The following is a 62,539-nucleotide window of genomic DNA, read 5'->3' as shown; positions in this document are numbered from 1 at the left end:
AGATCGTATGTTACTTGTGCCCAGATCTGCAACAATGATTGTACCACAGAAACGCCAAGTACAGCGCAACGGGGTGCCTCCGTTGTGCCAAAAAGCTGCGATGGCTCTCGGCCCGCAAATTTTGTGACTTAGACTCGAAGTAAAACTGCCCGTAGTCCGTGTAAAACTCAAGCAACTACTGCTTACCACGTTCGATTGAAGCCGCCAACGATGCAACCAATAAGTACTTCAATTCCAAAGCCAGGACATAATTGCGCCAGATAGTTTCGGTGGACCCGTTTCTTTCGAGGCGTATTTTGCGTTGGGCTGCATAGTTATTATTATAGACATTTCATTGTATTATTAAAATAATTAAAATTAAAATAATAAAAACAAACTATTAATTCAAAAGACAGAAAAAAATAAAGAAAATTTCTCAAAACAACAAGTGCAAAAGCAAAAAACTTAATACCAAAAGGTATAAGGAATAAAATTACATTGCAGCAAAAAAAAAAAACAGTTAATCAGATCGCCTAGGGTATTGATGCTGATTAAGAATATATTTAGTTTATGGGGTCGGAGATGCTTCCTTCTGCCTGTAACATACGTTTTCACAAATACATTATACCTTTTTAGACATTTTTATTGGGTTCAGGGTATAAAAACGAGGGACTACACAATAAATGTTAATATAAGCAAGCATATAAAATCAGCAAGCTAGAAATCAAAACTCCAATAGTTATCAAAAGAACTGTGCAAAATGAATATACCAAGTTAAAAGCCAGACTGAAATTTTATTCATTAACGCTCCAAAAAAACAAAGAAAATGCACCTTAAAGCAAACTTTTAATGAATATACCGACAATAAGTACTTTATCCCATTCATGGATGAAATTCTAGACAAATCAGAAAGTTATCAATGTTTAAAACTAATGATCTTGTTAAAGACTTTCGCCGAAGCCATAAGGGCTTAAAAATCCAAAAACAACCTTTTAACGGTTTATGAACATTTTTTTGAATGATTTGATCTAAAAATATCGTTTGTTTTAGCCAGATGAAATAATTATTTATTACACTTCATTGAAAAAACACAGCTAACCTTAAGCTACATTTGGACTAATAGTCTCTGTCCACTGGTTTAAGAAATGTCACATTTTCAAATTTCACATATTGGTGTTCCACCGGCTGTCGGTACCATGTGAGTGGCAAAAATACCGTTTCTTTAAAAAACAGCTGATCGAGTTTCTTTAATTTACATAGGCGTCGTGAAGTTCTTCCTTTAAAACTCAACAATTGCGATCTCGAAGTGAGGGCTTCATTTTAGGTCCTCTTCGAGATTTCGCCATGTTTAAATTCTAAAATCTGTGGGACTATTCTAATTCTAAATTTCTTATTTAATGTTGATATATCAGCTGTTTATGATTACGATACTTTACCATTTTTCACAACATCGATAGAAATCTTGAGTAATCATCGCAAAAAACTCTAAATGTTCGGGGCGAATTTACACATTTCTGAAAAATGTGCCTCTTTGAAAAAGGGGTGAGAAATGTGTTTTCTTATGGGAAAACGCACAGGGCGCATTGCACACATTTGTCCAAAAAGTCACATTCATGAAATGTGTTCAATGGTCAGAGGGAAATAAAAGAATTGAGAAATGAAACCGAATTTATCGGTCAAATAGCAACAACTATTAAAAATAAAATAAATACCCTATCAAATTTCCCATCCCGAAAATACTAAAGCGAAAAAAATCACTTCTAATATTGTGTTTAGATCCTATCATATTGGAATAATATATCAGATCCTTAGCCATCCACAAGCCATTGGTCCGATTAAACAATACCGAAAATTTTTAATATGACAATACAAATCTGATAAATCAAGCTAAATAAGGAAAGAACATGGCATATGCTATTATTGTACTTATTAGGACCCACAAATATCAAAAAAGCTTGCGCTTCTATATTTTCCGAAATCTAATGCGTATCTTAGTCCATTGCAGGAATACCGCTTTTATCTGTGACAATCTGAAACAAATCGTTCTTTATATCGATGAATCGAATTTGCCTTCGTGTTTACGTATCGTATAATTCTCCTTATGCCCTAGCTAAAAGAGCTGCTCACCATCAACAAAATATGCAATTTTGCAAATGTGTTGATGGGTTAATGTAATAATATATCGGGACTGCCTGCTAAATAGGAATACCATTCAATTTTCAGTTGTGTAATAAATATACAAAAAAGGTAAAGGAAGTATGTATTTTTAACAATAATATTTTTCTGAATATGTTAAGAGAAGTGAGTTGAACACCATGCCGGGAATCGGATGGCTACGACAAACTCATGAGTACCACTGCCATTTAAATCGTAATTGTTTCTTTGATTATAGTCCAGATAAAACTATGTTTGTATACAGTGGCTCACAGTTTGTTTTAAGCAGTGCATATTGTATGTAGGCAGTTGTTATTTGGATAAATATACATGTAATGGTTGTATTAAACTATTTAATATTATGTTCAATGAAAGAGTCTGCATTGATGCCACCAACTTTTCCATACATTTTCTATTACAATAAGTTCTGGACATTGATGACTCCAAGTCCAAGCAGTTATGAATCAACCAGGTCTGCACAATGTGATTGTTGTCCATGACAATTTTTGCAATTTGTATTTTTTTACCTGTACATCATTTCTGAAATAAACAAATGGAACTGACCGCTTTTAAAATGGCTTTTTTCACATTGCTCCACATCCGGACACTCACAGTAATAAAACAGCACAAGACGTCTAAAAACCCCCATTTTTGAAGCGTGGTAAAGTCATAAACTAATAAAGTATTTTACAACATAGAAGTATTTGCATGAAAAAAGCTGTGAATTACAGTTTTTTTGAACATATTGTTTTTAACGGGCAGGGCTTTGACTATTGGCGCTTTGAGCTTTGACTAGTTTTTTATGTTTGTTGAAGATGCCAATATAAAACAACATTTCAGTTTCGCATGCTACCTATTAAAGAAGGAGTATGCACTGCATAAAATAATCTGTGAGTCACTACATATTCAATAAGAGTGCTTTAGAAGTGCCCAAATAGGCCATATCTTAAACCTTCTAAAAATGTTACGTGCTTCTAAAAAAAAAAATACTTGAAAATAACAAAAAGAAAAGCAAGAAAGAGGTTTTTGTCGGGAGTTCGCGAATAGGCGATACCCTGAACCCTATTCTACTACCACCAAATGTAGCTCGCGTAACGAGCTTGTTTGTTTTAGAAGTAATAAAAACGGCACGCTTTTTAATAATGCTTTGCCCATATCTTTTCATACAACAAGTTAATTTTTGACCGATCGTTCCTATGGCAGCTATATGATATAGTGGTCCGATCTTAATAGGATTTTGCATATATATGAGGAGCTTAGTAAAACTAACAAATGCCGAGTTTGGTCAAGATATCTTGATAAACAAAATGTTTTTTCATATTCATATTTTCGACCGATTGTTCCTATGGCAGCTCTATGATACAGTGGTCCGGTGTTGATAGGATTTTGCATATATATTAGGAGCATAGTAAAACTAATAAATCCCGAATTTGGTCAAGATATCCTGATAAAAAACATTTTTTTTTAATCAACTTAATTTTCGACCGATTCTTTCTATGGCAGCTAAATGATATAGTGGTCCGATCCAGCTGGTTTTGACATATGTGCTGCGTGCAGCAGAAAGAGGGAATTCTGCAATGTTTCATAAAGATAGCTTTAAAAGTGAGGGACTAGTTCGCATAGAAACAGACAGACGGACAGATGGAGGAGGACGGACGAACAGAAAGACAGACCTGGCTGGATCGCCTTGGCTATTGATGCTGATCAAGAATATATGTACATACTTAATCAATATTGAAATCACTTTTGTATTTGCAATAACAGTATTAGCAAAATCGTTCCCTCAATTGTTAATTATTTATTTATGGCAGGCAGAAGCCTGTTACATACATTTTCACATATACATTAGACCCTTTTACTCACTTTTAATGGTTTCTTCGAAAGAAATCGAACTCGTAACAGACCACACTACCTGCCGTCACCTCTACTCAAAAGCCACACCAATTTCGATATCGATTTTTATTGCTTCATTGGAAAGGGGGGAGTTATCGATTATCGAAAACAAACTCGTTCTGCGCGGCACTAGGATAACCTACAGTGAAAATTTCAGTCTCAGCCCTTAAGTTTCTGAGATCTTTGCGTTCATGCATACGGATAGACGGGCGGACCGACATAGCTAGATCGACTCGGCTTATGATCAAGAATATATATACTTTATGGGGTCGACTCGGCTGTTGAAACTTTATGAGACCGGAGATGACTCTATATATGCATTAGACAGTTCAAAATGAATACATCCTCTACAACAGTATAAGCAAATTACCAAACTAAATAACAGACAAAATTCCAATAAAAAATGGCGGTAATAAATATGACATTGATTTTGTATTTGCAAAACCAGTATTAGCAAAACCGTTCCCTTAATTATATATATATTTTTTTATTTATTTATTGTTGACAAAAACGAGTGTCGTCCTAAATATTTATCACATCAAATTATGCAAATTAAATGCTAAAAGCCTAATTAGAATACACAATTTTCTAATAGCATCACCAACAGGATGGACGTGTTTTATTTGCCTGTCCGGTCAGCTATGCCGCTTTTCACAGCTAATTTTGTCAGTGACGTTATTAAAGCCAACAGCTTAGAATGAAGGTGATAGTAGATAAAATAGTATTCTTTAGTAAAAATTAAAAATAATTTTAATTTACTATATTATTTAAGAAAATGCAATAAATATAAAAATAGAAATAAACAAGTTTTTAATATAGTAAGGAAACGAAAACGAGATATATAGAGTGTTAAGTAGATAAGATAAAGAGATGGTGATAGGAAATTTATAGCCTGCCCGGCAAGATATTCCTCTATTCATAGCTGGGAAGGGTTAGTGAGTTCCTGAAAGTATCCTGAAAACAACGATTTTATTGGGGGAAAAGAAAGTTCCACGGAGAAAAGTAATGCAAACTGTTGTATTTTATCATAGCAGGTAGGTTACGTAGGTAGGCAAGACTGAGGATGTCGTACGGTTGATTAACAACGGAAGATTAAGAAGAAGAAGCCTGCTGGAGTAGGGTGGATCCAAAGAGATGGATAGATTCAAAGGATTTATTAAAAAGCTTTAGCAATGGACGAAGAAGGGAATAACTACTCTCCTTGAGAATAAAATTAGGAATATTGTCAGGGCCTGGAGAGTAAGAAGATTTTAAGGAATTTATGGCAAAGGAGGGGGAAAATGAAACAATAGGAGTAAGTATAGAACTAGAAGAAGCAATATTAAAAGGGTACAAATTATTATTTGGACAGACAGAAGAATAAGTAGAGTGGAAGAATTTAGAAAAGAGGTAAGCAGCATCAGAATATTTACGTTTCAAATTTACAAAACTATAGAATTGTCTCGGACTTTCGGCAAATTGCCTTTTCAACGAGTAATATACTTCTTATAGCATTGAGAATTCACAAAAAATAAGTTTTACTTGGCTAAAGAGTATTTAGCCAACTCAATTCTCAAAGTTGACTTATTAAACTTTTTAATATATTAAAACTTAATATTTTTTAAGTATGATAATCTGGGGAGTATACCAGGGTGGCTTAAAAGAATCATTCAAAGGGATTGAGAATATATTTCTCTAAGGGGAATTCAAGGTGTTGTAAAAAATGTAAGAGTAAAATTCATGTAAACTGAGTCTTATAAAAAAGACCAGTCGGTTGCATTAATACGTTGATTAAGCAAGGAATAGTCTGCTTTGCGAAAGTAACGGCAGGAGTTAGTGGTAGATGATGAATGGCAATAAGAGGATTCCAATTGAACATTGAAACCTCTAAAGTAGAATGATATACATCCTCAGGAATCTATTCAAATGAATAGAAATTAAATTGATTTGAAACAACGAAAGGTCTAGCATACAATCAATAAAGTCATGCTGTGCTGAGGGTACTAGATAATTTGCGTCAGTAAATAATGACCATGAAATGTTCGGTTACTTAAAATCACCCAACACTATAAATAGGTGTGAGTGTGAAGAAACTTTTTAATATATTTAATATAAACTTGAATATCAGAAGGAGGAACACAGGAGCATGTGATATAAATATCGCATGATGGAATAGTCACCTTAATTAAGACAATCTCAGCGTTAGAAGGCGTACTAAAACAGAAAGGTTTGACTGGAGAGTGGTCGTTAACGGTAATTCATACCCCACCACTCGAGTCGGCCGTTCATTTCTATGCACAATGAAATCGTTAGAAAAAACTTCAAAATCAGATATGACTAAATTTAACCATGTTTCAAAAAATGGGATTGTATCCGAATCGAAGGAAGTAAAAAGATTGTGAAGATTAGAAATCACATCTGTGACATTTTAATAAAGAATAGAAACTAACTCGGAAGACGGAGTTAGTTTTTTGTAGCAGTAACACTAGGCTCTTATACCAAAGGGATGGGAAGGATAACAGGGAGACGCTGGTTTCGCTTTTTTGCCCAAACTCCTGAATGATCACAAATGATTGGGATCGCATCATGTGAAACATTATTATTAAATGATGATATTTCACGTGGCGTGGAGAAATTAAATTTAGTAATTGACACGCTAGCAGAAGATTTGCTATAAATATAGGCAGTAAATGAATCACAAGTGGTGACGAAACACAAGGTCAGGCGAAAGCTGCGACACAAAAATTTGCTTTCGAAGGCAAACAACAGTTAAAATAGGAGCTAATGGGGTAGTAGGTAATACAGGAGTTGGGCCAAAGGGGCACCGTGATTGCTATTAACAATTTGGGCTAGATTGCGCGTAGGTCTACTTTTGCGGCCACAGGCCGACCGTGCTGAAGCATTTACGTTGTCTGGGACAGGTTCAAATACAGGGTCTACTGTAACTACTCCAGGGGATACCACAGGGGTAATATTCAGACAACCCCTTGGAAAAGGTGATAATGACAGCATTAGGGATATACCCAAGATGCTATGCACGGACAAAAGAGGCGTACGTGATTATACAGATGTAGAGCGCAAATTCAAAAACTGAGACTAACCGGCGGTAGTAATCACAGAATTATGCATCCTGGAAATCAAATTGCTTGTCTATGCATACTGGGCACAATCAACGCCGCCGCAGCCCTTGGCAATGCAGATATCTTGTCGCAATCATGCCCAGTGAGACCTGCACATTTAGCATGCTTCATATTTTCACACAGCCAGCCATTAACATATTGTGGCTGTGCGGAATTTTCAGCCTGCATAGACGTGCAAGGTATCTTACAGCATGACATTTTTCCTACCGGGCCTTAACTTAAGCAGAAGTTGCGAGAGCGTAGGCGAAACGAAAAATAGAGCAAGCAAACGGCCAAAATATATTCGAATACAAACAAATCATTGTTTGGAGCGAAAGACAGCAAAAATTTGTAAGAGAGCGATGTACAAAAAGAAATATGCACCGGCGAGCACACACACAAACAAGTGTATGTCCAGAGAAGCGCCAAAACAAAATAGTTACACCAGACAATAAATGCAATAATTAATTTCCCTGCAACCAAAAATCTCAAATTAAAAATGATTGAATTTATATTAAAAACGAGAAAAAAAGGCTATCTTCGGCACGCCGAAGATCTAATACCCTTGCAGACCCAACCTTTTCATGATGCTTATAGTGCTTTGCCCGTATCTAAGAAGCACAGGGAAAAGAGTTAATGCCGAGTTTGGTCAAGATATCTTGAAAAACAAAAAAGGTTTTTAATCAAAAACCTAGTTTTCGACTAATCGTTCCTATGGCAGCTATATGATATAGCGGTCCGATCTTAATAGGATTTTGCATATATATGAGGAGTAGAGTAAAAGTAATAAATGCCGAGTTTGGTCAAGATATCTTGAAAAACAATATGTTTTTTCATACAACAACTTAATTTTGGACCGATCGTTCTTATTGCAGCTATATGATATAGTGGTTCGATCCTTATAGGACTTTCCCTATATATGAGGAGTATAGTAAAAGTAATATATGCCGAGTTTGGTCAAGATATCTTGAAAAACAAAATGTTTTTTCATACAACAACTTAATTTTGGACCGATCGTTCCTACGTCAGTTATATGATATAGTGGTGCGATCTTAATAGGATTTTGCATATATATGGGGAGCTTAGTAAAACTAATAAATACCGAGTTTGGTCAAGATATCTTGATAAACAAAATGTTTTTTCATATAAAAACTTAATTTTCGATCGATCGTTCCTATGGCTATATGATATAGTGGTCCGATCTTAATAGGATTTTGCATATATAAGAGGAGTATAGTAAAAGTAATAAATGGCGAGTTTGGTCAAGATATCTTGATTAACAAAGTGTTTTTTCATACAAAAACTTAATTTTCTACAGATCGTTCCTATGTCAGCTAGATGACAGCTATCCGATCTTAATAGGATTTTGCATATATATGAGGAGCTTAGTAAAACTAATAAATACCGAGTTTGGTCAAGATATCTTGATAAACAAAATGTTTTTTTCATATAAAAACTTAATTTTCGACCGATCGTTCCTATGGCAGCTATATGATATAGTGCTCCGATCCAACTGGTTTTGACATATGTGCTGCGTGCAACAGAAAGCATAGTTTCATTAAGATAGCTTTAAAGCTGAGGGACTACTTCGCATAGAAACAGACAGGCGGACATGGCTATATCGAATCGGCTGTTGATGCTGATCAAGAATATAAATACCTTATGGGGTCGCAGATGTCTCCTTCTATGAGTTACACATTTCACGACAAAATTATAATTCCCTCTGCAAGGGTATTATATTTTGCGGTCTTTGCGTACATCTTCATTACATAAGTTAACTTCATATCATTATATTATATTATTTTTACCCATTTTTAATGGGGTCAGGGCATTAAAATTCGAATTACCGCTACAGTCATAAACTTAGAGCACAATTTCATTTGTGATTATACGCGTATTATATAAACCAAAAAGATCTACTGCCAGTAATTACATCATTATCTATTAAGAACTTATGTTATTAAAGAAACGTATGATCAAATTGGGTAAACAAGTCAATCTTTTGAACTGGATCTCAGAGTATTTGCGTTACAAAACCTAAAAGGTTATTTTCAGAAATTTGTTTTCCAAACCTATTCTGGTGACTACCGATGTTTCATCAATGACCTCACTCGATAATGTCCGAGTATTAATGTATGCTGATAATGTGAAATTATGCCTTGGCATAATGCAATTTTTTACAAACTGACTTCTGTCTTGGTTTCAAGCGAACTTGTTTAATTTAAACTGTTGTAATATACTTTCTATAGAAGTCATCTTCATTTAGTTTCCTATATCCTTTACAGCCGAGCGTGTCAGCAGTACTTGTAATGAAGTTAATGATCTAGGTGTCATTCTTGATCTTAGTCTTAAATTCGACCCTCATGTTACGACCGTGGTCAATAAGGCCAGAATTGTTTTGTTTTTCATCAAGCGTTTAATGGAGTTTATTTTCCGTACACTACAAATACCCTTCATTTATCTTTGGTACGATATAAGATAATTACGGGCATAAACAACTTTTCTGGGTTGACTAGCAAATTTAACTTATCTATCCCTACTAGACTAACACGTAATTACAGACCTTTATGTTGCTGAACTAACTATGCCTTGCCGTTTAGGGTTCTCTGTCATGATTATAACATGCATTACAGAGTAATTAGCTCGTAGTCTTCTCTTCCTTTAATAAAGTCATCTATTCTAAACTATTTAGCAAGTAGTAGTAGTCTTTGTATATATTCGTGGTTTGTTTTCGTTTCTTACTTAGCGACTCGTAGTTCTCGTGGCCCCGAGGTCGGTTGGGCGGGAGGTGTTATGCATGCATCGGGACTCGCGCGAAAAGAAAAAAATCTAAGACAGCGTTTTTTTGCCAGCATGCACACCTAAAAATATATCGATACTTATGGGGCTTGGGTAGAAGGCGATGGCAATAGATAGGTAAAAATTTCAAAAAGTGTGTTTTATTTGCTGTTTCTTTTTAAGGATTATGTGTATGTATATATGCACACATGTGACGAAACATTGTTCAAAATAATCGTTGCTCATTTCTTAATTAAATCCTGATCCTATTGAAAATGAGTAAAATTGTATGTAAAATTGTAGCACAACTACTTGCTAGTGGTACGTTAAAATAAATGTTCACAAAAAGCTTTGAAAATGATTTTGAAACTGATCGGACGGTAAACAAACAACTTTCATACAAACGTTTTCCGCCAACTTACCACTGTTACGGTCGGAATTTACAAATTCAATAACAGTGGGATTTAGTAGTCAATAATTCTTCCCTTTTACCCCGACGCCTTTAAGATGGGCTGTTTTGTGGGGACCGTATTGCAAACAGAAAGATTAAAGATGAAAATCAAATCTCTACATAAGAATTTAATGAATACGTGTTTCAGCAATTTGTAAATTCCGACCGTAACAGTGGTAAGTTGGCGGAAAACGTTTGTATGAAAGTTGTTTGTTTACCGTCCGATCAGTTTCAAAATCATTTTCAAAGCTTTTTGTGAACATTTATTTTAACGTACCACTAGCAAGTAGTTGTGCTACAATTTTACATACAATTTTACTCATTTTCAATAGGATCAGGATTTAATTAAGAAATGAGCAACGATTATTTTGAACAATGTTTCGTCACATGTGTGCATATATACATACACATAATCCTTAAAAAGAAACAGCAAATAAAACACACTTTTTGAAATTTTTACCTATCTATTGCCATCGCCTTCTACCCAAGCCCCATAAGTATCGATATATTTTTAGGTGTGCATGCTGGCAAAAAAACGCTGTCTTAGATTTTTTTCTTTTCGCGCGAGTCCCGATGCATGCATAACACCTCCCGCCCAACCGACCTCGGGGCCACGAGAACTACGAGTCGCTAAGTAAGAAACGAAAACAAACCACGAATATATACAAAGACTACTACTACTTGCTAAATAGTTTAGAATAGATGACTTTATTAAAGGAAGAGAAGACTACGAGCTAATTACTCTGTAATGCATGTTATAATCATCACAGAGAACCCTGAACGGCAAGGCATAGTTAGTTCAGCAACATAAAGGTCTGTAATTACGTGTTAGTCTAGTATGGATGGATAAGTTAAATTTGCTAGTCAACCCAGAAAAGTTGTTTATGCCCGTAATTATCTTATATCGTACCAAAGATAAATGAAGGGTATTTGTAGTGTACGGAAAATAAACTCCATTAAACGCTTGATGAAAAACAAAACAATTCTGGCCTTATTGACCACGGTCGTAACATGAGGGTCGAATTTAAGACTAAGATCAAGAATGACACCTAGATCATTAACTTCATTACAAGTACTGCTGACACGCTCGGCTGTAAAGGATATAGGAAACTAAATGAAGATGACTTCTATAGAAAGTATATTACAACAGTTTAAATTAAACAAGTTCGCTTGAAACCAAGACAGAAGTCAGTTTGTAAAAAATTGCATTATGCCAAGGCATAATTTCACATTATCAGCATATCCGTTGTGTGCAGCCAGGTCAGCTTTTTCTGCCTGCGCCACACTTTTGGAAATGTAATGTTAAATAACTTTTATGTTTTTTATCCCATCTTCATGAATGATGAATATGTAGGCCATCTTAGTTCTCCCGCGACGGCTTCGACTTAACTCGGCTAAGCGGCTGGCCTTGTAGCTCAGCAATGAAAGTGTCGACTTAAGTTGAAACTGAAGCTTATCAATTACTATATTATCTCATGTGAGGATTTCTTGATAACTTAATGAAAATGTTGTATGTTTTAGTTTTTCAATTACGATGGGAACTGGCGAGGTATCCAAAAAGAAAAATATCTGTTACATGTGTGTAGTAAATGAAAGCTTAATACCAAATTTGGTGTATGTAGCTCATATAGTTTTTGATTTATAATGAAAACACCAAGTCTCAAAATAGACTTTTAACGATATTTTTGGAAATGGGTCGACATATGGACAAAAAATTATAAGCTCGATTGTTTATGGCATGGGAGAACATATATTTGAAATTTATTGTGCATATTTTTTGTAACGACCTCACAGAATATATATATATATATATATAATTTTTTTAACAAGTGAGTGTAATATATACTTAAAATATTATTTGGATCAGTTAGGAAACACATATGAGTTATTAAAGAAAGCGTAGCTATATATCTTGTTCTTCCCCTATTATGGAATAAGAACTTAATATCTGTTTGTTTATAAAAATACATTTTAATGATTTTTTCCTTAAATTTACTTTATTTCGAAATATGAATACACACTTGCTTCTTGAATTAATTGGGGGTCGTAACTCTTCGAGTCGACTTGAAATGGTTCAATATGGTTTCGATACAAGCTAGTACGATATATTTTTTTTATATTTTTTTTTGTAATAATGATAATTATATCTGCATACTAAAAGCTGTTTTATGATTTTTGCTTAAGATGTTTAAAAACTCGAAAACTTTTATGGGGTTAAGAAAAATTTGGCAAAAGTGAGAGATCGCTCCCGCCGCTCCAATATTTGATAACACTATACAAGCTTTAATTTCTTTATGACAAAAAACTTTCGATATTTGTTACACAACTGTATGTAAATTTTAAGCTTAATATTTAACTATTTTCTCCCAATTTATATTTTCAGTTGTTTTCTTATTGACGCGGAGACTCACGAACGTCATTAATCTTAACACAGCGAGTCGAGCTTTTCCGCCAAGAGCGTTTTCTCTTCACTTGTTTTCACTAAGTCCATTAGGTAACAAAGGTAACAGACCAAGTAAACGTTAGTCTTATAAAAAAATATGTAATTTAAACTGCGACATTTTTAAATAACAGACTATTATTTTACAATTTTTTTTACCCTGAATCCATTAAAAATGGGTAAAAAGGATTTAATGTTTTTGTGCAAATGTGGCAGAAGGTTGCATCTCTGACCCCATAAAGTATATATATTCTTGATCAGCATTAAAAGCCGAGTCGATCTAGCCATGTCCGCATGTCTGGCCTTCCCTCCGTGCGTCTGTCCGTCTATGCGTATGTATGAACGCATGCGTATCAGAACCTATAAGAGCAAGATACTTGAAAGTTTAACTGTAAGTTATCCTAGTGCCTGCGCAGATCAGGTTTGTTTCCGATATTGGATAACTTACTCCGTTTCCAAACAATTGTTAAATATCGATATCGACATTCGGTTTTTGAGAAAATTGGTTAAATATTAAGAGCTTGAGTCACCAAACATGATATGTTGCTTCTAGAATATTAAATCTATATAAAATTAAATATAAACCTCCGCGCTACCACCGCAGAGCTATAAATCAAGTTAATAACCCAACTTATATTGCCCACCAATTTAAGTCACAATTTTAATGCAATTGACTTTTTGAGAATACACAAATATTCTTTGGTACAAATATATATACTGAAAAAATTTCATTAAGATCGGTCAAGAAAAACACAAACGCTATGTGTAGTGATTAAAAGAATTTCTGTATACATGTACACACACACATTCATGCGCATCTGCTTCGAATTCGATCAAGAGCATTACATTGTTTTCTGTGCTGCTATTTTAATTCTTTTTTTATACCCTGAACCCATTAAAAATGTGTATAAGGGTATATTGTATTTGTGCGAAAGCCAAATGTATGTAACAGGCAGAAGGAAGCATCTCCGACCCCATAAAGTATATATATTCTTGATCAGCACCAATAGCCGAGTCATCTAGCCATGTCCGTCTGTCTATCTGTCTGTCCGTCCCTCCGTATGTATGAACGCAAGGATCTCAGAACCTTTAAGAGCTAGAGACTTGAAATTTTAAATGTAGGTGCTTCTAGCTCCCGCGCAGATCGAGTTTGTTTCCGATAATCGATAACGTATTCCGTTTTAAAGCAATCGATAAAAATCGATATCGATATCCTGTTTTTTGGGCAATTTTGGTAAATAAGAGCTAGAGTCACCAAATTTGACATATAACTTCTAAAATAGAATATATATATGCAGTTGATGTTGGAAAAAGGGTTCAGGGTATTCCCTAATCGGGAGCTCCCGACTAGAACCTCTTACTTGTTTTTTTCAATAATAATTCAATTATTGGTGTGGTTGTTGAGTAGAAGCATTGGCAAGTGGTGCGGTCTGTCTCGAGTTCGAGCCCTACCGGAGTTGCGAGTTCGAACCCTGCCAAGGGAACTTTTTTTTTTAATTTATATTTATTATTTCAAGCGAGCGCATTGCGCGAACTGCATTTGGTGTTGGAATAAGAGGGTTCAGGGTATTCCCTAGTCGGGAGCTCCCGACTAGAACTATTACTTGTTTTATATATTTAATGTGCGGTTTTAAAATAGAATTTCCCCAATTAACAAATGTTATAAATTTTTTTAAGGCAAAAATGTCAGCTGAATATTTTGACCGTTTGAGCGATATTGAGATACAAAGAATATTAATGCAAATGGGACTTCCAAATACTCCAGTAACTGAAACGACAAGGCCTATACTAATCAAAAAAATATTAAAAAATATAAAAAAAGAAAAACTAAAAAGTGGAAAAATCACAAATTATGTACTTTACTGTAATGAAAAGCATCCGCGTCCTACAATTCCTATACAAGAAAGCTTAAATATCTTAGAAAATGATCTTGAAAACAAGGTTAATGTTCGTCGTAATCTTTCATCATACCATAAATGCCATGCAGATAAAAATACCGTAAAAAATGTTGGATTAACGGTTTATGCGCCACGACTCCTTTTAGAATCTGATTATGAAAATGAAAATGAACTGCATTCCTTAAACGTTCCTAGTAAATATCGTAAGCCGCTTGTATACTCGACAGATAAATCGGCCGGATACCTTAAGGTATATGGAAAATCTAATAATTGTGATGGAGGTGTTGTTAACAGACTACTAAGTTTTCGCGATGCTTCAATTAAAAAAAAAATATCGTTCAAAGATGGATACCCTGTACATGCTTCAAAATCACTGATGAGAAATAGTTTTATACAAAAATTGTTTGCTTTTAACGCAAAATCGTTTCTAAAAACACCTGATGTTAGCCAAAATATAATACCACCAGTTCTTATTGCTTCATTATTACTTTTCTTAATAATGATTTCAATTTTATACACCGCAAGAAAATTTGACTCTAGTCCTATTTCCCAAAAAGACATAAAATATACCATGTGTAATGAAAATGACAACAATCCACAAGCTTCTTCTCAACAAATTAAGTGTATCAACGAAGATTTGTTAAATAAGGCGATGTACATAAGTAATGAGCTTTTTAAGTGTTTAAATGAAAGAGCAAGACTACACCATTGTATAAGCGAAGATCATTCTGCAATGCTAGACATGCGTGAGTTTAGAAAAGCTTTAAGCAGGAACAGTGAAATGCATAACCTGCAAAATAAACTATTGGCTATGGAGTACCTTATCGCTCAAAATCCACAGTGGATGATAAATACAATTGTTTCAACTTATAACTCTTCAGAGAAAACTGTCTCATTCGAGCTTCTTGAACCAAATTTACCATTCAAGTGTCTTATTTTCAAAAAAATTACACGATTCTTTACAGTTCTTGGGTTACTTATTGTTGTTATATCAGGATGTTTAATAGTTTATTTCTTATCTGTTGTGTATCGTATGAAACAGAAAGAAAGTCTATTAATAACTGAACAGTTTATTAAAGATATAATCAACGAATTAATGTATCGATGTTCCCATGCAGAAAATTCGGAGATATTAATCAATCAATTACAAGATAAATTTGTACCAGTTCAGAACCGCCATAAACTGTTATATTCTTGGAACAAGGCTCTACAGATCTTAGAGGGAAATGATAACCGTGTGATATTTGGTATGATTATACGAAATGGAGAACAACTACGTACTATTACATTGAATAAAAACATTGCCATAAGGGACTTTGGCACATCAAAAAAATGGCAAAGCTCTGCGTTTGATAACTCGAATAAAATACTTAATCCGCCTACATCTTGCTTAAAAATAAGACACATGTTTGATGCCACTGAAATAAAAGAACATAATTTAAGGCAATCGATCATAGAATCCATATTTGAAAAAGTAGGTCCAAGTTGCAACATTTGTGATATCCAACTAGATACCCAGTCTTGCTGTGTGTATATACGATGTGCCAGTGAAGCAGACGCTGGAATAGTTCACAACGAAATAAATGGGTGGTGGTTTGATAAGCGGCTGATATCAATTAAGTTTCTTCGACTTGAACGCTATTTAAATCGTTTTCCTAAATCCCTGTCGAATTCATCATATTTAAAATCTTCAAATGTTAACTAAATCCTACGTTGTAAAAGTTCATTAGAAACTAAGGGAAATAAATAATTATTCTTAAATTGATTATAAAAAGTGGTCTTTTTTATTATGTTCACCCGGATTACGGATGGACTATTGAAGTGAACTATTGTTAAGGTCTTCACATATCACTTTTCGCAAGGGTCGATGGTACTACCATGTTCCAGTATTCGATCACTATGATAGGAGGCTGATCAGTTTAGCCGCTTGCCAGACGGGATAGATTTCCGCTTGAGAAATGCGTCATCCGTCTGGTAGACTGTGTTGCCAGCCCCACTTCCTCCGCCTTGTGCTTCCACTCTTCCACAGATGGAAAGTTAATGTAGTTACTGTAATAAATATTCGAGGACTGTACTGTCAAAGAACTTCCATGGATTATGGCTGCGTATTGTATTCGCTAACTATTTATCTCGTGATTTACACATATTGTTGTAAGCTAAACGTACCGAAGTCCGTGAATTCTGGCTGCATTGCTAGCTGAACCGCATTCACTATTGTTTCGTTACTTAGCTATACTTTTGTAAACTAAATCTATGTAACCTAATCACTAAACATAAATTGTATATAAACATATAACCGGTGGATAATATCGGTTACGATCGGCTAGCAGACAAAAGTTATTCAAACAAAGCTAACCCAAAACGCAAAAATTTATTTAATCATGTATTCACATTTGCATATGTCATATGCGTGTCTTTGAATGAGAATTGCGATTGTATTGTATGCTGTGCTGTGTGTTTATGCTGCTATTTCGGTTCACTTTTTCTTTCTAAAAAATCCAATTTTTGATACGGCTGTCTGGCATGATGCGACGGCAGGTATCTTGGTCGCCTTAAGATAGATGCGGGCTTCACACCGCAGGGGAAACATTTTTTTAAATGTATTAAAAAACCTAGGAAGTAAATATTCGGACCCTTGTCGGGCACTCACTGTCTGTAGAAATTGGACCAATTATAATTGCTCTTTTAAAGTATCAAGAAAGAATTAGTATATATTTTTGTACAAGGCCGAAACAATAGAAACTAAGAAGTCGGTTAATTTGCAAAAGAATGTATGTGTTATCGTCAGTGTAAACTGCTAAAATATACATGTTAATTAATTTACATATTAACATGCGTATTGTTTTGGCAAGCATGGAAAATTACGCACAAATGCGAGTCATTTTTCCGATTGCCCTAAAATCCAACAACTGTACATGAAAAAACAGGCATCATCAATAAGTATGGACTAAACAAAGCAATTTCCACAGCACCTAAGGCTCGATTGCGCAGCAAAATATTCTTTAATTGAATAATGAATGAGCATTAAGAGTAAGCAAAAGCAGTTTCCCGTAGTGGGACCGAGATAAAAAACATCGATTCCGTTCTATCGCACAAACTGTATTTCCATATGTATTTCTTACTATCTTGCTGTCTGGGCATGCAGGCGTGACTCGAACCCGATCAAAAACGAAGGCGACTTTGGACCAGCCGCATATGAAATTTTACACTGCATGTCCAGTCTATATGTTGTTTGGTTAGTGAGAATACACAAGCCTGGCAACCAGGGGTGACCATGTGCCATACCGTCAAACTAGCCTTCTCCCTTCGATATCAAAGATTTGGAAAAGATGGCAACGACACGGCGTGTAGAGCTTGCGCATTTTCTGGACAGTAAATTTTAAAACTTTAGGAAACATGGACATGGTGCCATTGAACAGACTGGCAGAATGATGAACTATATCGTATACATAATTATATGTATATAATTTGGAAGGGTGACAATTCAAATTCTAGAAGGTAAGGGTCATGATAGATTGTTGCCAAAACCCCATACGGAAGCGTACTTTATCCGCTTTTGAGCGAATCCAAATGCAATGCAAAAAAATATTTTGAGAAAGTTCCAAGCAACATACTATCCAGTGTCACTCTTTTCTCGTAGAAGTAATGGTATCTACTTGACTTTCAAGGCAGAGTGGCTATTTCCAGCATTTAGAGAGCAATAGATCAATCTGATAAGTTAATCCATTTGTATTACATGTTATGTGAGATATTATTTACTCCTAACTATTTTGTCACTTTTATACCCTGAACCCATTAAAAATGCGTATAAAGGTATATTGTATTTGTGCAAAATCCAAATGTATGTAACAGGCAGAAGGAAGCATCTCCGACCCCATAAAGTATTTATATTTTTGATCAGCACCGAATCGATCTAGCCATGTCCGCCTGTCCGTCTTCTGTCTGTCCGTCTGTCCGTCTGTCCGAATGTATGAACGCAAGGATCTCAGAACCTATAGGAGCTAGAGACTTGAAATTTTAGATGTAGGTGCTCCTAGTGCCTGCTCAGATCGAGTTTGTTTCCGATAATCGATAACTTACTCCGTTTCCAAGCAATCGATTAAAATCGATATCGATATCCTGTTTTTTGGGCAATTTTGGTAAATAATAAGAGCTAGAGTCACCAAACTTGACATATAGCTTCTATAATAGAATATATATATGCATTTGATGTTGGAAGAAGAGGGTCAGGGTATCCCCTAGTCGTGAGCTCCCAACTAGAACCTCTTACTTGTTTTTTTCGATTTCTTTAATTTGTTACCGTTTTTATACCCTTGCAGAGGGTATAAAATGTGTAACGCATAGAAAGAGACATATCCGACCCCATAAAGTATATACATATATTGACATATTCACAACAACAGAATTTTGAACCACTGTTATTCATAAGCTGCATTGCATGGTATAATCCACTGTATGTTTACAAATTGAATAATCATAACAACAGCATCCCTTCTGCAGCCGAATTCAAATAATGCTAACATCAGCGAAAATCATAAGAGTAGAATGCCTTCTGCAGCCAAGCTTAAATAATGTCCTCAATAATTTATAAACCAAAACTGACCAACAGAAAGCCGCTAGCATAAACAAGCTGCAGCTGCGGTCCCTTTTCAAAAAGTCACGTACTCCAATTATTATTTAGCCTTAAATATAGCGTAAGCCAATTATTGTTTTTCAGTCGTAATCCCGATATTCAACATAATAAACAGATAAAAATGCACTCTCATGAAATAAATTCTTTTTATTTTTCCAAAACTTATAACTACGTTATTGGCGCAACCGGTAGGATAGCGTAACATTTTATGAAACGAAATAATTAAAAGTTCGTGAGTTATACGATCAATTAAAGAGAGGCTTATCCATACAACTGGTGTCTTCTGTGATCAACAAGTGTAATTGTGCACAGTATTACAATTAAATCGAACATATTTCGATTCTGAAATTCGCTATCCGCAAAAGAACTTAACGTGTCTAAACAATTCTAGTAACGAATAAATCCAATTCGGTCGTTGCAACACAGTGCATTTTGTGATACATAAACTAAAAACCCAAAATTATTAAAAAATGGAGCAACCAGAAGGTTCTCATTCTGCTGCACTGCCAGCAATGAATAAATTAAACGAACAGAATTTAAACCAATTGCTTCAACAAATACGGAACGTGCCAGCCTTTGAGGGAGATCCCATAACCCTGGGTCCATTCATCAGAAGGATGGATTACCTGCTTCAACTGTAATATACTCACAATGCACGACAACAATGCATCATATTCGGGGCGATCGAGCTCCAGATATCCGGAGATGTCCAGAAGGTAATCAGAATACCCAGTATCAACAACTGGCAACAACTCAGGGAGGTTTTAATCTCCGAATACACGACGCAAACACCCGTGGAAGAACTACTGTAAAGGTTATATAATACCAATTATCAAGGTAATTTACACGAGTTTTGTAGTGAGGTAGGTGCTAAGATAATAATCATAACGGACAAATGAGAATGAGAAGGGAATTTAGATAATTCTAGATTGTATACCAACGCTAAGAATAATAGTGTTAATAACTTAATACATAAGAAACTACCAGATAGACTCTTTATGTCACTCGCAAGATACGACATACTCACTGTCTCGAAATTAAAACAAGTAGCACAAATGGAGGGCTACTACGCAGAAAATTATTATAATAAGAAAAATCAAAATACTAACAATGTTATAAATATTACAAGAAATAATAAACCTCAATTAACCCTAAAATACATGACTAACAATAATCAAAGTCTCAATTTTTCACAACACCCTCCGAACAACCAAGCCAATTTTAACCAAAATAAGCAACTAGTTCAAGATTTCAAACAGAACAACGGGACAACGAGCGCAACAAATAACCCCATAAATCAAAATATTTATCCAGGTATATCTTTATACCAAATCAATCGTTCAAGCGAATACGAGAAAAAACTAGTGGTTCCCAAAAAATGCAAGTTGATGAAAATGATCAACAATCCGACAACTATCAGGGTAATTACGTACAAGAAGAATATGGTTGTCAGAACAACCAATACGAGGAGATTCAAAATAACGAAATAAAATGTGAAAAATTTTCCAATTGGAGCCTTGGGACAAGCGAGTACATAGAAATCTCATTTAATAACAGACGCTATAGACACTGGGTCGTCAATAAATATGATGAGGGAAATTTTTTTAATATACCAGTATATTCAAGACCTACTTGGATGAGAACTATGACAGGGGTATCAAAACTAAATCATTATGTATCCACTGCACCCAATAAACTCTTTATGCAGGACCTGATATTTTACATACACGATTTTTCACCTCATTATGACATGCTTTTAGGCAGAAATTTATTAAAGGCAAATAACGCCATTATTGACTAGAGTCATGACAGTATTATAATTAGCAAGAGATCGTTCAAGCATAAGAAATTAGTTCAGGCTCCAAATGCAGAAAAAGCTGAAGCATATTTAAAGCCAGAAAGTTATACACAAGAAGTTAATTACGCAATAGGTAATGAAATAACATCGGGACACGATTACCGAGTTGAATATCTAAATGATGAAGAAAAAAACAAAACTATTAGAATTTTTAAAAAATTTCAGTGATATTCAACATCGAGAAGGTGACAATTTGATCTTCACGAAATAATACACACCATGAAAATCCAATTTACAGGAAATCATACGGTTACCCTTTCGCTTTTAAACAAGAAGTCGAAAAGCAAATTAAAGATATGCTAACCCAAGGTATTATTCGGCATAACCAGTCGCTTTATTGTAGTCTCTTATGAATAGAACCAAAAAAGGCAGACGCCTCAGGAAAAGCAAAATTTTGATTATTTGTCGATTACAGAGGATTGAACGACATAACATCTAATGATAAATTTCCCATTCCAAACATGGACGAGATTTTGGGAAAATTAGGAAGATTCTCATATTTGACAGCAATAGATTTAGCAAAAGGTTTCCATTAGATTGAAATAGATCAGAAATCACCAATTTTCTACCAAATATGGACATTATGAGTATACTCGAATGCCAATTGGACTTAGAAATGCACCAGCAACATTTCAAAGATGCATGAATCATGTTCTTCGTTATTTAATTAACAAGCATTGTCTTGCATATTTGGACGATATTATTGTCTTCTCCACATCACTTGATGAACATTTAAATTCAATAAATAAAGTTTTAGAAAAATGAAGACAGGCAAATTTGAAACTTCAATTAGATAAGTGTGAATTTAAAAAAAAAAGAAACAGAATTTTAAGCCGCATTATAAAACCAGACCAAGTTAACATAAGTAAAGGCAATACAAGAATATCCTTCGCCGAAAACATCAAAGGAAATTAAATCATTTCTAGGCTTATGTGTTTATTATCGAAAGTTCATCCCATATTTTGCAAAAATTGCAAACCCCATGACTCTTTACTTAAAGAAAGCAGCAAAAATTGATATTAAAAATGATGAATATAATAAAGCATTTGAAAAATTAAAATTATTAATTATGAACAACCCAATATTAACATGTCCAGATTATAATAAGAAGTTTCAGGTAACAACCGACGCAAGTAATTTTGCAATAGGAGCTGTGTTGTCACACGATAACAAGCCAATTAGTTTCTCAAGTGGAATGTTAAACGACCACGAACAAAATTACAGTACAATTGAAAACGAGCTTTTAGCAATATTTATATGGTAGACCATTTGACATTTTAAGCGATCACAAGCCACTGGTTTAACTAAATAACATTAAAGAACCCATCATGAAATTACAACGTTGGCGTATCAAACTTAGTGAATATAATTTCTCAATCAATTATTTTAGAAGACAAATAGAAATGGTTAGAAGTGATGCCGAAAAGGTAGAAGTTGAAGTTAAACCTAAACATTGAAAAAGCTAAACAGATATTGATAAAACATTTTTTCAACAATTCAAGCGTTTAATCCACTGAATACTACTCAGATTTGTAATAATGCAGCATGGCATTTAAAGAAATTAGGAACCCAAAATAACTCGAATATTACAAACAAACATTAAACTGAATATTAGGAGCTATGCAGAATTTAAAGAAACCACAAAAAATTTTTACATCCAGGTATCGAAAAGATGGTCAGACTTTTTAAGAAATATATTATTACCACTAACCATACAATGTATAGACGTACCAAATGACCCTTTTTATCGACACAAAAAAATCGAAACGAGGCGACCCCAAGGGTACCTGCGACCATTTTGTGTGCCCAGACAGAGTAAGACTGCTGAGAGTGGCAGCCGAACGCCGGCCTCAAAAGCCGAACTCATTGCTTCGCGCTCTTGCATCCATCTCTTTCTCTCTGCATTCATACGTTTGTGTTGTGTGGATGTGCGCACAAGTAGATCGCGGCGTTTGTCGCGAGCCAGAGGTTATTTCTTCAATGTGTTTCTTTTGTGCCTGTGTAGCAATAGGCACACACATTTAAATGTTCTATCATTTATTTCTTCGTCCAGTCAGGCATGATGAAAAGAATTTGATTAAATTTTATTTAACACACAATTAATTGACCTAAATGAAATATTTATATTTATTTTCTGTTTACTGTAGGGACTTATTTTGCTTAAAATACAAAAATATCTAAGTCGTATTTCTGTAATGGTAATTCATCGTCGGCATGTAAGAATTTTCAGAAAAGACCAAAACTTGACAATGTTCAATGTTTGCGACTTGATGCTTGTGCACACGCACACTCTTTCGAGTAAGCAGTTGTGTTTAATAATAATAAAAACCGAAAGGATTTCGAAATTAATACTAAGTTTAGAAAAGCACCCATAATTCACGGTAAGTTACAAAACCCTTACAAACCCATTTGAAGAGACTAACAGAGGTCGAAAAATTAAACATTACAAAACAAATTATCAAAAACAAATGAAATTAAATAAGAGGAAATATTTACAGGAGGACGAAATACCAAAGCAAATAACTTTAATTTTTCTGCCAGTTTATAGATATTAACCCTATTAAATCAAATAATGGATACTTACTCTTTAAAATAGGCATGATAGACTCTCACAATAAATTTTACAAAGACAGAAGACACATGACAAACTTATGTTACAGACAAACAAATATAAAGACAGAATACAAATTCAATATTTAGCAGAAAAGTTGCAAAGAAAAATAAACGGTATCCGAATAGCAAAAAGAAGTAAAAAACGGACTACTTGATTTTGTAGGTACAACTTACAAATACTTATTTGGAACTCTAGATAAAATAATAAGGAAGAACTTGAAGAAAAAATGAATTCAATATCTCATAATAGTATTAAAATAAACGAACTCAACCTTTTAATTGAAACAGTCAACCAAGGAATAGAAATAGTAAACAAAGAAAGAGAAAGAAGAGAAGAATCTAAGCTACTAAAACTACTAGCATTCAACTTACAACAATTTACAGAATATATTGAAGATTTAGAAATGGGAATGAAACTAGATTAGTAATTTTTAATCCAAAATTACTAAAACACGATTATCTCACACACGTTAATTCCGAAAAGCTACTCAATATAAAAACATCTACTTGGCGTAGTTCCGAAACGAATAATATTTTAATTATTTCACACATTCCTAGAGAAATAAAACAAACCTCAAAATATTTTACAAGCCGAAACACAATACAAATATTACTCACATCATAATTATCTATACAACAAGGACAAGATAAAATTGACTATAAACACATGCATATTAGGCATAATAAAACTAACTAACACTAGTTGCAGATTTTCAAAAACACATCTAATAACACAAACTAACTATTGTGAGGCGGCTACTAGGATTAGCTTCCCCACAGTTTTGAACTCACGGCAAGGAGCCGTCGTTTGGATCGCCAAGGTCGTGGCAAGACTATTGGCAGTATTATTTGATCGTTTTCTTAGTTCATAAGCATCAATTGTAGTAGTATAAGGTAATAGATTGGTAAGAGGCAAGAAGCCGCCGAGATTGTAATTATGTTAAAGTGACATTAAAAGGCAAGGAGCCGTTAACCGCATAGTCTGTAGCCCTTCATAGTTTGAATTTAACCGCCGGCCACCGCAGCAACCGTGCGTTGCTGATCAGTTGCTCAACACCGGCTTCGAGAGCGCAACTTCAATTCGGTGGCGAAGAGGGAAAGCTCCGAGGCGCAGTTGCGAAAGCTCGCGGCGAGGTTAAGCCTCCGAGGAACGACTATCAGGGTGAGTAGATGTGAAGTGAAAAGAACGAAACGCAAAAATGTGCAGCGGAGCGCTAGGGTCCCAAGACAGTGCGGCAGATTTTTAGTTTAGGAAACATAGTAGGATAGTGATTAATAAACCGGTAAATAAAGTGAAAATAATGAGATAAACGAAAGAAATCGCGACTTCTTGTATTCTCGGGCAGTCTTATAACATCGCAGATAGCCGGTAAATAACAAGATGTAAGACAAGTTAAAGGAACGAGAGGTTAAAGTTAAGGGAACATAAAGTGACTTATTTGGTTGTATTTTTTTGGTGGAAAAAAAAAATAATAAAAATAAAATAAAATAAAACCATATTGAAACAAAATTTGTATAATAATAACAATTGTCAATAACTGGTGGAGTTTTTGTTCCTTAAACAATTATAACTGAAAGGAATAAGAATAATAATTATTGATAATAATCAGATAATTATTTTGTTTTATTTTTTGGTGAGGTGACCGACAAGAACGAAAAAAAAAAATTAATAATAACCATAAATAACAACAATAATAATAACAAAGGAAGCCAACGACCAAAGTGAAGGATGGTCAAAGATTGACAATATTAAGTGCTTTTCTTGGTTGTTAACTTTGTGAAATCGACGAGAAACAATAGGGACAATTTAACCCACAGAACAGGAATTGTGTCCACCTATCCCAAGTTACGGTCGGTCAAAGAAGGAAGTCGTAACAAGTACCCACAGTGAGGGTGGAAAGAAAGCTGAAAATGGAATCAAGTAAGTGCCAAAACCCGGGAGTAGGCGTGCGTTGGATCCACCAACGGCGCAAGGAGGAGCTGGTGGCCATTGCCCAGGATTTCGGCCTAAATAAGGAAGGGCGCGTGGAGGAACTGCGTAGGCGGCTATCCACCTACGTGCAGGATGGCGGCCATTCGTCTGAGTTCTGGGCTTGGCTTGCCGAGCTGGAGTCTCAATCCGCAAAAACGTCAGAACCGCTATCCTGGGGCTTCCCATCTGATTTGGGTGGACGACCGCGCCAAAAGTCAGAACCTGATCTTACGTGCTCACAATTATACGGGCGTCCGCAGCCGCCTATCCCTAGCTGGGCCGTAACGGGGGTGGAAGAGGCTCACGATTCCGGGGAAAATAGAGATCGCTGAGCAACCATGACCAACGTAGGTGTGGCGGAACCCAATCGAGCCTGTTAACGTCCCCTACGCTCCCCAACCATATTTTCAGTCGGAGGTTAGGCCTTTCACAAACGTTCGGGAACAAGTGCGGAAGTGGGGCATGAGATACGATGGCCGCTCCGACCCCCTCGCCATCACTTAAGGTATCGCCCTCGATAGAACTCCCCGGGCAATGAGTGAGGTGTTCTGCGACAGGGCCGCTCGGTGGTTCTTGAGTAGTGGGCTTGGAGATGTGCCATGGTCGGTGTTCAGAAGGGGTTTCTTGGAGTTCTTCCTGCTCCCACGCTACTTCGAAAGGCTTAAGGACGAAATCCGGACCCGCAGGCAACGCGTGGGGGAGGAATTCAAGGAGTACCTGATAGAGCTGAGAGCTCTTATGCATCACGCCAGATACGAACCGGCACAGAGGTTGCACCAGATCTACGAAAACGCCGCTCCTGAATGCAAACTCTACGTGCGTCGGCAAGATTTCTTCCCGCTGTCACAGCTGTCCCAGCTGACGGTGGAGTACGAGACGGTGATGAGACAGAGAGCAGAATATTCGGAAAGCAGGTCGGGGAGTCGCGTGGTCACGAGCGCGGGTAGTGCGGAGTAATCTAGGACGGTACAGCCCTCCGCGACGAGCGTGCCGAGGACGACGAGCGAGGACGTACAGGAGCGCTTTAGGCTGGCAGATGGGTCTACCCTCAAAGTAGGGAAAGCCTTAAGGTTAAACGTTGTCCTAGCGGGGAAAACGATCAGCATGCTGATGCTTATCACGCCCTCGATGCTAGACCACGTTATCCTGGGGATGGATTTCTTGGATGCGATGGGCACTACAATCCGCTGTGGCAATGCTAAGTTGGACCTAGAGACGGTGACGGCATCGGTCGCGGGGCACGGAATGAGAGAAGAGCCAAAAGAAGGACTCACGCGTCGAGAAGTGGGAGCGCCTGCTCGGTAACAGAGTGAGGATACCAAGAAGGAACCGAAGGAAGGCCTCCCAGGTCATGAAAGGGGAGCACCTGCTCGGCAACAGAGAGGATACCAAGAGGGAACCGGAGGAAGGCCTCCCAGTCAGGAAGAGGGAGCACCTGCCCGGCAACCAATGGAAAGAGGAACGAGGAAGGGAGCGTCGAGGGGTCTCACGCAGGATTGGACCAAGCGCTTAAAGAGTCCAAAAGGCGACGCGTTGCAGCGACATGTCTACGCTGGTCATAGAGGCGACACGGCGGGAACGTGCCATAGAATAGAAGAATCAGAAGTAATGGTCAGGATCCACACGGACACAGGGGGCTAGGAGCGACTGCCAAATTGGTGCAAACATAGAGCTCTATCTGGAGTCGGAGTATCGCCCGGAGGAGGCGAAACGCAGAGCGAGCCTAGCATCGAAGAGGCAGAGTGGCCAGCGGATCTGGATCCGGAACTTAGTTCCTGGAGTCGGAACTGGCACTCTTCGAGGGGCCGCAGGGAGTCTCGCACATCGCGGACCACCGGATCCGGTTGAAAGATGACAAGCCGTTGAAGCAGAGATACTACCTGAAGAATGCGGCCATACAGGGGGTGAAGGACGAACAGGTAGATGAGCTGATCCAGGCAGGTGCCATGGAGCCGTCGCGTAGTCCGCACAGTGCCCCAATCGTCCTAGTAAAAAAGAAGGGCGAGTGGCCCATGTGCATCGACTACCGGCAGCTTAATTCGCATTCCGTTCCGGATGCTTATCCCGTCCCCCGGATCAACCACATCCTTGGGCGGTTGCGTCACGCCCGGTTTATCTCCACTCTGGATTTGAAGCACGGGTGCTGGAAGATACCAATGCCAGCCGATAGTCGGGAATTAACGGCATTCACAGTCCCTGGAAGAGGTCTGTTCCAATGGCGGGTGATGCCATTTGGGTTGCATTCGGCATGTGCAACTTTTAAACGAGCCTTAGACACAGTAATAGGACCAGAACTTTTCTGGAGTCAATGGGTGTAGAGGTCCAGGACACCACCCCGTACTGTCCGCAAGAAAATCCTACCGAGAGGACCAACAGGAGGGCCACCAAATTTCATGGGACGAGCTCTATCCCGAGATTTCGCTGGCGGTCAATAAAAGTGTGGCGGTCTCGACCGGATTCAGTCCCGATTTCCTTATGCTGGGTTGGGAGCTGCGGTTGGGAGTTGCGGTTGAGGCGGCTACTAGGTTTGGCCTCCCACAGTTTTGAACTCATGGCAAGGAGCCGTCGTTTGCATCGCTAAGGTCATGGCAAGGAGCTTTTGGCACTATTATTTGTTCATTTTCTTAGTTCATAAACATCAATTTTAGTAGTATAAGGTAATAGATTGGTAAGAGGCAAGAAGCTGCCGATATTATAATTAAGTTAAAGTGACATTAAAAGGCAAGGAGCCGTTAACCGCATAGTCTGTGTATTATTAGAATAAGTCCGTAGTTCTGGGCAAGTAGCCCTTCATAGTTTGAATTCAACCGCCGGCCGTCGCAGCAACCGTGCGTTGCTGATCAGTTGCTCAACACCGGCATCGAGAGCGCAACTTCAATTCGGCGGCGAAGAGGGAAAGCTCCGAGGCGAAGTTGCGAAAGCTCGCGGCGAGGTTGAGCAGCCGAGGAACGACTATCAGGGTGAGTAGATGTGAAGTGAAAAGAACGAAACGCAAAAATGTGCAGCGGAGCGCTAGGGTTCCAAGACAGTGCGGCAGAGTTTTAGTTTAGGAAACATAGTAGGATAGTGATTAATAAACCGGTAAATAAAGTGAAAATAATGAGATAAACGAAAGAAATCGCGACTTCTTGTATTCTCGGGCAGTCTTATAACATCGGGGATAGCCGGTAAATAACGAGGTATAAGACAAGTTAAAGGAACTAGAAGTTAAAGTTGAGGGAACATAAAGTGACTTATTTGGTTGTATTTTTTTGGTGGAAAAAAAAAATAATAAAAATAAAATAAAATAAAACCATAATGAAACAAAATTTGTATAATAATAACAATTGTCAATAACTGGTGGAGTTTTTTTTCCTTAAACAATTATAACTGAAAGGAATAAGAATAATAATTATTGATAATAATCAGATAATTATTTTGTTTTATTTTTTGGTGTGGTGACCGACAAGAACGAAAAAAGAAAAATTAATAATAACGATAAATAACAACAATAATAATAACAAAGGAAGAAAACGACCAAAGTGAAGGATGGTCAAAGATTGACAATATTAAGTGCTTTTCTTGGTTGTTAACTTTGTGAAATCGACGAGAAACAATAGGGACCATTAAACCCACGGAACGGGAATTGTGTCCACCTATAATAAGTCGTAACAAGTACTCAGAGTGAGGGTGGAAAGAATGCTCAAAATGGAATCAGGTGAGTGCCAAAACGCGGGAGTAGGCGTGCGTTGGATCCACTAGCGGCGCAAGGAGCAGCTGATGGCCATTGCCCAGGATTTTGGCCTAAATAAGGAAGGACGCGTGGAGGAACTGCCTAGGCGGCTATCCACCTACTTGCAGGATGGCGGCCATTCGTCTGAGTTCTGGGCTTGGCTTGCCGAGCTGGAGTCTCAATCCGCATAAACGTCAGAACAGCTATCCTGGGGCTTCCCAGCTGATGTGGGTGACGACCGCGCGAAAAGTCAGAACCTGATCTTACGTGACCCCCTCGCCATCACTTAAGGTATCGCCCTCGATAGAACTCCCCGGGCAATGAGTGAGGTGTTCTGCGACAGGGCCGCTCGGTGGTTCTTGAGTAGTGGGCTTGGAGATGTGCCATGGTCGGTGTTCAGAAGGGGTTTCTTGGAGTTCTTCCTGCTCCCACGCTACTTCGAAAGGCTTAAGGACGAAATCCGGACCCGCAGGCAACGCGTGGGGGAGGAATTCAAGGAGTACCTGATAGAGCTGAGAGCTCTTATGCATCACGCCAGATACGAGCCGGCACAGGAGTTGCACCGGATCTACGAAAACGCCGCTCCTGAATGCAAACTCTACGTGCGTCGCCAAGATTTCTTTACGCTGTCACAGCTGACCCAGCTGAAGGTGGAGTACAAGACGGTGATGAGACAGAGAGCAGAATATTCGGAAAGCAGGTCGGGGAGTCATACCTATGTCGTATTTCTGCCAGGGTAATTCATCGTCGGCTTGTCGAAGAAATTTAAGAAAAAAACAAAAATTGACAATGTTCAATTTTTGCGACTTGCTGCTTGTGCACACGCACCTTTCGAGCAAGCAGTTGTGTGATATTATTAAAGGGTTTGGCCTGTTCATGTGAAAAATTGATATTTTCCATGCTTGTTGTAAGGGTAAGGGTACCTGAACATTGGCATGTGCGCATGATAACTTTTTGGGTCGGCTAATCACGCACACTTACACACTTTTTTATATGGATGGAAGCATTTATGCGACTGCCTGCCTGCCCGATGCAAATTTGACAAAATTTGAAGTTTTTGGCATATTTGAATTTTGAGCTCATGACATATTCATTTATGCAGGAACACCTAATAAGCAATCGTAATAAAAACCGAAATGATTTCGAAATAAATACTAAGTTTAGGAAAGCACCCATAATTCACGGTAAGTTACAAAACCCTTACAAACCCATTTGAAGAGACTAACAGAGGTCGAAAAATTAAACATTACAAAACAAATTATCAAAAACAAATGAAATTAAATAAGAGAAAATATTTACAGGAGGACGAAATACCAAAGCAAATAACTTTAAATTTTCTGCCAGTTTATAGATATTAACCCTATTAAATCAAATAATGGATACTTACTCTTTAAAATAGGCATGATAGACTTTCACAATAAATTTTACAAAGACAGGAGACACATATGACAAACTAATGTTACAGACAAACAAATATAAAGACAGAATACAAATTCAATATTTAGCAGAAAAGTTGCAAAGAAAAATAAACGGTATCCGAATAGCAAAAAGAAGTAAAAAACGGACTACTTGATTTTGTAGGTACAACTTACAAATACTTATTTGGAACTCTAGATAACAATAATAAAGAAGAACTTGAAGAAAAAATGAATTCAATATCTCAAAATAGTATTCAAATAAACGAACTCAACCTTGTAATTGAAACAGTCAACCAAGGAATAGAAATAGTAAACAAAGAAAGAGAAAAAAGAGAAGAATCTAAGCTACTAAAACTACTAGCATTCAACTTACAACAATTTACAGAATATATTGAAGATTTAGAAATGGGAATGAAACTAGATTAGTAATTTTTAATCCAAAATTACTAAAACACGATTATCTCACACACGTTAATTCCGAAAAGCTACTCAATATAAAAACATCTACTTGGCGTAGATCCGAAACGAATGATATTTTAATTATTTCACACATTCCTAGAGAAATAAAACAAACCCCATTTTACGAAATTATACATTACCCAGACTATGATCAAAATATTTTACAAGCCGAAACACAATACAAATATTACTCACATCATAATTATCTATACAACAAGGACAAGATAAAATTGACTATAAACACATGCATATTAGGCATACTAAAACTAACTAACACTAGTTGCAGATTTTCAAAAACACATCTAATAACACAAACTAACTATTGTGAGGCGGCTACTAGGATTAGCTTCCCCACAGTTTTGAACTCACGGCAAGGAGCCGTCGTTTGCATCGCCAAGGTCGTGGCAAGACTATTGGCAGTATTATTTGATCGTTTTCTTAGTTCATAAGCATCAATTGTAGTAGTATAAGGTAATAGATTGGTAAGAGGAAAGAAGCCGCCGAGATTGTAATTATGTTAAAGTGACATTAAAAGGCAAGGAGCCGTTAACCGCATAGTCTGTGTATTATTAGAATAAGTCCGTAGTTCTGGGCATGAAGGCTATGAAGGGCTACTTCATAGTTTGAATTCAACCGCCGGCCGTCGCAGCAACCGTGCGTTGCTGATCAGTTGCTCAACACCGGCATCGAGAGCGCAACTTCAATTCGGCGGCGAAGAGGGAAAGCTCCGAGGCGAAGTTGCGAAAGCTCGCGGCGAGGTTGAGCAGCCGAGGAACGACTATCAGGGTGAGTAGATGTGAAGTGAAAAGAACGAAACGCAAAAATGTGCAGCGGAGCGCTAGGGTCCCAAGACAGTGCGGAAGAGTTTTAGTTTAGGAAACATAGTAGGATAGTGATTAATAAACCGGTAAATAAAGTGAAAATAATGAGATAAACGAAAGAAATCGCGACTTCTTGTATTCTCGGGCAGTCTTATAACATCGGGGATAGCCGGTAAATAACGAGGTGTAAGACAAGTTAAAGGAACTAGAAGTCAAAGTTGAGGGAACATAAAGTGACTTATTTGGTTGTATTTTTTTGGTGGAAAAAAAATAATAAAAATAAAATAAAATAAAACCATAATGAAACAAAATTTGTATAATAATAACAATTGTCAATAACTGGTGGAGTTTTTTTTCCTTAAACAATTATAACTGAAAGGAATAAGAATAATAATTATTGATAATAATCAGATAATTATTTTGTTTTATTTTTTGGTGAGGTGACCGACAAGAACGAAAAAAAAAAATTAATAATAACGATAAATAACAACAATAATAATAACAAAGGAAGCCAACGACCAAAGTGAAGGATGGTCAAAGATTGACAATATTAAGTGCTTTTCTTGGTTGTTAACTTTGTGAAATCGACGAGAAACAATAGGGACCATTAAACCCACGGAACGGGAATTGTGTCCACCTATAATAAGTCGTAACAAGTACTCAGACTGAGGGTGGAAAGAATGCTCAAAATGGAATCAGGTGAGTGCCAAAACGCGGGAGTAGGCGTGCGTTGGATCCACTAGCGGCGCAAGGAGCAGCTGATGGCCATTGCCCAGGATTTTGGCCTAAATAAGGAAGGACGCGTGGAGGAACTGCCTAGGCGGCTATCCACCTACGTGCAGGATGGCGGCCATTCGTCTGAGTTCTGGGCTTGGCTTGCCGAGCTGGAGTCTCAATCCGCATAAACGTCAGAACAGCTATCCTGGGGCTTCCCAGCTGATGTGGGTGGACGACCGCGCGAAAAGTCAGAACCTGATCTTACGTGCTCAAAATTATACAGCCGCCTATCCCTAGCGGGGCCGTCACGGGGGTGGAAGAGGCTCACGATTCCGGGGAAAATAGAGATCGCTGAGCAACCATGACCAACGTAGGTGTGGCGAAACCCGATCGAGCCTGTTAACGTCCCCTACGCTCCCCAACCATATTTTCAGTCGGAGGTTAGGCCTTTCACAAACGTTCGGAAACAATTGCGGAAGTGGGGCATGAGATACGATGGCCGCTCTGACCCCCTCGCCATCACTTAAGGTATCGCCCTCGATAGAACTCCCCGGGCAATGAGTGAGGTGTTCTGCGACAGGGCCGCTCGGTGGTTCTTGAGTAGTGGGCTTGGAGATGTGCCATGGTCGGTGTTCAGAAGGGGTTTCTTGGAGTTCTTCCTGCTCCCACGCTATTTCGAAAGGCTTAAGGACGAAATCCGGACCCGCAGGCAACGCGTGGGGGAGGAATTCAAGGAGTACCTGATAGAGCTGAGAGCTCTTATGCATCACGCCAGATACGAACCGGCACAGAGGTTGCACCGGATCTACGAAAACGCCGCTCCTGAATGCAAACTCTACGTGCGTCGGTAAGATTTCTTCCCGCTGTCGCAGCTGTCCCAGCTGACGGTGGAGTACGAGACGGTGATCAGACAGAGAGCAGAATATTCGGAAAGCAGGTCGGGGAGTCGCGTGGTCACGAGCGCGGGTAGTGCGGAGTAATCTAGGACGGTACAGCCCTCCGCGACGAGCGTGCCGAGGACGACGAGCGAGGACGTACAGGAGCGCTTTAGGCTGGCAGATGGGTCTACCCTCAAAGTAGGGAAAGCCTTAAGGTTAAACGTTGTCTTAGCGGGGAAAACGATCAGCATGCTGATGCTTATCATGCCCTCGATGCTAGACCACGTTATCCTGGGGATGGATTTCTTGGGTGCGATGGGCACTACAATCCGCTGTGGCAATGCTAAGTTGGACCTAGAGACGGTGACGGCATCGGTCGCGGGGCACGGAATGAGAGAAGAGCCAAAAAAAGGACTCACGCGTCGAGAAGTGGGAGCGCCTGCTCGGTAACAGAGTGAGGATACCAAGAAGGAACCGAAGGAAGGCCTCCCAGGTCATGAAAGGGGAGCACCTGCTCGGCAACAGAGAGGATACCAAGAGGGAACCGGAGGAAGGCCTCCCAGTCAGGAAGAGGGAGCACCTGCCCGGCAACCAATGGAAAGAGGAACGAGGAAGGGAGCGTCGAAGGGGTCTCACGCAGGATTGGACCAAGCGCTTAAAGAGTCCAAAAGGCGACGCGTTGCAGCGACATGTCTACGCTGGTCATAGAGGCGACACGGCGGGAACGTGCCATAGAATAGAAGAATCAGAAGTAATGGTCAGGATCCACACGGACACAGGGGGTCAGGAGCGACTGCCAAATTGGTGCAAACATAGAGCTCTATCTGGAGTCGGAGTATCGCCCGGAGGAGGCGAAACGCAGAGCGAGCCTAGCATCGAAGAGGCAGAGTGGCCAGCGGATCTGGATCCGGAACTTAGTTCCTGGAGTCGGAACTGGCACTCTTCGAGGGGCCGCAGGGAGTCTCGCACATCGCGGACCACCGGATCCGGTTGAAAGATGACAAGCCGTTGAAGCAGAGATACTACCTGAAGAATGCGGCCATACAGGGGGTGAAGGACGAACAGGTAGATGAGCTGATCCAGGCAGGTGCCATCGAGCCGTCGCGTAGTCCGCACAGTGCCCCAATCGTCCTAGTAAAGAAGAAGACTGGCGAGTGGCCCATGTGCATCGACTACCGGCAGCTTAATGCGCATTCCATTCACGCCCGGTTCATCTCCACTCTGGATTTGAAGCACGGGTACTGGAAGATACCAATGGCAGCCGATAGTCGCGAATGCACAGCATTCACAGTCCCTGGAAGAGGTCTGTTCCAATGGCGGGTGATGCCATTTGGGTTGCATTCGGCATGTGCAACTTTTAAACGAGCCTTAGACACAATAATAGGACCAGAACTTTTCTGGAGTCCATGGGTGTAGAGGTCTAGGACACCGCCCCGTACTGTCCGAAAGAAAATCCTACCGAGAGGACCAACAGGACCGTGAAAACCATGATAGCGCAATTTATCGAGGGCCACCAAAGTTCGTGGGACGAGTTCTTGTCCAAGATTTCGCGGGCGGTCAATAAAAGTATGGCGGACTCGACCGGATTCAGTCCCGATTTCCTGAAGCTGGGTTGGGAGCTGCGGTTGCCCGCCGCTCTGTTCGATCAGAAGACCTCGGGATTTGACCCTAGGACAAAGTCGGATAGGTTAAAATAAATCTTTTATATCGTCCACAGCAATCTCCAGTGCGTATCAAAGGACCAGGGCAGACACTACAACCTGCGGAGACGAGAGTGGCGGCCTTCGTTGGACTCAATGTCTGGTTTCGCTGCGAAGTTGGCACCCAAGTTTGACGGCCCCTATAGGGTCGTTAAATTCATATCCCCCAATATTGTGCGCCTGGTGAAACCGGGCACCATAAGAAGAGGGTGGCCAACATCTCGCAGCTGAAACTATTCTACCGAGAGATGACTGATAACGGAGGGGAAGACCCAGGGCACAGGAATGCCCACGAGTAGGCGCAGGGTGAGAGCGACACCCGTCGCCAACGTAACTAACGTACTAACGTAGATTAGACTAACACTAGTAGCGTAACCAGAATAGACATAGTAAAATGTAAGCCGCGCTGTGAGGATAGGGCATTAATAAATAAGTAACGAATAAGTTAACAAATAAGTAGAATTTACAGATGGAACCCGAAATCATAACGATCTCGTCGGACGAGGAAGCCAGGAGCGGAGACACTGAGCTCGGCCCCACCACTCGAAAAGAATTGGAGGAGGCGTGGTTCGGCCACGAGGACGCGATGCCCCCACTCGTACCCATAACACGCGCCGAGACGCCCGGCACTAGCTCTCGAAGAAAGGATATATATGAAGTATGCGAGAACGAGAACACAACGGCAACGCCCCCGTCCCCCGAGTCGAGTAGTGCGACTGAGGGTCCTTTCCCAAGTGTCCCGAAGACCCCCACCGAGAGCGAGTTGTGGGAGGACATTGCGGACCTCTTTGATGGGATCGACGGGTGGGATACCAGCTTATTGTCGGTACTCGATGAGGAGCCTGACCTCGATGCAGAGACGGACGCGCGCAATGTCGACCCTGAGGTCGCACCGAGGAGCCCCAAGCCGAGGGCCCCGCCAGGAAACCAATGCCAGATTCCACCCCTTTGGACTGGAGGGTATTTCTCCGCGGAATACCGTTGTCTTCGAGCTTAGTGGCGGCTACTAGGATTGGCCTCCCACAGTTTTGAACTCATGGCAAGGAGCCGTCATTTGCATCGCCAAGGTCATGGCAAGGAGCTATTGGCACTATTATTTGATCATTTTCTTAGTTCATAAGCATAAATTTTAGTAGTATAAGGTAATAGATTGGTAAGAGGCAAGAAGCCACCGATATTATAATTAAGTTAAAGTAACATTAAAAGGCAAGGCGCCGTTAACCGCATAGTCTGTGTATTATTAGTATAAGTCCGTAGTTCTGGGCAAGTAGCCCTTCATAGTTTGAATTCAACCGCCGGCCGTCGCAGCAACCGTGCGTTGCTGATCAGTTGCTCAACACCGGCTTCGAGAGCGCAACTTCAATTCGCCGGCGAAGAGGGAAAGCTCCGAGGCGAAGTTGCGAAAGCTCGCGGCGAGGTTGAGCAGCCGAGGAACGACTATCAGGGTGAGTAGATGTGAAGTGAAAAGAACGAAACGCAAAAATGTGCAGCGGAGCGCTAGGGTTCCAAGACAGTGCGGAAGAGTTTTAGTTTAGGAAACATAGTAGGATAGTGATTAATAAACCGGTAAATGAAGTGAAAATAATGAGATCAACGAAAGAAATCGCGACTTCTTGTATTCTCGGGCAGTCTTATAACATCGGAGATAGCCGCTAAATAACGAGGTGTAAGACAAGTTAAAGGAACGAGAAGTTAAAGTTGAGGGAACATAAAGTGACTTATTTGGTTGTATTTTTTTGGTGGAAAAAAAAAAATAATAAAAATAAAATAAAATAAAACCATAATGAAACAAAATTTGTATAATAATAACAATTGTCAATAACTGGTGGAGTTTTTGTTCCTTAAACAATTATAACTGAAAGGAATAAGAATAATAATTATTGATAATAATCAGATAATTATTTTGTTTTATTTTTTGGTGAGGTGACCGACAAGAACGAAAAAAAAAAATTAATAATCGATAAATAACAACAATAATAATAACAAAGGAAGCCAACGACCAAAGTGAAGGATGGTCAAAGATTGACAATATTAAGTGCTTTTCTTGGTTGTTAACTTTGTGAAATCGACGAGAAACAATAGGGACCATTAAACCCACGGAACGGGAATCGTGTCCACCTATAATAAGTCGTAACAAGTACTCAGAGTGAGAGTGGAAAGAATGCTCAAAATGGAATCAGGTGAGTGCCAAAACGCGGGAGTAGGCGTGCGTTGGATCCACCAGCGGCGCAAGGAGGAGCTGGTGGCCATTGCCAAGGATTTCGGCCTAAATAAGGAAGGACGCGTGGAGGCACTGCCTAGGCGGCTATCCACCTACGTGCAGGATGGCTGCCATTCGTCTGAGTTCTGGGCTTGGCTTGCCGAGCTGGAGTCTCAATCCGCATAAACGTCAGAACAGCTATCCTGGGGCTTCCCAGCTGATGTGGGTGGACGACCGCGCCAAAAGTCAGAACCTAATCTTACGTGCTCAAAATTATACAGCCGCCTATCCCTAGCGGGGCCGTCACGGGGGTGGAAGAGGCTCACGATTCCGGGGAAAATAGAGATCGCTGAGCAACCATGACCAACGTAGGTGTGGCGGAACCCGATAGAGCCTGTTAACGTCCCCTACGCTCCCCAACCATATATTCAGTCGGAGGTTAGGCCTTTCACAAACGTTCGGGAACAAGTGCGGAAGTGGGGCATGAGATACGATGGCCGCTCCGACCTCCTCGGGTTCTTGGAGGACCTAGAGGGATGCGCCATCACTTAAGGTATCGCCCTCGATAGAACTCCCCGGGCAATGAGTGAGGTGTTCTGCGACAGGGCCGCTCGGTGGTTCTTGAGTAGTGGGCTTGGAGATGTGCCATGGTCGGTGTTCAGAAGGGGTTTCTTGGAGTTCTTCCTGCTCCCACGCTACTTCAAAAGGCTTAAGGACGAAATCCGGACCCGCAGGCAACGCGTGGGGGAGGAATTCAAGGAGTACCTGATAGAGCTGAGAGCTCTGATGCATCACGCCAGATACGAGCCGGCACAGGAGTTGCACCGGATCTACGAAAACGCCGCTCCTGAATGCAAACTCTACGTGCGTCGGCAAGATTTCTTCACGCTGTCACAGCAGACCCAGCTGAAGGTGGAGTACGAGACGGTGATGAGACAGAAAGCAGAATATTCGGAAAGCAGGTCGGAGAGTCATATCTATGTCGTATTTCTGCCAGGGTAATTCATCGTCGGCTTGTCGAAGAAATTTAAGAAAAGATCAAAAATTGACAATGCTCAATTTTTGCGACTTGCTGCTTGTGCACACGCACCTTTCGAGTAAGCAGTTGTGTGATATTATTAAAGGGTTTGGCCTGTTCATGTGAAAAATTGATATTTTCCATGCTTGTTGTAAGGGTAAGGGTACCTTAACATTGGCATGTGCGCATGATAACTTTTTGGGTCGGCTAATCACGCACACTTACACACTTTTTTATATAGATGGAAGCATTTATGCGACTGCCTGCCTGCCTGATGCAAATTTGACAAAATTTGAAGTTTTTGGCATTTCTGAATTTCGAAATCAGTACACACAAATATACACACATTCAAAAATGTGTGCGAATGAGCTGATCAAGGGTTTGTCGTGAGACAGAGATATTTTCATCGATGGGTGCGTAAATTTTGGGTGACGGGCACAGTCTTTGTGTTTTTTTTTTGGCATGTCTGCGGTGGGTGTAAAGGGTCATACGACGACTACTTTCCCCGCTGTTAACATGCTTGTCATGGTACTCATGACACGTTCTACTTGGCCGTTGGCTCGAATGGCGCCCGTCGCAATAAAGTGTAAACCTATTTATTGTGAAGAACAAAATAGCCCAAGCCTGGTGCTAACGAAACATCTACCTTAATCGGCAAATAGTGCAGTAGTTTCTTTCACTATCTTAATGCAGTCACATTTTTGCAAAATGTTTAAATGCGGCCTGTACGTTTCCCCATAAAAAACACATTCACACATTTTTGAAAAATGTGTAAATTCGCCCTGAAAATTTCGTGTTTTTTGAAATGATTAATCAAGATTTCTATCGATGTTGTGAAAAAAGTGAAAGTATCATAACCATAAACAGCTGATAGAAGAAATTTAAAATTGTACTAATCCCACAGTTTATAGCATTTAAACATGGCGAAATGTCGGGAAGCGTATGTAAAATGGAGCCCTTACTTCGAGTTCACATTGTTTGAGCTTTGGAAGAAAGACTTTTCGGCGCTTATGTAGATTAAAGCAACTCGATCAGCTGTTTATTTAAAGAAGCAGTACTTTTCCCACTCACATGTTACCGACAACCGGTGGGTTACCAATATGTGAAATTTGAAAATGTGACATTTCTTAAGCCAGTGGACACAGGCTTTTATTTTCTATACATTTTACCTAGATTGTCTCATACCCTATATGTGTTACGGGCAGCAATAAAATTAAACAAATAAATACTACACCACAAAAGATGCTGTTTTTGGGATTCGCAGCTGGAGGAAAGTTATCGATAAATTCGAGGGGTACCCACTATCGGAGCTACCAGTTCCTCAGCGTGACTCTGGACATTTTTGAAAGGGAGAGCGGTTTTTGTTGTTGGGAAGAAAAAATTAATTAATTTTTGGTAATTTAAAAAAAAATATAAATTGAAAAATATAAAGTGAACAAAAAATTGCAAAATTATATATATAATATATATATGTTCAATTAAATTTATTAGTGTCGCCACAACTAAAGTCCCACAATACGGGAGGAGTTCAGGCGAGGAACAGGTCAACAGGGGAGCGGATTGGCCACCACCTCTGGATGCCCCTAGGTTATTTTTAAAGCATTAAATAATCAAAATTGAAAAAAGAAGCAGTCGAATAATTAAAATGAAATAAGCATAATTTTATATTTATTTAATTATTATGATTATAATTATCCATATTATTTATTATTATTATATTATTTATTATTATAATTATCTGAAAGCGGTATTATTTATAAGTACAAGCAACGCGCAGGCGGCGACGAAATGCAGTAATGTCAGCAAGTCGTTTTCGCGTTTGCCCTACAAAGAAAATGTATTATTAAAATTGTGAAAAGTTTTAATTTATTAAATGTCTTTGTATGAGCAATAGTGTAATGTTCGAGTAAGGAGTTATGGTGGGTGTGCTAAGGGTGTAAGGCGGGTGCCCGTCAGGATTTGGGAGTTGGCAAGTACATTTATGGCCAACTCATGGTTGGGGAGGACTCCGTCAGGGTGGACCTTAACAGCTGTCCATCGTATGCATGTTTTTTGGTTGTCCGATGGAGTGTTCGAAAAGTAACCGAAAATCGTTAGTCCAAGTTTAAATATAAATTATTTTTTTGACCGACTCTTCCATTTATCGAGGTCTTACTCACCCCTGGTTGATCTCTGTATAGCCGGCAAATCGATAAAAGGAATGTGAACGACAAGTCGAATCATAACAAATGCATTATTGCTTTATGCACGTAATTAATGAAAGACCATCTGAAGGCTTTATGTATTATTTGTTTTGCCATTTTTTTGTATCTCTCTATATAATTCTCCTTAATTCGAAAGTCGCTGAGATATTTTCTCCCATTTATGGTTTCTCAATTTTGTGATTATAAAAGTTATCTTAGCCTATCGTCGATTATCTCAGCTGCGATTATGTGCTTTTCAACAGTTTTCGCTGAGAATTTAAAAGTAATGGGAAATGCGCGAGAAGAAATCAGCATGCGACATACGTTCTCCTTTCCTGTCTTCAATACTGAAACCGTTGATGTACCCTTTAAGTCAAACTTTTTGATGCTTGCTTTCAAAGAGGTGATATCTGTATGTACTATACATTTGTGACCATGGAACTAATGGCGAAAGTGCCTTACTGCATTGTAAGCCGCGGAGGTCGCGAACTCGTATGTGTGACATTTTGAGTCAGCCATTGTTGTACATCCGTGTGTTATTCCAATGGAGTCATTAGTCAATATTAAGATAAATTTTTGACGAATATGCTCATATTCTCGCTTCCAGGCAAGAATGTTAGTTTTGGAAGTTAGAATATATGAAGCTCATCTGCTTAGAACATCTTGCGTGGATTTACTGGAATTTGACCCGATTCTGCAAAGCATCATAAATATGCTATACTCGTTTATAAAAATGATCATTTTATAACGTTAAAAGAAAACCCAGATCAAAAAAAAATTTCTTACACTTGCGCGTTTTAAAGTCAAGGATGCATTCTTCAATCCAAAATGCATGGCTAAAAATTTATGTTGCCTTCCGGCGTGGCAAAGACAGTGCTCTGAATACATTCAGGGTGTATAGGTAGTTGGTTAAAGTGACTTGCCATGTCTAAACTAGAACAAGTAAGAAGTTCTAGTCGGGAGCTCCCGGCTAGGGGATACCCTGAACCCTCTTCTTCCAACATCAAATGCATATATATATTCTATTTTAGAAGCTATATGTCAAGTTTGGTGACTCTGGCTCTTATTATTTACCAAAATTGCCCAAAAAACAGGATATCGATATCGATTTTTATCGATTGTTTGGAAACGGAGTAAGTTATCGATTATCGGAAACAAACCCGATCTGCGCGGGAACGAGCATCTACATCTAAAATTTCAAGTCTCTAGCTCTTATAGGTTCTGAGATCTTTGCGTTCATACATACGGACGGACGGACGAACGGACGAACGGACAGACAGACGGACATGGCTAGATCGACTCGGCTATTAGTGCTGATCTAGAATATTTATACTTCGGGTCGGGTCGGAGATGCTTCCTTCTGCCTGTTACATACATTTGGATTTTGCACATATACAATATACCCTTATACCCATTTTTAATGGGTCAGGGTATAAAAATATTTCCCATCACGCAGTATATTAATTTAATCTGCCGTAAATGGCAGCATATATGTGACAACGACCATAGCGGTAATCGAAGCATATTCAATAAGCTCCATTTTTCTTCCTATCCATTAGCATTGGGCTTGCAAATGGGAATAATAATCATTTCAATAGTTATTTTATTTTATTTCTAACGACTTTATTTTCTTCTATAATCAACCTGTATAAGTACGTCTTTGTACAGTTTTATCTGTTGTTTAATGCCCTATTATTATTATGATTATTATTATTCAAATGAGACTCCAGACCCTAATCCCAATATACCACGTCCAATCAATACATAATTATATGATAATTTATCCTTTACTACATCACTACAAATAATATTGCTAAAAAAAAAATCACTAAATTATTGGAGTTTTTCAGCACAACTCCCTTGATGATTAACTTCAGAATAAAAACAAAATATACTGGCTCATCAAATTAATGCAGCATTTGACATTTGCATTTCTCTAATTATCTCGAGAAAATTTAGATTTTGAGACCCCAAAAGCTGAAGCCATGAATCGTCAGAATTTCTTCGTTGAGAGGCATCGCCCTATCACACTTCTGATGTTGCAAGTCCTGAGTGTCGTTATTATCACCAAGTAACTTCTCAAAGCACGTTTCTTCACTAAGAATTGATTTAACCAAATAATTGTGAATTCATAAAAATTTACAAATGTTTAGTTGGAGCCCGAGCAAGGACCGGTTAAAGCTGAAGATTCGCCATTATTTATCGTGAAAACTTAGCGTTTAAGTGACAGACGAATTTTATTAAGAAAATTAATTTTATAAGAATAAACTTAGCTTAAAATAAATGAAAAATATATATTTTACAATTTTTCCCTTAATCTTTAATATATTTTAAAATAAATATAACTTACTATTGCATTTAGCTAAAGTCATTCGAAAACTTAATTGAAAATCTATTTATAATTTTGATTATAGTTTAAATAATAATACCACGCTCAAAACATCTATTGCATAAATATCCGTTTAATAGTCGTGCGTTAATAAGAAAAAATACGAAGTGCAACAACAACTTTACAAATGAATAAAATAATACAATACATGGCACATAAAGAAAATGTAAACCGTTAAACAGTTAAATCACTCCACTCGGAGTATAAAACACCTTATTTTGCGACTCCCAAAGGACCCTCCAAAATAGAAGGGAACATGCAGCTCTCGTTCTAATATAATAAAAAAAATAAGATCTAATACCCTTGCAGACCCAACCTTTTTATAATACTTATAGTGCTTTGCCCGTATCTAAGAAGCACAGGCAAAATAGTTAATGCCGAGTTTGGTCAAGATATCTTGATAAACAAAAAAGGTTTTTAATCAAATCACAATTATATGATATAGTCATCCGATCTTAATAGGATTTTGCATATGTATATATGAGGAGCATAGTAAAACTAATAAATGCCGAATTTGGTCAAGATATCTTGATAAACAAAATGTTTTTTCATACAACAAGTTAATTTTGAACCGATCGTCGATGGCAGCTATAGTGGTCCGATCCAGCTAGTTTTGACATATGTGCTGCGTGCAACAGAAAAAAGGACTTCTGCGAAGTTTCATTAAGATAGTTTTAAAACTGAGAGACTAGTTCGCATATAAACAGACAGACGGACATGGCTATATCGACTCGGCTATCGATGCTGATCAAGAATATATATACTTTATGGGGCCGGAGATGTCTCCTTCTATGCGTTACACATTTAACGACAAATTATAATACCCTCGGAAAATTATAATACCCTCTGCAAGGGTATAATAAAACATAATAAACACAGTATTTGCATTTCATAGGAAATTTCGTAAAAGACTGCCCAGGTCCCAGGCTGTCTTTCTGACATGAACAGTAACTCGTTCGCTAGTCCAGGACTAAAACAAATGACCTTGTCCTTAATCCTTAATATGCTTCAGGGAGGTGATAAATTACGCGAAGCCATTAATGAATAAGTGGCGAGTGTTTTACTAAAATCCCGCTGAAGGGTCCGACTCAGGTCGAAAATTGAGATGTATTGAAATGTACACAATTAAATAAAACACTTTGTTTAGTTTAATCGATATCAATATTTATTAATTTACTTTTCTGCGCACTTTAACTTGTTTCACTCACTAAGGTTCAGAGAAGAGTAAGGCTAAACTATAAAAGCATTTCAGCATCAAAACTGAAAATAACAAAAGCCCACTTGGTCATTGTACCTTTTGTATGAATGAGTGTTTGTGTGTATTTCAACACTCATTATTACAACAAGATGTGAACGATATAACGAATTTAATAAGGGAATTCTCGACAGATAACACCACAAACGTCTAAAGAGTAATGGCCATTTATAGGGAAGATATGGATTATAGAAGAATCGGATACTGTGCTGGACGCGTACAATACCTCAATAAATTAGAAAACCATCTCCAAGTGTCTAACAGAACATTACGCCGATAAGCAAGATTTAAAAACTCTCGAGTATCAGATGTTCTCACTGACACAGGGTCGTCTATCTGTTACAGAATTTGACGAAATGGTACAGCACATGTTGTGTTTGATACTTAATCAGATAAGCGTAAACGCCAGAAATAGTAAGTGAAATAAGCCTTGGACACTTTCGTGAGGTCTACATTTCGATTTATCTCGACTCCTGGGTATAATGGTGCTTAGTAGAGAACCAATAATTGAAAAATTGTATACTTAAAATTAGGCAACAACCGACACCTTTCCCACCTGGACATTTTAGAGTTCGCCATAATTCGAAGTACCAACCAACTAAAATTATACAAAGCAATAGTTCTGGACAGTGAAGGAACTTTAATTTAACTGGAGAGTACTCAACCAACAATAGCACTCGCTCCCAAACCGGAGAACAATTACGGACCGGTACTCGATCCTTGAAATCAGAGAAATAATCGCACAATTGGGCGACAACAAATATTTGACTGAGTTCGATATGAAGAGCGGGTTTTCCCAAATTCCAGTCAAAGAAAAAACGATGAAAAACATTACTTTCAGCATTTTATTTATTAATGGACAACAAAAATGAGTGTCTTCTCTAATTATTTAACATATCAAATTATAAAAATTTAATCCTAATTAGAACACATAATTTTCTAATAGCATCACCGACCGATGGAGGTATTTTATTTGCCCGTTCGGCCAGTTATGCCCCCACATCTCAGATAATTTTGTCAGTGGCGTTATTAGAGTTTACAGGTAAGAAGGAAGGTGTTATTAGACAAAATAGTGTTATTAAGTAAATATTAAAAATAATCATAATTTACTATACTATTTTAAAAAATACATAAAAAAGAAAAAAGTTTTTAATAAAGTAAGGAAATTTAAACTATAGTGTTAAGTAGATAAGAAAAATAGATAGTGATAGTAAATCACCGACCCGATGGGAGAAGTTTATAGCCTGTCCAGCAAGCTGTACCCCTACTCATAGCTGGGAATGGTCAGTGAGTTCCCGAAAGTATCATGAAAGCCACGATTTTATTAGAAGTAGAGATAGTTTTGTGGAGAAAACATGGGAAAAATTTGAAATTGCTTCTGAACTGAATCAATACAATTGTCTATCGTTATACTTCGGAGACCAGATGCAAGAGCAGTGTTCAAGGATCGGGCGAACAGAAGAGATGTATAGCAGTTTGGTTATAAGAGGATCGTTCAACTCTTTAGACTAACTTTTAATGAATCCAAGTATACCTTTGGCCCTATCGGCGAAGGAAGAACAGCACCTAGATCATTAATTGTTGGTAGTCGCTGCAATGAAGTTTTGTGGATTCTATAACTGACAAAAAAAAGGTGTAGTATGATTGAATGTCATAAAAATACACTTTGATCGATTTAGATGCAACGTCAAAGTTGCATAACGTGCAAACCATCTTGTAGACCAAAGTGATGCAGTCCGCATCGTCTGCATAAACATCTGGCAAAATAAAATTAATTCATTTGTAACAAAGTGCAACGGATCAAATCTGGAGATTATAGATTTTTAGCGTGGCGTTAATATTTAATAATTTTATAGCTTCGCTTCGAATATTGAAGCAAAACAAATACAAATACAAATAATTATTCGCAGCGACACAAAAAAATTAAGATTTATACCACAATTTCTTATCCTTTTAGTGGATCGCCCAAATTCTTCTGTTGCGCTGACCAAAACCGCCCGCTTAATAATAATGGAATTTGCATAATTATGCCTCTATTTTGGCTTATGGCTGCGCCTTTGACATACACACATTCGCCAAAATGCGCATTTAACCCAACAACACCATCGATAACGCCTCGCACATCATTTTCAGCTGCAGCAAACACAGAGGCAATCGACAAAATTCCCATCCATTAACCAAGCACACCACATGTACGATTTTTTCCAAAAAGAGAATAACACTGCATATCGGGAATTAACAAAATTTCTAAATTTTAGCATCACCTTATAAGACAACAATCAAGTCAAATTTCCGACTTGGCAATTTCTGCCGTAAGCTGGCGGCCAAATAACCCCAGTTATCGCCTGACTCATTGCAAGTATTTAATTAGTTTGTTCATATAGGTAAATTGATTAATAGCAGTCGGCAAGTCCAATATTACGATTCCGAGACGATCGCGGCCACGGAATCACAGAGTTGTGGTTTAGTGTTTACTTTTGTTAAATTATGCACAGCATACAATACAATCCCGATTACAGTTATAATTACAGATACCATCTTTAACCATTTTAAACAGGTTCAGGGTATAAGAAACAAACAAAACAAATGTAATCAAAACTCGCTGGTTAACGTAAAATCAGCTACGTTTTTATTTGCCTAAATTTGTTTACTTGAGCACCCTTTATTAATAACTGCAATTCCGTGCTAGAATTAAGATAATAATTTATGTATTCGAACGTTTAGTAAAGCCCATCCTTTAACAATAGAGGCTTTTAGGTCCTTCAAACTTCTTGTATTGCTTCCCATTTGCATAAACTAAAAAAAGCTTGTGTGCGCAATACCGTGTGCATGAGAGCGTTATCGTGCTGAAACAACTGTGTGCAAAATATTCTTCTCCAAAATGGATCGATTCTGAAATTGGGAGCTCAAAATAATATTCTGCATTCATGCTATGCATCACGAAACGTACGTCATGGTATCCAAACAAAGCATCGCAAGAGATCCACCGTTAAAGTTCCTTGACAGAGAATTTTTGCTCACCGTTTTTTTTTTTTATCGTTCAAGAATTTGTTGTATTGGTGTAGTGTTTTTTACTGTGAACTTATTTCTTTGTTAACGCAAAGTCATTGCATGTCCTTTTTTATTTTGAAATCAATAGATATAGGCGAATTCAATTGACGCTTGTTTACTCTTTGTCATCTTCTTCACCTACTTCTAACATAACTTGCATAATTTTGCGTTTGAGTTTTTTTCGAGAAATTGAAGAGTTCAAATTGCGCAACTCAGTTGCTATTAATTCACCAAATGCATCCCACTGATCCCGAATACTTGAATGTCTGGATTCCGATAGCGCCACACAACTTTGTCCTCCACTCTGAATGAAACTTGGAGAACCACAGTACGTTTTTATTGAAGAACTCCGTTGTACTTCACAAGATCCTTGTACTTTTGTATTGGCGTCAGTTGTGTCCTTGCAACTTAATATTTGTAGCTGTATAATATCCTCAAGCTGGTTTTCTATAGTGGAAAGTTGAGGTTCTGTGTTATCGTTGAAGGTTGAAATACTATGTCTTTTTACCACTTTCTGCTAACAAAAAAAACGTATTCAAGAATTTACTTATTTATCTGGTTTGGAAATAAAAATGAATAACCTTGATTTGTGGTTGATGATAGCCAGGCCGAGGTTCAATAAAAGGTCGCAAAAACATCAACGTTTCAAAGTGCTCCCAGCGGCGTGTTTTTGGTGATACAACTTTTTTTCCTCCCGTTTTTTCTAAGCGTGCTTCATACTTTTTCAATTCCGAATTAAACTGATTTCGTAGGTTGTGAACCTTTTTCCCATAGTCAATTTTTGAAATTTCGAGAGCTGTACATATGCGATTTATAGCTTTATTTCGACAACTTTTGTTTTTGTATAACTCCGAATAATGGTTCCACAAACAATCAGATGCACGATAGAGCTCAATTAGTTTGTAAATTTTTTCTCGTGTCCAAATGGTATGCTGACCACCTCTTCGTTTGACAGGTGTAGAACTTAAAACGGTTGTTGAATTGTGTGTCATTTTTCTTATGTAGTTAAACACGTTAAGGAAAAACAATATAGGCTCAGGAGCTGAAGTAAAACTTTCGACTTTCGTATTTACTTAAAAATAAAATAATAAACTGCATAAACTGTATATCCAAAATTAACATTATATTTGCGTGCGTCAAACTAGCAACGGTGACTTGGCGTCGACTTTTTGATCTTAGTTCCGGAGCTGGAATCACTCACTTTCATACGCAATTATTTGTGTTATTAAGCACACAACAAAAGAAAATTTATTGCTGAATGGTAAAAAATTAAATTGTTTATTGTCTACCTTCATATTTTTAATATAGTAAACCAAGGGGTTGCAAAATAAAGTTTTTAGCATTTTTAAACAACTTAAATCTAGGAAAATGTCCCCAAAAACCGCATTTGCACAATTTAAGCCTATAGTTTCACCTAGTCAATCGTAAATGTTTGTCTGAGCCGTTTTAATAATTTAAATGGCCCTATACGAACGCTTTTCCATTTTGTTAATACATGTCTTAAAGGGCTCTGGATAAATTTTCAACACATGGACGGTCCATTTTTTGAAAAAATCTATTTGAGCCAACAAGAAATAGTTCATTCATAAGGTATGTACATGTATAATGAACTGTTATTTTCAACGCGAACTGAGTTGGATTCAGTTAATTTTATGCTTTTTCACAGATAATTGCCCAAAATGCACAGCATGAGGCTCGATCATTCAATCATTTTGCTCCCTAATTCAAAAAAATGGTACAGTTTTTGTGGCAGCAAAAATAATGTGGCAGTCTTTAACAATATTTACAACGATACTTAATTACTCAAATTTTAGCGCAATAATAAAATATATGGCAATATTTATTTAATGTTGTGTAACAACACTATGTGGCTATATCAAATATTATATCCAATTAAACCTACATTCTGTATCTATTTTCACATATATGTATATATATTTATATTTTTTTTTTGCGTTTTACTTTGAGTATATTTATATATATTTTTTTACACAAAATTATTATATATATATATGTATATATATATATATATATAAATATATAAATGACAATATTTATTTATTTTTGTGTAAAAAAAAAACTAATGTGTGGCAATATTCATTAATTGTAGCGCCAACACCAAAAGCAGCACGCGTTCGTTTATAGTAATAAAGATTATTTGAAACGAGAAAGAAAGGCTATCTTCAGCACGCCGAAGATCTAATACCCTTGCAGACCCACCATTTTCATAATGATTATAGTGCTTTGCCCATATCTAAGAAGCACAGGCAAAATAGTTAATGCCGCGTTTGGTTAAGATATCTTGAAAAATAAAATGTTTTATCATACAACATATTAATTTTCGACCGATCGTTCCTATGGCAGCTATATGATATGGTGGTCCGATCTTAATATGATTTTGCAAAGTTTCACATATATATATCTTTAAAACTGAGAGACTAGTTCGCATAGAAACAGACAGACGGACAGGCGGATATGGCTATATATATATATATATATATATATATAATACCAAGGGTATAAAAAGAAAGTTCCTTTGACAGGGTCCGAACTCGCAACTAACCGCACTACTTGCCGCCGTCTCTACTCAACAGCCATACCAGCCACACAAAAAAATAATAGTTTCCCCGGTAGGTCTCGAACTCGTGACAGACAACACCATTTGCCACCGCCTCTACTCAACAGCCACACCAATAATTGAGTCTTCGTGAGAATAGAAACAATTAAAATAGTAGAAGAGAAAACAATACGCAATTATAATGCTGTTGATGAATACGAAGCAGACGCGCATGAACGTGTGTGTGTACATGCATACAGATATTCTTCGAATTGGCGCTGGAGCCGCAAACACGTGTTTCTTAACCGATCTTCATGAAATTTTCTACAGTATATCTTATTGTACAATAGAATATTTGTGTTTTTTCAAAGAGTCAATTGCTTAAATTAAATTGTGGCTTAAATTGGTTGGCAGTATAAGTTGGGTTATTAACTTGATTTATAGCTCTGCGGTGTTAGTGGGGAGGTGGCGATAGGTATAAAATGAAAGATACTTGATATATATATAATATTCTAGAAGCAACATATCTTGTTTGGTGACTCTAGCTCTTATTATTTATCCAATTTGCTCAAAAAACAGGATGTCGATATCGATTTTTATCGACTGCAGGGAAACGGAGTAAGTTATCGATTATCGGAAACAAACTCGATCTGTGCAGGCACTATGAGGACCTACAGCCTAAATTTCTCTAGCTCTTATAGGTTCTGATATCCTTGCGTTCATACATACGGTCAGACGGACGGAAGGACTGACTGACAGACGGACATGGCTAGATCGACTCGGCTATTGATGCTGATCAAGAATATATATACTCTATGAGGTCGAAGATGCTTCCTTCTGCCTGTTACATACATTTGGATTTTGCACAAATACAATGTACCCTTTATAGCCATATTAATGGATTCGGGGTGTAAAAATAGTTTTCCCGTTAGGGCTTGAGCTTGCGATAGACCGCACCACTTGCTATGCCTCTACTCAGCGGCCACACCAATTATTATTATTATTAAAACGAATTGTTAATAGTATTAGAAGCAAAAGCGCATGAATGTGTGTGTGTATATGTATACAGAAATTCTTGGAATATGCAATAGCTGCCCCATCCAATTGCGCAGTAAAACTTAACTTTGGTTATTTCTTAACTGTTCCTAATGAAATTGTGTATTGTGTATTCTCAAAGAGTCAATTGCATTAAAATTGTGGCTTAAATTGGTGGGCTGTTGTGCGCGGAGAGATGCGGCTTCATACTGAACGTTTGGCTTTCGATCCCGGACTTCGGTTGCCATTCTCAGCACTCTTATTCTCTCTGGGCATAACAAAATAGTCGCAGGCACCTTTGAGGCTCACTCGTTGCGATTTATCGTGTTTCGATTATTCTACTGTTTGATGAATCTATGGATTGTATGGTTAGTGGATCTATTTGTGTACTGGCCGTTCTGCCTCTTGAAATAAGGGTTCTTGCCCTGTCCACACTGGGAAATATTTCTGTTTCTTGCAGCTGCTCTTGCAGTCGCCCCTGTGGGCGTGGCTCAGGACGTCATCTTTCTACTTTCCCCCTAGCTAAGCTTGCCGCGAAAGCATACATGATAAGACTTTCCCTCCTGGGTTAGTGCCTGTGCCGTCGGCAAACCCGAAAGATTGGCCGCAAACAACACCTTGTTTAAACTGCGTATAAGTCCAAAAAATACTCGGAGCGCGTCACTCCAAATCAAAGTCATATCAATAGCCATATGGGCCTTGTTTGTAAGTATAGTTTTTTGTAACCTCATCGTAGTACTGTAGGATAGACAAGCCGCCCTGCCTAAGCGTGCCCATTTCCTGCGCGATCGCATGTATAGGGCGCTTGTCACTATACGTGAAGTCCAACCTTGCTATGAGCGTGTACTGGACCTCTACACCCAGGGACTCCGGAAAAGACTTGCAGCTGCGGCTTGTAAACTGTACCCCGTTGTCGCACACAAACATCTTGGGCACCCTGAACCTACTGAAAATACTCTCCAAAAAAACACTGTCTGCAAGTGCGCTACCGTAGCCCTCCTGACTGGGACCAGTACTACCCACTACGTGATAACGTCATAGAACACCATTAACATTGTGTTGCCATTTCTCGAGCTTGGAAGGGGCCCGACGAAGTCAATGGAAAGCACCGCCATCGGCTCTGCTACCTGCCTTGTCAGCATGCGACCGGTCGGTTTGAGCTGATCACTTTTGAACTTCTGGCAGACTTCGCAGCACTTCCCGTACTTGGCGGCTTCGCTGAACATACCCAGTCAACCTCGAAACGGCTTTCGTCACGCCTTGATGTCCGGCCGTGAGAGCATCATTACCTTCCTGCAATACCCTCTGCCGTTGACCAGTGACCACATATAGTTTCCAGGCAATGTGGTCTTCGTCGCCGTCTGGTGGTCCAAATGCCTATACAGCTGCTCATTTTCTCCTATGTAGTCCGGGAACTTGGCTGGCTTTTCGGCGATCCTGGCACGCACTCGCGACCCATTTGCAGGGGGACTCGGCCACCACTGCCTGCTGACAGGTCTCTAGAGGATGCATCGACAGTGCATCAGCCACACCATTGATCTTCCCTCGTCGGTAGTGGACATCGAACTGGAACTAGTGCAGTTCATCCATCTCCGGCCCTATTACCGTGACCAATGCTCGCTGGACGGTTGCACACACTGATTGCCGTGCATTCTATACTATCGGCTGTCATCAGTATCTGGCAATACTTGTGCTCCAAGTCTAAGGTAGAAATGAACCAGTGAACCGCTCAAGCATTTGATTTATCCGAGGGACAGAATAAGCAACCGGAATGGAGTGCTCATTGAGTTGGCGGTAGTCGACGCACATGCGACTAAGACGATTAGGGCTCTGTGTGGACTTCGCGACGGCTCGATGGCACTTGGGTGGATTAGTCTATCTACCGGCTCGTCGATTACCTGGCCAGATTCTTCGGATAGTATCTTTGTATTTTTGGATAGTATCTTTCAATGGCTTGTCATCCTGCAGCCGGATCCTGTGCTCCAAAATGAGTGCCGACTCCAGATGCAGCTCCATGAATGCTCCACTCTGGCAGCTGCTCCCAATACCCTGCGTCCGGGTGGATCCTTCAACCTCCTTTCACATTTTCACCTCCATGACCAACGTAGATCTGTTGCTGCAGGTATACTCGCCGCCTTTTGGGCTCCTCGCGCGCTCGGTCACATCCCGAGTGAGGCCCCTTCTTCGCTTCCTCTTTCGTATCCTTGTCCTTTGGTTGGGCGGCGCTGAGCAAGCGTTCCTTTTCCCTGACGTGGGAAGCCTTCTTTTGGTTCCCGCTTGACTAGCGTTGACAACCAGGTGCTCCCTTTCTTGACGTGTGAGGCCTTCCTTCGGTTGATTCTTTGTGTCTTCTCCATTCTGTAGCCGGGCTGGTGGTCGTTTTCCTGACGTGGGAGGACTTTCTTCGGCTCTTCGCGCATTGCACCCAAGAAATCCATATAGCATCGAGGGCATGATAAGCATCGACATGCTGATCATCTTCCCCGTTAGGCCAACGTCTAACCACAATGCCTTCCCTATTTCTAGAGTGGACCTGTCTGCCAGACGAATGCGCGTAGTCGGGTTCTCCACGTTACCCCAAACTGATCATTTGCGTACGCAATCTTCACTCATGAAGCTGCGAGTTGCTCCGGTACCGATTGTGGCAGGCACCGTCGGCCCGCCAATATTACGCTATTTCCGGCTATAGTGTGTGTCGGCGTCGACCCGATCCTGTCCTTTCCGACGCCGTTGCCCGTTTCCCGCGGCGACAGCTATAGACACTTCCTAGCGAAGTTTCGCCGCGGATCGTACCCAGTTCCGACCTCTTGGTTAATCATCTGATAAGTAACCTCCGCTTGGCCCACCACTGGCGGAGCGGGGACTCTCCTCTCAACAACGGTCGCTCCGGTAGCGCTGGGCGTCGACTGGAACGGGTTGAGGTGTCCCCTTTGGGCTGTACACTGACTTGTTCCCCGAATGTTCCGCCCTCTGCCTTTGACCGTCTTATGCTCCACAGCCATCTGCGTGCGCTCGGACAAAGTGGAGAAATATTGCCTACGCATGTAGGCCCTGTATTCGGGGGCGGCATTCTCGTGTACCCGGTGCAACTCCTGCGCCGGCTCGCACCTATTTTTGAATGCCTCCCCCACGCACTGTCGGCGGGACCAGATCTCGCCGTCAAGCCTCTCGAAATAACGTGGTGGCAGGAAGAACTCTAAGACTATGGCAAATCCCTCAGCTCATTTCTCAACAACCACCGAGCAGCCCAGTCGCAGAATACGTCCATATGTGATGGCCCAATCGTCGAGGTCCTCCAGGAATCCAAGGGGGTCGAATCGGCCATCATACCTCGTACCCCTTCTCCGGAATTGTTCCGGAATGTTTGAAAGTGGCCTAAGCTCCGACTGAGAATATTGCCTGGGAGCATTAAGAAGACTATTTGGTTCATCAGGGGTCCGCCCTATCTCTCGGCGTAATGCATCTCTTCTAACGTCATGAAGAATTTTTGGACAGTCGTACAGTTCTGAGCTCGTCAGGTCTGGGTCCGCTTTCGGGTCGGGCGTTTCCTGATGTTGTCTCTAATGTTTTGGCATACTGACACGTAAGAAGAAAGTCGCTTACGCCTCCTCTCACCTTTTCTGATCCAGTGGTTCCGTTGACTTATTAATTTATTTTATTCATTAATTTTATTAAGGCATTATTCAAAAATTTGTTTTCTCTTCCATTCATTTAAATATATGTATGAATATATATTTTCCTTGTCGTCCTCTATTTTATACTTGTTTATTCTTATTGTCTCATTCTTCACTTCATTTTCCATGCTTCTACTCCCCAAAAATGAAAACACCCATTGCTAATGTTTGTGTTGACTGTACTGACAATTCAGCTTTTTACCGCACGTGAGCCGGATTCGTCCCAATGTACAGCCGCTGCCGTGACGCCTTAACGGCCCTACGACGTCGCCCGTCTAGTGCGCGCGACCTCCTTGGCCGTGGTCGATGGTAACAAGCTTGTATGGAAGTTTCCTTTTGTAACCCTTTGGTTATGTAGACATTAAGTATGAATTGAATTTAAATTAAAGACATGCACGTCTGTGCAGATTGAACAGTGAAAGCGATCTAATTTATTCGACCAAGAGTGTATGTATGTATGTGTGAATGTGTGGTTGCCGTGTGTAATGTAACAGGCAGAAGGAAGCATCTCCGACCCCATAAAGTATATATATTCTTGATCAGCATCAATAGCATAGCTTCTAAAATAGAATATATATATGCATTTCATGTTGGAAGAATAGGGTTCAGGGTATCCCCTAGTCGGGAGCTCCCGACTGGAACCTCTTACTTGTTATAATTTTTTATGAAAGTATTTATTACGTTTTGTTCTTTGTTGACATGTTCGGTAATAATTCCTGTTACATACAATATACCCTCATACCCATTTTTAGTGGGTTCAGGGTATAAAAACAAACAGGAAAATATCCAATGTGCTCATGACGACATATTATGGGAAGCACTAACGACCTACAACAACGCTATTCATTCTGCAACAGGCTACACGCCATACGAACTATTTTCAGGAAGAGCACACATGTTCGAAAACAGGCAGAACAGGCAGAAGAAAGCATCTCCGACCCCATAAAGTATATATACTTTTGATCAGCATCAATAGCCGAGTCTATCTAGCCATGTCCGCCTGTCTGTCTGTCCGTCCGTCCGTATGTATGAACGCAAGGATCTCACCTATAAGAGCTGGAGAAATTTTAGATGTAGATGCTCCTAGTTCCCGCGCAGATCGAGTTTGCTTCCGATAATCGATAACTTCCTCCGTTTCCAAGCAATCGATAAAAACTATATCGATATCCTATTTTTTGGGCAATTTTGGTGAAATAATAAGAGCTAGAGTCACCAAACTTGACATATAGCTTCTAAAATAGAATCACTGAAGGTTACTTTTGTTGGTCTGGGTCCGCTTTCGGGTCGGGCGTTTCCTGATGTTGTCTCTAATGTTTTGGCATACTGACACGTAAGAAGAAAGTCGCTTACGCCTCCTCTCACCTTTTCTGATCCAGTGGTTCCGTTGACTTATTAATTTATTTTATTCATTAATTTTATTAAGGCATTATTCAAAAATTTGTTTTCTCTTCCATTCATTTAAATATATGTATGAATATATATTTTCCTTGTCGTCCTCTATTTTATACTTGTTTATTCTTATTGTCTCATTCTTCACTTCATTTTCCATGCTTCTACTCCCCAAAAATGAAAACACCCATTGCTAATGTTTGTGTTGACTGTACTGACAATTCAGCTTTTTACCGCACGTGAGCCGGATTCGTCCCAATGTACAGCCGCTGCCGTGACGCCTTAACGGCCCTACGACGTCGCCCGTCTAGTGCGCGCGACCTCCTTGGCCGTGGTCGATGGTAACAAGCTTGTATGGAAGTTTCCTTTTGTAACCCTTTGGTTATGTAGACATTAAGTATGAATTGAATTTAAATTAAAGACATGCACGTCTGTGCAGATTGAACAGTGAAAGCGATCTAATTTATTCGACCAAGAGTGTATGTATGTATGTGTGAATGTGTGGTTGCCGTGTGTAATGTAACAGGCAGAAGGAAGCATCTCCGACCCCATAAAGTATATATATTCTTGATCAGCATCAATAGCCTAGTCGATCTAGCCATGTCCGTCTGTCTGTCCGTCCGTCCGTGAAATTTTAAATGTAGATGCTCCTAGTTCCCGCGCAGATCGAATTTGTTTCCGATAATCGATAACTTACTCCGTTTCCAAACAATCGATATCGACATGCTGTTTGGGTAAATAATAAGAGCTAGAGCCACCAAACATGATATGTTGCTTCTAGAATATTATAGATATTTCAAGCATCTTTCATTTCATACCTATCGCCACCTCCCCGCTACCACCACAGAGCTATAAATCAAGTTAACTTTTATTGCCAACCAATTTAAACCACAAGTTAAATGCAATTGATTTTTTCAGAATACACAAATATTCTATGGTACAATAAGATATACTGTAGAAAATTTCATAAAGATCGGTTAAGAAAAACCAAAGTTATATGCAACTGCGCAATTGAATGGGGCAGCAGCTTTAAGAATTTCTGTATATATGTACACACACATTCATGCGCGTCTGCTTCGCATTCTGTGACATGGTAATTGCATCTTTTTTTTTGTAATGCTATTTTAGTTCCTTTTTTATCATAAGTACTTAATTGTTGGTGTGGCTGCTGAGTAGAGGCATAGCAAGTGGTGCGGTCTGTCGCGAGTTCGACCCCTACCGGGGAAAGTATTATTATTATTTTTTTTTGCTGGTGTGGCTGTTGTGTAGAGTCGACAGTAAGTAATGCGGTCAGTTGCAAATTCGAGCCCTGCCAAGGGAACTTTTTTTTATTAATTTATTTGGTGGTGGAATAAGAGGGTTCAGGGTATCCCCTAGTCGGGAGCTCCCGACTAGAACATCTTACTTGTTAAGTATAGCAGAAGGAGTATTATTCCGGTTACTATTATAAGATATGCGTAAATTGCAATAAGGTGATTTGTTGTGATCTTTTTATTGGTGAGTATACGGTTACGGGTCTTCATGGTTTCCAAGTGTAGCCTTTTTAAGTTTAGTTCTTCTATGGTATTGTTTATCTTTACTTCCTTGTAAAGTGGTATCGTAGTTCTGAAGTCGTCTTCTAATTTAGTTTCCGTGTTTTCAAATATTTGGTCTTTTATAACGATGTTGCAATCATTGTATGTTATTAGATAGAAATTTATTTCGAACTGCTTAGAGCAGGTCGGCCTTATCTTGACGTTTCCTCCATTTAGTACGAGGATGAAACCTTTTTCTGGTTCTAAAATTTGCTCTCGTTTGCCAACCTCCATTACGTCACAAGTTGCTTTTTCTTCGTTTAACAATCCTTTAAGACAGCTTATATCCCACGTTGGAATTTTGTTTAATTTTGTTAGTAGGATACTTTCTAAAATGTTGTTCAAATGATTGTACATTACATCTATGTTATATCTTATTCTATTAATGTATTGTAAGGCATGTATGCTCCTGATTTAATTTTTTTAAAAACCTCATTTTTATACCCTGAACCCATTAAAAATGGGTACAAGGGTATATTGTATTTGTGCGAAAGCCAAATGTATGTAACAGGCAGAAGGAAGCATCTCCGACCCCATAAAGTATATATATTCTTGATCAGCATCAATAGCCGAGTCGATCTAGCCATGTCCGTCCGTCCGTCCGTATGTATGAACGCAAGGAAATCAGAACCTATAAGAGCTAGAGAATTTTAAATGTAGATGCTCCTAGTTCCCGCGCAGATCGAGTTGGTTTCCGATAATCGAAAACTTACTCCGTTTCCAAGCAATCGATAAGCATCGATATCGATATCCTGTTTTTTGGGCAATTTTGGTAAATAATAAAAGCTAGAGTAACCAAACTTGACATATAGCTTCTAAAATAGAATATATATATGCATTTCATGTTGGAAGAATAGGGTTCAGGGTATCCCCTAGTCGGGAGCTCCCGACTGGAACCTCTTACTTGTTATAATTTTTTATGAAAGTATTTATTACGTTTTGTTCTTTGTTGACATGTTCGGTAATAATTCCTGTTACATACAATATACCCTCATACCCATTTTTAGTGGGTTCAGGGTATAAAAACAAACAGGAAAATATCCAATGTGCTCATGACGACATATTATGGGAAGCACTAACGACCTACAACAACGCTATTCATTCTGCAACAGGCTACACGCCATACGAACTATTTTCAGGAAGAGCACACATGTTCGAAAACAGGCAGAACAGTCAGAAGAAAGCATCTCCGACCCCATAAAGTATATATACTTTTGATCAGCATCAATAGCCGAGTCTATCTAGCCATGTCCGCCTGTCTGTCTGTCCGTCCGTCCGTATGTATGAACGCAAGGATCTCACCTATAAGAGCTGGAGAAATTTTAGATGTAGATGCTCCTAGTTCCCGCGCAGATCGAGTTTGCTTCCGATAATCGATAACTTCCTCCGTTTCCAAGCAATCGATAAAAACTATATCGATATCCTATTTTTTGGGCAATTTTGGTGAAATAATAAGAGCTAGAGTCACCAAACTTGACATATAGCTTCTAAAATAGAATCACTGAAGGTTACTTTTGTTGAGTACAATTCGCTTTGCTTACCGAATCTGAAGTGATTTATCTAACCATTGCCGTCGCTTAGCAAACGTCGCTTGACTCAAAATTGAGTGAAGTTTGAGCTGCGTCAGCAATTATGCGTGGGATCATGCTCTGGTGAGAACATTGACAGTGGCGTGATTTTTAGGGTGAATTGCTTATGTCTACCAAAGGGGGAGTGTTTGATCTTGCCCAATGTCGATGCTATCACCAGGCTCTTTGTTTACAAGAATGGGAAATGTTTATAATTGTGCTTATGTGCTAAGTTATATTAAAGGGTGGGTGCGACTATGGATATGTTACTCCCCCAACCATTAGAAAAGAACCTGTCCTCAGGTGTTCAAGTTTGGGTATGGTACAACATTTTCTTCTTTTACAATTGGTGTATCTTCTACTATTGTAGGTGTTTCTCCTGCTTTTTGTTTGTTATATTTTATAATTAATTTCTTAGGTATGCTTTTAAACTTATATGTGAAATACAATGTTAAACTTATTAATATGATTACAAATATGATTATTGTAATTATCTGGAATACATTGTTATTTATACAGTTATGGTTTAATATAGTTTTTGGTAAATTCCAAGTTAAAATTATATTTGGTTCAAATGAAAATTTTGCAAGGTTTTAGTATAACTACATTCTGTTGTTATTTGGTTTAGAATTCTTGTCAAACATTCATTATTAATTAATTTTTTTGTTTCTTTGCTATAAACTTTTTTGTCTTGGGTAAAATATTTTTCGTGAGCTATTTCTGTCAAAATGTTATTATTATCATCCGGGTATGGAATTACTTCGAATACCGGGCTTTTTATTATTTCTCGAGGAATTTGGGATAATATCAGTATTTCGTTTGTATCTGATTTAAACCAAGTGGAAGTTGCAACAAATAGTCATGTTTTAGTAATTTCGGGTTAAAAATGCCTAGTCTTGTGAGCTGCATACCCATCTCAATGTCTTCTATATATTCTGTAAAGTGTTGTAAGTTAAATATAAGGATATCTAATTTCTTTCCTTTTTGTTTCTCTTGATCTAGTTCGTTCATAATTTCTATTCCTTTGTTTATAGCTTCTATTATGTGATTTAATTCGTTAACCTGAACGCTGTTTTCTGCTAAGCTGCTTATTTTTTGTTCAATTTCTATCTTGTCTTCTTGGTCTAATGTTCCAAATAAGTATTTATATACTGTTCTTACTATGTTAACTAAACCTCTTTTGCTGCGTTTGGCTATTTTTAAGCCGTTTATTTCTCTGCTTAATTTTTCTATTATGTATTCGATTTGTATTAGGTTATTAAATTCTTTACTTTGTTCAATTAAGTTGTTAAAAGTTTCTTCGGTTTTTGTTATGTTAACCGTTAAACAGTGGAATTCGTAATCTGTCGGAATGTCTATGGTTCCTGTTTTAAAAATGAGATAGCCGTTATGGGCTTTAATATGATTAATTTCAATGCTTTGTGCATTTATTTGGTTTACAGTTATTGATAGTAATATTATAATAATTAGTTTAAGCTGGTGCTTGTATGTCTTGATCGCTGTCTGTTGTTGACCTGTAATTGTTATATTTGCTTTGATTAGTCTTCTTTTTCTTTTTGAATTTGGTTTTGTAATGTGTTATCTTACTGCTTTGTTTGTTTCCTCAAAATGTTTGTCTTATGGTGAATGTTTGAACCTAGTGTCAATTTTATAATTTTTTCGTTTTTTGTTGAGGTTATTTATTAGTTTTTCTTTATTAGCTTGAGTGTCATACTCTGGTGTACCTGCGTATATGAATATGTCCGCTGGTGTTCTGTTAGTCGTTTTGTGCTTTGTTTTATAATTGTACGTGTAGAGTATAGTTTCAAATTTTGTAAGTTTATTTTCGACGTCTGAGTCGCTGTTAATGATTCTTAATTTTTCGTTAACTGTCTTATGAACTCGTTCTACGTTGGATATGCCATTTTTATACCCTGAACCCATTAAAAATGGGTATAGGGGTATATTGTATTTGTGCAAAATCCAAATGTATGTAACAGGCAAAAGGAAGCATCTTCGACCCCATAAAGATATATATTCTCAGCATCAATAGCCGATTCGATCTAGCCATGTCCGTCTGTCTGTCCGTCTGTCCGTCCGTCCGTCCGTCCGTCCGTATGTATGAACGCAAGGATCTCAGAACCTATTAGAGCTAAAGACTTGAAAATAGATGTAGATGCTCCTAGTTCCCGCGCAGATCGCGTTTGTTTCCGATAATCAATAACTTACTCCGTTTCCAAGCAATCGATAAGAATCGATATCAACATCCTGTTTTTTTTTAGCAAATTGGGTAAATAATAAGAGCTAGAGCCACCAAACATGATATGTTGATTCTAGAATATTATAGATTTTTCAAGTATCTTTCATTTCATACCTATCGCCACCTCCCCGCTATCACCCAAGAGCTATAAATCAAGTTAATAACCCAAGTTTTATTGCCAACCAATTTAAACCACAATTTAAATGCAATTGACTTTTTCAAAATACACAAATATTCTATGGTACAATAAGATATACTAGAGAAAATTTCATAAAGATCGGTTAAGAAAAACCAAAGTTATATGCAACTGCGCAATTGAATAGGGCAGCAGCTTTAAGAATTTCTGTATACATGTACACACACACATTCATGCGCGTCTGCTTCGCATTCTGTGGCATGGTAATTGCATCTTTTTTTTGTAATGTTATTTTAGTTCCTTTTTTATCATAAGTACTTAATTGCTGGTGTGGCTGCTGAGTAGAGGCATAGCAAGTGGTGCGGTCTGTCGCGAGTTCGACCCCTACCGGGGAAAGTATTATTTTTTTTTTTGCTGGTGTGGCTGTTGAGTAGAGTCGACAGCAAGTAATGCGGTCAGTTGCGAGTTCGAGCCCTGCCAAGGGAACTTTTTTTTATTAATTTATTTGTTGTTGGAATAAGAGGGTTCAGGGTATCCCCTAGTCGGGAGCTCCCGACTAGAACCTCTTGTTTTTAATTTTTTGTGTGTGTGTCTTAAAAAGACCCAGTAATAACGTATTGCAGGGATCAAAAGATATGCAAAGCCAGTCGTTATTATCTGTAGTAGCAATGTGTCTAATAACATACTAGTGACCCGAAGGTTCTTGTGCGGATACGTATTCGAGAAAACGTTTATTACTCACCGATAACAATTTCGGGATTGCGCGTTAGATCGGGGAATTAATTATCCTTTAGCGATC

General features: G+C 38.7%; 2 protein-coding genes across 5 annotated transcripts; one reads left to right on the top strand and one right to left on the bottom strand.

Annotated features, from left to right (window-relative positions):
* Positions 1–2,106: 2,106 nt before the first annotated feature.
* On the top strand, positions 2,107–16,447 carry LOC115760432 (inner nuclear membrane protein Man1). 2 transcript variants are annotated; one of them, XM_030701746.1, is made up of 3 exons: positions 2,107–2,226; positions 12,737–12,847; positions 14,471–16,447. In XM_030701746.1, the coding sequence occupies exon 3, from the start codon at positions 14,477–14,479 to the stop codon at positions 16,394–16,396; it is 1,920 nt and encodes a 639-aa protein (XP_030557606.1). In that variant the 5' UTR covers positions 2,107–2,226; positions 12,737–12,847; positions 14,471–14,476; the 3' UTR covers positions 16,397–16,447. The 2 variants fall into 2 exon arrangements, with proteins under 2 accessions (XP_030557606.1, XP_030557605.1); XM_030701745.1 differs by having other exon boundaries at positions 12,737–12,856.
* Positions 16,448–45,683: 29,236 nt separating this feature from the next.
* On the bottom strand, positions 45,684–48,717 carry LOC115760447. Of its 3 annotated transcripts, XR_004017656.1 has the most exons (3): positions 48,150–48,717; positions 47,468–48,085; positions 45,684–47,409 (listed from the first exon to the last, which is right to left on the bottom strand). XR_004017656.1 is itself a non-coding variant. In XM_030701760.1 (2 exons), the coding sequence occupies exons 1-2, from the start codon at positions 48,558–48,560 to the stop codon at positions 47,684–47,686; spliced, it is 813 nt and encodes a 270-aa protein (XP_030557620.1). In that variant the 5' UTR covers positions 48,561–48,717; the 3' UTR covers positions 45,684–47,683. The 3 variants fall into 3 exon arrangements, 2 of the variants coding, with proteins under 2 accessions (XP_030557620.1, XP_030557621.1); XM_030701760.1 differs by having other exon boundaries at positions 45,684–48,085; XM_030701761.1 differs by having other exon boundaries at positions 45,684–48,082; positions 48,150–48,712.
* Between the last annotated feature and the right edge of the window lie 13,822 nt (positions 48,718–62,539).

This window comes from Drosophila novamexicana, unplaced genomic scaffold, assembly GCF_003285875.2.
Source record: "Drosophila novamexicana strain 15010-1031.04,08,12 unplaced genomic scaffold, DnovRS2.1 tig00000458-arrow-arrow-pilon, whole genome shotgun sequence".
NCBI classification, from domain to species: domain Eukaryota; kingdom Metazoa; phylum Arthropoda; class Insecta; order Diptera; family Drosophilidae; genus Drosophila; species Drosophila novamexicana.
This window is presented reverse-complemented; position numbering and strand designations above follow the sequence as displayed.

Coding starts and splice junctions, on each gene's coding strand:
- LOC115760432 (XM_030701746.1), top strand. CDS start 14,477: ATGTCAGCTGAATATTTTGACCGTTTGAGCGATATTGAGATACAAAGA.
- LOC115760447 (XM_030701760.1), bottom strand. CDS start 48,560: ATGACACACAATTCAACAACCGTTTTAAGTTCTACACCTGTCAAACGA. Junction 48,086..48,149: donor ATCATCAACCACAAATCAAG/GTTATTCATTTT, acceptor TTTTTTTGTTAG/CAGAAAGTGGTAAAAAGACA.